Raw genomic sequence first — 72089 nt, 5'->3', positions numbered from 1 at the left:
CCAACTTACTTGCAATGGAGAAGGTGGTCGGCGGCGGTGCAGATTCCTCATCACAGAGCAGAAGCGATGTAGTTTTTTCACAAAGCAAAGGCGCGGCTTGAGCAAATTTGTCACTGTAGAGAAGGGATTGTGCAAGGAGAGGAGGCGGCGACAGGAGGCAGTGGTGGCGGCAGGGCAGATGGAGTGACGGGGAGAGGAGAGGGTTAGAGAAAGAGCGAGAGAAGAGAGGTTAGAGAGAGAGAGAGAGAGAGAGCAAGAGAGAGGAGATTTCGAAATGAATTGGGAGAGGGTTCGCGCTTTGAATTTTAGAGCTCGTTACTGTCGGATTTATCGGCGGATAAATCTGACGGTAACGCATTATGGGTCACTAAAATACAGTGTTCCACTAATGGAGTTTACTAGATTTTCCACTAATGGGGTAAATCCGACGGTATTAAGCGCATCTCTTGCAGTGGTTGGATTTTCGATCAGAAATTTCTGACGGTAACATGACTTAGTGAAATACGGCGATTAGGCAATGACAAATACCTTATCATTGGATTTTTTTGCCGGTACATTCGACGGTAAATTTGGAGTAAAATTTAAATGCGAAACCCCTCCCCTCACTTCTACAAACTCTCTCTCTCATTGCTCTCCCTCTCCTCCATTGAAGAAGGTTGCTGCGCCATCCCAAAAGCTATTGTCTATGCCGCTTAGCCCCATCCTCATCGCTGCCGCTTTGCCCCATTGTTGTCGCAAAACAGCATGCCATCGTCACTATTGCTAGAGTCTCCATGGAAATCCTCCGCTGCCGCTGTTGGTGTCCTTTGTCGTTGAAGGTCATCACTGCATTGCTGTTACCGTCGCTGAGGTCCACCGCGCCAAAGGTAAGGTTGGTCTTCATTTTCTCTTTTGGTTGTTTGTTATATTACACATAAAATTTATTAAACTCTAATTCCACCACCGTAGGTTTCATTGTCGCCTCCTATCACGATTACGATTCTACCATCCTGTAGCCACCATCAGAGGTAATTTTTTTATAATTGTTTTCATATTTTTCAATTTGTTTAGGATTATATTAAGTATTTTATTAAAGTCTTGATTAAATTTTGTTAATGAAATATGTAATTAGGATTTGTTACAGTGATTTAATTAGTGTAATTAGAAATTAAATTAGATTAGGATAGATAGGGTATAATTTATGGTAATTAATTAGATAAATTGGTTTAGAATTTATTTTAGAGTTGAAGCTAGAGTAATTTAGAGTTGAATTTTTTTATTTGTTTAGGATTTTATTCATTTTTTATTAATTTTTTTAATGAAACGTGTGATTAGGATTTGTTAGATTAATTTAGTGTAATTAGAAATTAAATAATGTTAGGTTAGGTAGGGTGTAATTTAGGATTTATTCTGAGTTGATAGTATTTTGGTTGATTGTTAATTTTTTGAGTTAATTATTTTTTAAATTAATTAGTGTTGATTGTTGTTAATTTTTAGAGTTAATCTTAACTTGTTAATTTTTTGAGTTAATTATTGACTTATTGTTGATTATTGTTAATTTTTCTGAGCTTATTAATAATTTTTTAACCACCTATTCTTTTTCATGGTTGCAATTTATTAACAACATCTTCTTCTTCATGGTTGTAATTTACTCATTTAAATATATGAACTTTAATTTTTTTATTTAATTCTACCAATTAAATTCCTCAATGATATGTTAAAGTAATAGTTGCTTTGCACCTAAAAAAAAAATACTTCTTTTATAGCAACTTTTGTGGGCTTTTTTATTGAACTGACAAAAAATTATCTACAGAATTTAGAGTCTCAATAGTTGGATCTACCAATAAAATTATTAAGAAAAAATTTCAATTGAGTATCTATAAGTTATGTAATAAATAATATGTTTTGATTTATGATATGAATTTAATATGACTAAGTGTTTATTTGTCTAGTTACTTTTGATAAATTTCTATAAAGCATGAGCATGTTTACATAAGGATTAATAACTTTAATTGCTCTAGAAAATGTTTGCTAATATGAGATTATCTCCTTATTTAGAATGATCTAAATTGGTTTTGTGTGAAATTCTATCTCATATATCAGTACAATACAAGCATTGTTAATTGTTAAAGTTTGCTACTTTTTTCTTTACACGAGTCATTATTAATTTTCTTTCTTAGTCTAAACTTTAATGCTTGAATTTGTTTGTGAACGTTTAACAAAAAATTATAGACAAATTATTATAAAAAATTTCAAAATTTTAAATTTTGTTAGTTTTGAAATTATTGAGTTTATATCTAATGTTATGCATTGATTTTTTAAAAAAATATAGAAAAAAATTAAAATTAAAATTTACTGTCAGATTTTTCATCGATTAAATCTATCTGTAGTTATTAATTTAATTATTAATAAATAATATATTATTGTCGGATTTACTGGTAAATAAATTCGATGATAATAAACTTCAGAATTTCGCCAATTAAAGTTTAAAAAAATTCATCGATAAACAGTTACTAATAAAATTTATACCGTCTGATTTAATTTGCTGCTAAATATGCCGATAAATCTAGTGGTATTTGTGTTCTTCCAAAATTCACCAATAAATAACTTTTGTTATACTTTAAACCAATACTAATCAACTTTTTAATTTTTAAAATATATACTCATAGGTTTTTAAAAATTTTGCATCGAATATTTTAATTCTCAATATAATTTTATTAAATTTTAGGTCTCTAAACTTTATTTGTGTAAGATAAATAAATCTTTATATTATTCAAAGTCATTGACTATTAACAGAGGAAAATAGATTCCAATGAATTTCATCAAGTACATGCGTGTCCTTAATTTTTATCTCTTCTAGTAAGAATTAAAAAGCACATTAGTCTAATATACAACAAGATTAGGGTTGCACACGGATCGGATCGAATATAGTCTATAATTATATCTGATCTACACTATACTTATCAAATTAGATTGGATACGATATCCGTATTTTTTTTTAGGTTGGATTTGATCTGATCCGATCCACATATCGGATATATCCGCATAATTAAAAAAAATATTTTAAAACCCTATTTAGCTGTTTTTACAAAAAATATATATCCAAAAAATTAAAATTTTCACCTGTTTAAGTCTATTTACTCCTAAAATATTATCAATAAAAGTTCTCTTGAATAATAAAAAAAAAATAATAACACAAGATCTAAGTTTAATTATTCTAAGTTGAAGTACAACATAAACAATTTAAAACAAAATATCATAAAATTTATAAAACAACATACTAAAATTCATAACACAATACTTGGTGAAACAACACACTAAATCAGCAATTCATCCTACTAAAAAGCAACTCAACAACTATGCTATTTATATGAGACATGTGGATATGCAGATTTGCGGATTAGACCGCATATATTACTGCCAAATCCGCAATCCAATCCTACCATAGTGTGGATCTAATCTGATCTGATGGCTCTGTGGATCGAATAATATACGCAAAATTTGGATCGGATGCGAATAATTACTGCAGATATACAGATATTATCCAATCCATATATAGCCCTAAGTAAGATTGATGAAAGCATTCTTACCTAGTAAAACTTATCGCTCACCAAATTTGCATAAGAATTCATCTCCACATATAAGTCTTTTTGCTATACAAGTTGAAGGTTGTAGAAGGCTTAGAAAAGAGGGGGTTGAATCTATGACCTTCTTTGACTTTAATAAAATAACCCTTTAAAACAAACTTTCAGTCTGAATCTATTTGAACTCAGCAGCAAAAAATTTATGAGACAATTTTGTTTTGTCTCATAAATATCAGAAAACAGAATAGAGAAGGAAAGAAAGAAGCTGACACCATCATGTGTCCTGGTTCAGTTGCCTTGTGCGATGCAACCTACATCCAGTCTCCACCACAACAGTGGTGGAATTTCCACTATAGTTAAAGTATTACATACACCAATTTCACAGGATTGACACAATCCTTCCACTCTCAAGTTCTAACCTAACTTGACTTGGCTATGCAAATACCTAACTCTTCATTTTTAGTGCTCACACAACTAAGAAACGGGTACCTCACTAGTACAAGATACAAGACACATAATCATTCCTATATACCTAGTCTCATCTACATCTTTTTCAGTTTCTCCCTTTTCTAATTTTGAATTAGGGTGCATGGGAGTTTCCATGGGTTTGGTATTTTCCATACCAAATTTTTTCACTAGTTCCTTGGCATACTTCTCTTGATGAATAAAAATACCATTTTCAGTTTGCTTAATTTGTATCCCAAGGAAAAAATTAAGTTCACCCATCATACTCATGTCAAATTCATTTGTCATGAGTTTTCCAAATTCAGTACAAAGGGATTCATTAGCTGACCCAAAAATAATGTCATCAACATAAATTTGGACTAGAATGAAAGAATCATTAGAATTCTTGATAAATAGAGTAGTGTCTGTGGTGCCTCTTTGAAAACCATTTTTCAAGAGAAAAGAGCTAAGTCTCTCATACCAAGCTCTAGGAGCTTGTCTTAAACCATAGAGAACGTTAGATAGTTTGAAAACATGGTCAGGAATTTCCTTATTTTCAAAACCAGGTGGCTGTGCCACATACACTTCTTTATCTATCACACCATTCAAGAATGCACATTTCACATCCATTTGATATAATTTAAAACCACAAAAAGCAGCATAAGCTAGAAGAAGTCTTATGGCTTCCATTCTGGAAACAGGGGCAAAGGATTCATAAAAGTCTATTCCCTCTTCTTGGTCATATCCTTGAGCCACTAGTCTTGCTTTGTTCCTAGCAATGCTACCATCTTTACCAAGCTTGTTCTGAAATATCTACTTGGTACCGGTTACTTTCTTTCCACTAGGTTTTGGAACTAAAGTCTGCACTTGGTTCTTTTCAAACTCATGGTTCTCATCCTCCATCGCCTTTACCCAAGAAGGGTCATCAAGAGCTACCTTGACGTTTTGAGGCTCCAGTTGAGAGAGAAAAGAAATGTTTATTTCTTCATTTACTTTTCTAGTGGAGGAACGTGTTTTGACACCTTGTGATACATCTCCAATGACAAACTCTTGTGGATAATTCTTTAGGAATCTCCATTCCCTAGGTTTAGTGGACTTGGAGGCAGATTCGGTCACTGAGGGATTCAAGGAGCTAGAGGTTTCAGGATTTTCTCCAGATTCATGAAACAAAATAGAATTGTCTCGTGCAAGATTTTCAGCAACTGCTGTTTCAGATTCCTTCTGGGCAGAATTTTCTTTTTCACGATTTTGGTCTTTTCCATCCTCATTTTGAACCTGATTTCTTGCATCACAATCTTTTAAAATGCCTTGAACCAAGTTAGTGTCACAAAATGTAACATGTATGGACTCTTCAATTATTCTAGCATCTTGATGATAAATTCTATATACTTTACTAGTTGTGGAATATCCTACAAATAAATACTCATATGCCTTTGGATCAAATTTTTTCAAATTATCTTTGTTATTTAGAACAAAATATTTACATCCAAAGATATGCAAGTAGTTTAAGTTTGGAGGGTGACCTTTCCAAAGTTCATAAGGTATTTTCTTCAAAAATTTTCTTATGATAGTTCTATTCAAACTGTGGCAAGCTGTGTTAACCACTTCAGCCCAAAGGAATTTTGAAACATTACCCTCACAAAGTATGGCTCTTGTCATTTCTTGAATACTTCTATTCCTTCTTTCTACAATACCATTTTGTTGTGGTGTCCTTGGATAAGAGAAGTTGTGAGATATTCCAAATTTCTCACAAAAGGATTCAAATAATTGGTTTTCAAATTTAGTTCCATGATCACTTCTTATAGAATAGACCTTTAAATTCTTTTCATTTTGAACTTTCTTGGTAAAAATTTCAAAGGCCATAAAGGCTTCATTTTTGTGTGCAAGAAATAAAACCCAACCAAACCTAAAGTAGTCATCCACAATTACTAAACCATAATGTTTACCACCTAAGCTTTGAGTTCTTGTTAGACCAAATAAATCATATGTAGCAATTCAAGTGGTCTTTTAGTAGTGATGTCTTCCTTTGATTTAAATGAACTCTTTGTTTATTTTGCCATTTGGCAAGCATCACAAGTGATGTCTTTGTCAACCTTATCAAAGGAAGACCTCTTACTAATCCTTTTTTGACAAGTTTGTTTATTTGAAACATACTTGCATGGCCCAATCTCTTGTGCCATAGCCACTTTTCAGATTCTTTAGAATGAAAACAAGCTACATTTTGATCCTTTAGTTCATCAAGGGTAAGTCCATATACATTATTACAACACTTAGCAATAAACAACACTTGATTGGTCTTTTCATTTACAACACAACATTCCAATCTTTTAAAAAGACATCATTAATGAAGGTAGAGTGATTATTACCTACTTTTCCAACAGCCACAATTTTACCTTTTTCATCATCTCCAAAAGTCACAAAGCCTCCATCATACTTGTTTAGTTTGATGAAGAAAGTTGACCTTCCAATCTTGTGCCTTGAGCATCCACTGTCCAAGTACCACATATCCTTTTTGTTATTGGATGCAAGACAAATCTGCATTAAAACTTCAAGTAACCTTAGGTATCCAAATTAATTTGGATCCTTTGAAGTTAATCTACCTTGGTTATCCAGTGCATTGAAATCACAAACAACATTGTAAATTTGGTTTCCTATTATTATTTTTTCAATGAAACATTGTGAATATGAGTGACCAAATTTTTTACAATTAAAACAATGATTTTTTTTATGTATATTGCTGAGATTGAGAAGAGTTATGATGCTGGAAATGATTAAATAACTGAAATTTTCTGATTTTTGGAAGATGTGCATTTCTTTTAACAAAATTGTTTTTGTTATGATTGTTCCTCTTTACAAAAGTATTCTAACCAGAATTTTTGGAAGCATTTGGACTTTTCGAATATGAGGTTTTATTGTAAAATGGTGAATTTTTAAAAGCAGCCTCATTATTCAAAATGTATCCCAGACTTGACCTATTTGATGTGGGTTCGGTCTTTGATGATGGCTCATTTTCACTATTATAAAGTTCATCAAATTCCTCCTCATGTGTGGGAACATATCCAAGATCAGATTTGTTGGAAGTGGATTTAGTTTTTGATGAAAAAGCCACAAATTTCATAGAGGAATCATTAAAAACTGCACTTTCCTTGGTTACATAACATAAACTAGATTTTTCAAATAATGGTCTTTAACTTGTAAGTAATTTGTCCAAGTTGCTAGAACTTTGAGAAAATTTTGCTAAATCACCATTCAATCTTTTAATCATTTCATTTAGTCTTTCATTTTCAGCAATAAGTTCTTGAGAAGGATCCACAATGTGCTTTCCTTTTAGTTTTTCAAGTTCAGATTTTATAAATCTGTTTTCTTCCAATAATATCCAAAGCACATTCAGTTTTCTTCACTTTTTCTCTCAAAAAATCATTTTCAGCTTTCAACATTTCTTTTTCAGATTTACATTTAGTGTATTTTTCCAGCAGTTTTGAAGAGTTTTGTGTGAGATCATCAATTTTAACATGTAAATCATCTATGGACAAGTCATAGTAATTTACCTCATCAAGTTGATCATCACCAGCCATGAAGCAGATTTTATCTTCACTTTCAGAGTCTTCTTCCTTATCCGACTCTGTCTCAAGATCCTCCCAAGATGCCATGAGCACTCTCTTCTTTCCTTTCTTCCCTTTGTCTTCCTTCTTGAGTGATGCGTGAGCATCTTTTCTATCTTTTCCTAGTGAATTTGCATTCAAATTGTTGAGTTTAATCAAGATTTAATTATCTTTAGCCATTATGAATACTACTTTGAGTTGTTTGCAATTTCTATTTATTTCAGGTAGCATTCGGATGGATTTGATGGAGTTTTGTAGCAGAAAAGGAAGAAAGCGAATGATGCTGTCAACCCTGACCTCTTTGCACTCAAACAGAAATAACTTGAGCTACAGAGATCCAATTGATGTGATTATAGCGGCATTGAAAAGCTAACTTCCAGATCTTTCCAAAGATATATAATAGTCCATACTTCTTCTCCAACCACGCTGTCAAGGCTGCGCCTAACTTGAGATTTCTCAAGTTAGGCGCAAGACATTAATAAGCACGCACAAGGATTAGGCCACATTCCAAGTTAGACGCCCAAATTGTCAAGTTAGGCACCAGTTTCACTAACAATACTCCCTGGAAGCTGCCAAGGCTGTGCCTAACTTGAGATTTCTCAAGTTAGGTGCATGGCTCAACAACAACACATCAACAACAACACATAAGTAATGCCCCTTCACTTCAAGTTAGGCGCATGATCACTCAAGTTAGGCGCCTAGGCAAGCTTTGCACGCCAATTCTCACTGGCCACTCCAAGTTAGGCGTGCCCCAACTCAAGTTAAGCGCAAGATCTTCAACCACCAAGTGGTCCCAGCGTCCAATTAAGGCCATCCGAAGATTTACGTAGATTTCTGATTAAACCGCATTTTAATTATAATTAGGAAAAGATATTATTTAGTTTTTAGAAAATATATTTTACATTAATTAGGATTAGATATAAAAGGGAAAAGAATCAACCCTTCAGGCTCTTTTCTCCTCTACCTCATTCCGTAATTTACAGTTTTTCAGAATCTTAGTTTTTCTCTCTGAACCATGAGCAGCTAAACCTCTACTGTTAAGGTTAGGAGCTCTATCTATTGTATGGATTGATACTATTATTTTTCTATTTTAATTCATGCATTGATTTATATTTCAAGAATTATTTTCGTTCTTCATCTTATGAATTTAGGTGGAATGGAAGTATGACCTTCTTTTTAATTGAGTTCTTGTATAACTTGGAAAAGTTCTTTACTTGAACAACAACTTGAAAACATATTCTCCTAAATTTCTAATTATCTGGACTTAACGGGATACGTGACATATAATCCTCTTATATTTGGGTAATTAGGATTTCTGTGGCATATAAACTAGAATTAAGCTTCACCCTTTAATTGGAATTAAGTGACCAAGGAATTGGCGGTTGATGAATTTTAGAGGAGACTAAAAAGGTCTAAGGAATTAGGGTTTAGTCACATATAGTTTGTCATGAATTAAATCTTGCATGATTAAAATAATTAGTAAGAAAAGTCAATCCAGAAAATAGATAACTCTGAAGCCTTAACTGTTTTCTCATATATTATTCACTTCAATTTATTGCTTGCTTTCTGATATTCTGAATTTATTGTTAATGCTTTTGAACCTTCAAACACCATTTCCTGCTTGTCTAACTAAGTAAATCACTTGACCATTGTTGCTTAATCCATCAATCCTTGTGGGATCGACCCTCACTCACCTGAGGTATTACTTGGTACGACCCGGTGCACTTGCCGATTAGTTTGTGGTTATAAATTCCGCACCATTGAGCTTCGGACAGTTGAACTTAAAATGTCCAGTCTCCTTGCAATGATGACAAATCACCTTGCTCAAGTTCTTCTTGTATTCCTTTGAGCTTGAACCCTTGTACTTGCCTTTGTTCCTCATTATCCTTCTAAGTCTCCTAACAAAAAATACAAGTTCATCATCTGAAAAACCATCACTAGACTCACTCTCTTTTGATTCTATTTTTGACTTAAGGGCTATTCCCTTTTTCTTTGAGTCTGGGTTTGTGTGTGTGGCTTCATAGGCAAGGAGGTTTCCTCTCAGCTTATCATAGGTTATAGGGCTTAGGTTATTACTATCGGCTAGGACAGTGGCAGTTGTTTCCCATTCCTTTGTGAGGCTTCTAAGGAGTTTTCTCACTAGGGTTTGTTCTGAGTAGGTTGTACCCATAGCATCAAGGTTGTTGATTATGATTGAGAACCTCTCAAATACTTCATCAATGCTTTCTCCATCCTTCATATTAAACATCTCGTACTCTTTTCGCAGCATATCAATCCTCATTTCTTTGACCTGTTTAGTGCCTTTGTGTGTAACCTGGAGTTTCTCCCAGATTTCTTTGGCAGTCTTCCATTTAGACACCTTTCAGTACTCTTCAAAGCTGATAGCACAGTGAAGAAGGTTGATGGTTTTTGCATTCAGCTCTATTTTCTTCTTGTCGTCATCATTCCATTCAGTTTTTTCTTTTGGAGTCACCACTCCATCAACACTTGTTTTTATTGGAATCTTGGGGCCGCTCACAACAATCTTCCATATGTTGTAATCAATGGATTGAATGAAGATTCTCATCCTCTCTTTTCAGTAGGCATAGTTCTTCCCATTGAAGAAGAGAGGCCTGTTGTTTGACTGGTCTTCAGTTAGAGTATAGTTAACTGTGGTTGTGCTCAAGTTGTTCGACATTGGACCTTTGCTCCAAGCGGTGAAGCTTGATTCTTGAGACCTTGGCTCTTGATACCAATTGAAGGTTATAGAAGGCTTAGAGAAGAGGGGGTTGAATCTATGACCTTCTTTGACTTTAATAAAATAAGCCTTTAAAACAAACTTTCAGTCTGAATCTGTTTGAACTCAGCAGCGGAAAATTTATGAGACAATTTTCGTTTTGTCTTATGAATATCAGAAAACAGAACAGAGAAGGAAAGAGAGAAGCTGACACCATCATGTATCCTGGTTCAGTTGCCTTGTGTGATGCAATCTACATCCAGTCTCCATCACAACAGTGGGAGAATTTTCACTATAGTTAAAGTATTATATACACCAATTTCACAGGATTGACACAATCCTTCCACTCTCAAGTTCTAACCTAACTTGACTTAGCTATGCAAATACCTAACACTTCACTCTTAGTGCTCACCCAACTAAGAAAAGCGGTACCTCACTAGTACAAGATACAAGACACAGAATCAACCTAAAGAAATGTGAAATCACTCTAGGCTTTTCTCTCAAGTGTATCACTCAGGCTTTTAACACTCATTGACTTTTACTTGAGCTCTCTTTTTATGCCTTTTCACACTCAAGAAATTACTGAAAGATATACATAGAAAATGAAATTACAATCTGTAGAACATGAAGGAGATTGATGCTTCAACAGCCTCTGTTGCTATGTGATGAACCAGATTTGCTTGCTTCTGATTTAGTTCCTCATTCTGGAGGAATGCTCCTTTGATTAGAAAACATTGTCCAAGATAATGAACTTTATCAGAGAGCTCTTCTCTGAACAAAAGCCTCAAATGCTGGTTTTCTCTCCTTAGCTTCAGAATAATGAAAAAAATTGTATTTTGTATCTCCTTGCATGTTGCTGAGTTGCTCTCTACTAAGTCAACTCCTCGAGCTGTGTGCTACCAGCTTAGCCGTTCACTTTCTTCCATTAATCCTCAAATTAGGAACTTTGGTTCTGACCCTCTTTCTTGACCGAAAGCCTTAGGATAGCAAAGAAAAATATTTTCAATGGTAATCCCACATCTGAACCCTTGAGATACTACTTTGTCCCCAAGAAACAAATTTGATCATTGATTTATAGCAGTGGTGAACAGAGATCACTTTCTTCATCTATCTCAATCTTGAGTAGTAGAGAGTTTGAGAAGAAGAGAAGAAAATTGGATGCATGCAAAATGGAAATAAATCACCTTTAGCTTCAGACTTAGCTTGATATGGTTTGATTTTTGGTGATTAGACTTTTGCTTTTTGGATTGAGCTTTCTCTTTCTTTCTTCTTCGATGAATGGCTTAGCGATGAAGCTTTCTCTCTCTTCTCTGAGTTCTGACCGAATGAAAATGGTGAACGTTGCTTTAGTGGAAGCAATTTCGAGGGATTAGCTTGAGAGATGAATTCGGGCTTGGGTTGGTTCTTTTCTAGTTTAGCCCATTTAAATTCCTTGCTTTGTTTTCTTTGAGCTTCCATTGTTTTGACAGCCCACCAACAGATTCATTTTGTTTCATATTAGGCTGCTGCTATGTTTTCTTATTATGGCCTGCATCACTGAATCAGAAATAATCAACAAAACTAATTGGGTAATTAGCCCAATAAAATAATATTTGTCATCATCAATTAATTTAGTTAATTACTTAACTCAACACAAGTCTTACAAGTCCTGAAATTCACTTACTCCTAAAACGCGCCTCTTATGGCACGTATGTTTCACGCTCCTCCTTAATAGATTTTTCAATCAATGCACACACGTTCTTCATTATTTTTCTTTTTCGTTATCGTCGTCATAACACCACCTCTTCCTCCTCCTCCTCTTCCTCCTTCTTTTTTCATTGGATTTTCTTCTCTTCCTTTCTTTTTTCCTTTCTCCTCCATCATCAGTTATCTCGTTCTTGAATATAATGAATAATTCAAGTTCAGATTGTCAATTGAACCAGAATGACATTGATTATTGTTTTTGAATCCAATCAAGTGGCTGAGGTGTGGTTCAATTCAGAAGAAAAAAATACAGCATTAGAGGAAATATTTTTCTATATTTGCAGCAAATTTGGGTGTAACACGAAGATATTTGGGTGTAAAACGAAGATATTTGGGTGTATTTTTTTTTTATAAGTTCTGCATAATTCAAAACTATTCCTCTTCCTCCTCCTCATCTTTCGCTGCTTCTTTTTTTTTTCATCATCGTCACCATCTTCTTCTTCTTTTTTTCTTATTCATCTTTTCCTTTTTGTTTTACCTTCTCAAGTTTCTTCTTGTTTTACTCTCTTAACAAGAATAAAAACAAAAAAATCAAACAAAGAAGAAGAAGAAGAAACACATAATGCTGCAAAATTACTTGAAAGATGATGAACTTACATTCATTTAACTAAAAGAAGAAAGAAATAAGAAAAAGAAGAAGAAGAAAAAAATACATCATTAGAGAAAATATTTTTCTGTACAAAAATGCTATTTGTACACTAAAATCAGACACTAAAATCAATCACCAATGTATTTGTGTATAAATACATGTGTGCTTTCATTTATTTTCAATGTATATTTGTATTCTAGTATGTATTTTATACTAGTGGCTGACTTTGGTGGCTGATTTTAGTTACGCGTAGCATAACTTATTTCTGTATTTGTAGCAAATTCGGGTGTAAAACGAAGATATTTGGGTATATTTTTATTCTGATAAGTTCTGCATAATTTAGAACTCTACCTCTTCCTCCTCCTCATCTTCTGCTTCTTCTTCTTTCTTTTTTTCATCATCATCACCATCTTCTTCTTCTTTTTTTCTTATTCATCTTTTTCTTTTTGTTTTACCCTCTCAAGTTTCTTCTTGTTTTACTCTTTTAACAAGGATAAAAATAAAAAAAATCAAACAAAGAAGAAGAAACACATAATGCTACAAAATTACTTGGAAGAGGATGAACTTACATTCATTTAACTAAAAGAAAGAAAGAAATAAGGAAAAGAAGAAGAAAAAAATGCAGCATTAGAGGAAATATTTTTCTGAACAAAAATGCTATTTGTATACTAAAATCAGCCACTAATGTATTTATTTATAAATACATGTGTGCTTTACTTTATCTTCAATGTATATTTGTATTCCAGTATGTATTTTATACTGGTGGCTGACTTTGGTGGTTGATTTTAATGTACACGTAGCATAATTCATTTCTGTATTTGCAGCAAATTTGGGTGTAAAACGAAGATATTCGGGTGTATTTTTATTCTGATAAGTTCTGCATAATTCAGAACTCTTCCTCTTCTTTCTCCTCATCTTCTGCTGCTTCTTCTTCTTCATCTTCTTATTTCATATTCTCATAATCTTTTTTAAGAGGAAAAATCAAACAAAGAAAAAAAATACATAATGTTGCAAAATCAAAAGCAGAAGGAGGAGAAAAACGACGATGAAGATGAACAAGCAAAGAAAAAGGAAGAGAAACACAAAAAAATGAGAAGAAGAAGAAGAAGAAAGAGAAAGAGGAGGAGAAACGCGAAGAAAAAATGACAGTTATGGTTTTCATCGAAGAAGAAGAAGAAAAATCGTTCATAATGGTGAAGGAGCGCTTTGGAAACGTGATGCGTGTGTTAACACACTTTTGTAGGTGAGCGTAATTTCTGTTGAGTTTGGCCTAACTTGTAAGCCAAAACACTTGTATGTGTAGCATAACTGTTTTCATAAAGAAATGTGAGGGTCATTGTAACAAGATCAAAAACATTATTTCTAACAAAATATCTATTCAGAAATAAAATATAACATTGATCACCTAAAACTAAAATTCTAAAAACAAAACACAACCAAATACGAGATAAAAGTAAGCAATTCTTTTACATTGTAAACCACATAATTTAGTAAAAACAACAATAAGTATGTAGTGTCAAATTGATACAAATTATCAAGAAATAAATGAAACATTTATGAGTAATATTCAAACCACAAACATTCCTCTATTCTTTTTATAGATCAATACACAAACTCTAATTAATGGCCCTCAACTCTGTTGACCTTAATAGAGAAATTTGAGCGCTTTTCTCCCAATGTTACTTACATGTGGCAGTTTTGCAAAGTCGGTTTAATCCGATCATCTCACATTCCCACCCATGCATTATGCATTGACATTGACACTTATTTTTCATCATCTTATTTAAGAAAAATGTTAGGACTAACAACTTTTATGATTTGTAACCATCAAATAACTATCAATGATAATTTTAATGGTATAAAATTGGTGTGAATTTTCATCCAATGACTCACTTTTTTTTGCTAATTAGATATTGGCCAGAATTTAACAAAGTTGCTGCCCCTAAACTTTTTCAAAAAAATATCTTGCATATATTTTAAAGTTAGCCATAGAAAAAATTAGCTACGAACTCACAAAAATACTAATTTAATTATAGAAGATAGTTTATTATACATAGAGAATTATTACGAGGATAACATATAGTGATTAACATAAAACATAATGACAAGATAACTATTAAGTAAGAATTTAATTTTCATACATTTTTAGTATATAATTTTATTTTGTCACAAACTAACTTTAATTATAATAAAACTGTTTAAACTTGAGAAAGGAGTTGAATTAAATTAGTTTAAAACTGAATTTTTTGAACTCTATTTTTGTGGAGGATATTAAATATGTAGGAGATTTTTTTATTTTGTCTCATGCATAGAAATAAAATAAAAAAGAGAAGAAGAGGTTGAGGCCACCATGTATCCTAGTTCAGTTTCTATGTGTCATGAAATCTACATTTAGTCTCCACCACAATCATGATGGAATTTTCACTATAATTAACAGATTACAATCACCAATATTATTGAATTACAACCTAATTCAATTAGTATCTACCACTAAACTTTTTTCAAAAAAACTCAACTTCTCAAGTGCTGTCCCAATTTAGAAGGAGAACCCAAAGAGATTCTAATCACCACCAAGTACTCTCCCAACTTGGCAAGAAGATCGAATCCTAATTCACCGAAACCAAATTACATGAAAATGAATCATTTGGCTTTTTCATTCATCTCTCTTGCCTCTTCTCTCATGGTTTTTTCTACTCACATAATTAGCCTTTTTTTCTCAATTACAGAAAGATGACATTAGATAGTCATAACATAAAATCAGAAATGAAGCACTAGTAGAAGAAAAAGAATTCAATTCAAGTGTTGAGATGATACTCTTGAATTTTCTCTCTTTTTCTTGCTTCTAAATGTTGAAGCGAGGCCTCCTGTATAGAATCAACTTGCTCTTTCAATTTGTTTTTCATTGCCTCTTCCAATTTCTCATACCATCAATCTGTAGGAGCTGTCTTCTATGGCATGCAGTCCTTTTTTTATCCTGCTCCACTAACGTTGCTTGTTGGAGAGTCTAGTCCACCAACCTCTATTGTCCTTGGAGCTGCTGTCTTCTTTGGCATGCAAAGTACTTCCATTTTTGAGCCATTCTAACTGCTGTCCATAGCTCTGCGTTTTTGTTTTGCTCTTCCAAACTTTACTTGTGATCTTTTACATTTTGATTTGTTGATATTCTTTGTGTAGTAGTATTGTCCTTGTGTTTTTATTCCCTTTCTAGAGCCACAATTGTCCTATAATAGTGCCAAATGTTTCATTACCTTTTTTTTCTTTTGTTCAAACCATGAACTTTTGGATTTCTCTCTTGGTTTATAGGTTCTGATTTCTTTCTTCATTAACATGTAATGGACTGAAGCTTTAGAGTTGTAACACTTGAAGTTGCTAAAGCAACATTAATTTGGGCTGAAATAACATGTAAATGGACCTGCATCACTAATACACACACTCATTAAACAGACTTAGACTTTCAACCCAAATAATATTTGTTATCATATATATCAGACCCAAAATCAAACTTAGCTCAACAAATTATTGGTTGAATAATTAGTTCATTCAGCTAAATAATATATATATATATATATATATATTAATTATTCGTTAACCAATAATAAATTTACAAATAAAAATTTTAATAAACTAAATTATGTTTGCTTTATTATAAGAGCAAAGGCCGAGTACTTTATTAATGAATTTAAAAAGTAAAAAAAAAATTAAGAGAATAATGTCTATCTTTAACTTAGGAAATAAAGATTTGTAACACATTAAATCACCTCTCCTCAAGCGGCAAGTTTTTGAGTCAGTATCAGTATTTGCACCTCAGATTTCTTGAACTTAGGTTATTTGGCACCGCTTAGAACATGCATATGCCTTGATAGGAGTTTTCACATGTCTTATTTGGCACCGCTTAGAGCATGCATATGCCTTGATAGGAGTTTTCACATGTCTTTATTCGAATAACAATTTCTCACTTTAATTAGACATTTTTGGAGAATATTATTTTCAGTTAATCAAAGTTTTCATAAAACATTTAATTATATATTCCTAAAATGTTTATTTAATTTTGGTTCTGTATAGAGTTTTAAATTTGCTGCCATTTACTAGTGCAAGGCACTCGTTAAAAATATAATTTTTTAATGCATTTATAATATATTTATTGAAAAATTGAAAAAAAATTCAATTGAATATTTCTTAATAAGTTCTTGTTAGTAAGATCCTAAATAATTTTTTGCATATTAGTTAATTTTGTTTAGGACTCAAAAAAGTACAAATCCTCATAATTTGTACTAGGTCAATCTAGACGGTTCAAATTGGAGTATTTTAACAACTATTTTACTTTTAAAATATATTATGCAACAAAAAAACGCTAAGTCATGTGAATACGAATCTGGATACAAAAAAAGTTTAAGAAAAGAATATATATATATATATATATATATATATATATATATATATATATAACATTTAAAAAAAATATAATTTTTAATTAACAAAACATATTTTATGTTAAATTTAAAATTAAAATAACTAATCTTGAATTAAAAAGTAATCATATGAACCGTTTAAATAATTAATTTGATATTTACAACCATACATCTAAATAGTTTTGAAAATAAAAATTTTTAAAATAAATAATTTATTCAAAATAACATAATTTTCAACTAATTCAAATAAAAACTAATTGAGATAATCATGTTACTAGTATTATTTATACTAATAGTTCACATATTTATTTTAATAAGTTAAATACTTGTGATCTAATACATCTAATTTTAATAATTATCTTCTTAGTGATATTTTGTTATTAAATTTTAGATAAATCACCTTATAAATTCCACGGTCCACAAGTTTTCAGCCACATATTTCTTCTTGTTTCTTGAAGAAAAAGCAAGCAAAATTTCCATGGCTTCCAAGCTTTAGGTTTGGCCATCTTTGCATCTAAAATTCAATCAAAATTCTAAACCAATTAAAGTTTTCCTCTCTTCTTTCTTTTCACATACATACCAGATTTCATAAGGTAAAATGAGCTATGGTTACTGTTCTTGTTAATTGAAGTTTTGGCCGTGGTTAAACATGGAAGAAAATTGATATTTTTAATGTTCTTGCTTAAAAACTCTTGTCTAAAAGTCTTGTAGAGCAAAAAATCATTATTTTCAACTTGAGAAAGGTGAAGAAATCCTTCCTAATCCATGATGAAGATTCGGCCTTCATGTGTCCCTTGGATTAAGAGTTGTGTTTGATTAAAAATTAGGTGAAATTAAAAGTGAGCTAGAAAATTACCTAGAAAGGACCGGTTTTGTGGCTGATTCAAGAGGTAAGGGTTTAGTAAAATAATTATGAATTAATTATGTTCTTGAAGCATGATTGATGGCCGGTTGATTCTGGTTTAAAATTGAGTGTTTACGTGGTGTTTTGATTATGTTTTCATGGTGAAAGCAAGCTTGGAATTTAAGTAACCTTAAAATTTCCATGGCTACTGGTTGTTCATAACTTCCAAGGACTTGAAATCAAGCTTGTTTGATGTATTTTAATGTGTAATTGATGTTTGGAAGTTGGTGCAAAAGAATGAGAAAAATCCGTTACCAAACAACTTCTAAAACATGTTGAAAATCAAGTAAAAATCTATGAACAAAAGCAAGCAAACTTTCGGTTATTATTATGCAAGGGCAAGTTGATAAGTTAACATAAAGAATATAATAAAAATTAATAAAAGATTGAGGTTAAAATGGTAATATAAAAGCTTAGGAATATTTCGGAAAGTAACTAAGAAGTTAGAGATAAAACGGTTAAACTGATTTTCAAGGCTATCTTGAGAATTTTGAAAATATGTAGGGGTAAAATAAAAATTTTAAAAATATATAAGGATAAAAATATAATTAGATAAAAGTATAACGATAAGAGTATAATTAGTTAGAAGTTGAGGAATTAAAATATAATTAACTAAAGTTCAAAGACTAAACTATAAATAAGTAAAAGTTTGGAATCAAATTATAATTATCAAAAGTTAAAAAACATAAAAGGAATAAAGTAAAAGATGAAGACATAAAAGTAAATAATGTAAAAATCTAGGGATGTAATGGTAATTATAGTAAAAGTTGTAGAAAAACGATTTAAAGCCTAGAACTTAGAGGTTCTCTTCATAAAAGACCTAGAGTGAAGTAAGAGAAGTGATAAAATAATAAGTAAGATATGAAAAAAGGAAGGAAGAAAAGTAAACAAAGTATAAGAAAACGAAAAATAGAGAACTAAAACAGAAGGAATGATAATAGAAGAGGAAACATAAAGGAGTAACAAAAATAGAGAACTAATGATTAGACATGGAGTAGGATATGAGAAATGTTAAAAGGCTTGGAAACCATGAATTGTTCAATCATTAAATGTGGAAAAAATCTACGAATTTTTTAATTATTAAATGCGGGAAAAAAACTTGCGAACTGTTGTGTGCTGATCTCGGGGATGCCCACGAATAGTAGAATCGCTGTTTTCCCTTATGCGTATATTATGGCATCAAGCTTTGCGACAATTGCTGGTGGTCACGAACTAGTGGTATTCTTAACCACATCGACACGTATGCACAAACAGTACACAATGGAAAACCATATATGAGGATAGTTCTTAGGTAATGTCAGATTGTAGGGTGTAAACTGACACATGAGCTCATGGTCTGCATAGGACAAATATGCATCATACTTGTTTGCAGCATAATCTCTGTGATCTTGTGTTATGCTTGAATTTTCTACTGTGTGTTGTGTGATTTGTTTGTATTATAATTTGTGATTTGTCTGTGATTGTCTGTTGTTACTGATTAACTGAAAGAAAGTAAGATGGTCACGGAGTGAAAGTGAGCTACGATTATGCCTATGCTAGAGTTTGCCCTAGGACCGATAAACGACTCGTCTCCCTCATTGATACTGCGTTGGGAACTGTAGGTTCTCAGCCCCTCTCTTTCATTGTCCCTACAGGTAGAGTGAATAGCAACGCTCGTTGAAAAAGTGATGGCGCTGATCTTTTTGCTACATCCCAGACCTGAAGCGCATACGTATATTTTAAGACGCCTAATATGATACAGAGTTATGAAGACAGAATGTTATCAGTTTTTTTCTCCTTGTTAGTATTTTACGCAGGTTAGATCTTTGTTAGGGGTGGCAAAGCGGGCCAGCCCGCCCCACCCACCCCGCTAAAGTGATATGGTCTGAACTTGCTATCCTACCCCACTAAAGAACGGGGTGGCGGGCTGGCCCGCCTTGTCTCTCTCCATTTTATTTTTTTTAAATAATCTATATTAAATATGACAAATGTACACCGACAAAATCAGCTAAAAATGGATTCAATAATCAACACAGTCCAGCATTTAAAATCAAACCAATAATTCAGAGGACAAGCAAAATAAAAAAAATAAACTAGAATAAGATCAAAAGAATTAAGAATAAGCAAAAAATTAGGGACAAATCAGCACCTATAATGGAATCAAATATTCCACAACAGAACTTGTATAGCAACAATGAACTAGTTTGGTAAAGTTTTAACAATAAAAGAAAAAAAAGCTTCAACTAAATGAATATGAAAAAACTGCTTGAATGAAGGGTTGGCCGGCTGGGGGAGCGCCGCTATGGCTGGGCCGTGATTGCCGGCTGAGCTAAGACACAGAGGTTGCCAGTGCACGATGATTACGGTGGAGGAGATAGCTGCTTCAATTTACCGCAGAGGAGGAGGTTGGCCGCTGGGGATCCTGGACGGAGGGGGATCTCCACCACTGGTGCTTGCTTGCTAGATTGAGAGAGAGCCTTCGGCCTTCGGCTTCACAGCTATGACTTGTGAGGGAGAGAGAAAGGCGAGGCCGCGGCAGAGAGAGACACAAGGATGCTGGTGTGCTATGAGACAAAGAGCCGAGTCGTTGTCGCCGCGGTGATTCCGGTGCTTTTTGGGCTCCGGGAGACTTTGATCCAAGAGGGAGGGAGGGAGGGAGGGAGGGAGAGAGAGAGAGAGAGAGAGAGAGAGAGATGTGAGGGAGAGAGCAGGAAGGTCGCCAAGAGTGCCACTGGTGCTCTAAGCCATTGTGGCTCTGCGGCACTGTGTTGCTACCAGCGACTACGAGAGAGAGAGAGAGAGAGAGAGAGAGGGTAGGTCGCCGACTCATCAACGTGAAGATTGAAGAGGGCAAGAGGAGGGAGGCTCTGGCTCTGCTTCTGCATGTGTTGTCCGTGTGAAAGTGGTGTAAAGAGAAACCCTAATCCTATAATGTGATATTTATATGTGTGAACAAAAGCCCAAAATACCCTTAAAAAAAGATTACCAGCCCGCCTCATCCTGCCAAAGTCTGCCAGTTTGGCAGTACGAGTTTGGCGGGTTTCAAAAATTGGCAAGTTCAAAATCTTGCCCCAATATGCCTTTTTTGGTGGTTTTGGTGGTTTTGGCAGTTTGACCTGGTAGGTTCGACCCGTTTTGCCACCGTTAGTCTTTGTTAGCATGAGTTCCAAACTAGCGGCTTTTTGTATTGGTCAGGGCTTAGGTGGTTGCTTGTTTACAAGAGTCTGTATTATAGATATATAATATAATATACTAAAAGAGTTTAAGTCTGGGATAATATATGTCATGTGTGCGTATGGCTAATGTTTTAATACTCTCTTGATGTATGATATATGTTGTGAATATTCTGTTAGTCTTATTTACATTTCTGTTGTTAATTAATTTGTGTATGACTTGCTTTTCAATAAACGTTTTCGAAAAAAAATTTACCACAAAATTATGCCCACATTTTTTAATAACAAATCATGCTCATATATTATTTAATAAAGAGTTAAAATTATAAGAACATAAGTAGTAACACTTTATTTTTAGTACGTTCATGAAGTGGTAGAAATTGGATCGTTACAATAAACAAAGGAGTTAAGTAATAATAGGATTAACCGATTAAAGAAACTATTTGTGTCTAATCCCACAATTTAAAATAGGTTTAATTATTTTATTGGTTCCTATAGTTTTATCAAATTTTCAAATAGGTCATTATACTTTTTTTCTTTTCAATTGAGTCCCTATACTACTTTTAATTTTGTAATTAGGTCCTTTTCGTATAAAAAATGTTAAAATCAACAGAATATTTCTCCCAAAATACATGCGATCAAAGATCTAGTTAGGTTTTTAATTATGAATATCTTCAATTTGCGAAGAAATATTCAGTTAATTCTAATATTTTTTATACTAGGAAGGACCTAATTATAAGATTAAAAGCAGTGTATGAACCCAATTGAAAGGAAAAAAAGTATAGGGACCTAATTGAAAATTTGGTGAAATTATAGGGACCAACAGAATAATTAAACCTTTAAAACATATAGCTCGTCCATGAGATTTTTATAGTGTTAAGTTTTAACACCTAACCATTCACATGTTTTCCTCTTGTTTTCAAGCCAATGCAATTAGAACGTATAACAACAAGGGAAGCAAAATTTCTTAACGAAACTAAAAACTTTTTCTTTTTTAACATATTTTGATTAATTGGTCCATAGCCAATACAATATTGAATCCTGTTACACTACAAAAAATGCATTTATACTATTGGATTTAGCAATGGCCGTTATCGACGGATTTAGCAGTGAACTTTCTGACTAAGTCCGATGGTAAATAAATGCGCAATTTTTTTTTGTTTCTCACAGTATCCCTCAGTCCGGCAGACCAATGACTAATCCGCGGTACTGAACTCTATTTAAGGGTTTGCCACTGGTTAATGGTTGCTGCATGCACAAGGCGGGATTCGAACCCCAACACTTGTTTAAGCGGACTAGTGAGCTAACCATTAGACCTACCCAACTTGGCGCAAAATTAATTTTATTAGCATTTAATTTTCCATCAGAAATTTCTGATGGTAGCACGAATTAGTGAAACACAGCATTTAGGCAACAATGTAACACCCTACCACACAGAATTTTACGCTTAGGACGTAAATCAGAGGTTGGAGGTGCTACGACCTCTAAAAATAAAAATACTTATATGATATATATTTAAAAAAAATTATAACTAGGAGACTTGAAAGAAAACTAAACAAAAGCATAACAGAAATCGCATCCCACTCATACGGATAAGCGTAAAATGGATATAAAGATTGAAAGGGAAGATAAACTATACAAATTTAGAACAAAATTCCAAAAGGTACAAATATCAAGCTCCATATTCGACCTGCGAAGCCAAGGCCGACCAGAGTATACATACATACATATATATAACCCAAAAGCATCCCAAAATATAAGACAAACACCTGTTTCTCCATGTCGACCTCTAAGAGGGACGAGATACAGAAAATATAAGGCGGAGAATCTATATACATATATATACATAAATAATATACAAACACTGAATCCCAAAATATAGTTCTTCATTTCCAAGAGTCTCCAGAATGCTCAATGAGGTGCCTCTCGACCTGCATCTGAAAACAACAAAATATGTATGGAATGAGAACTTGGGATTCTCATCATGGTAAAGGTTCCCGCATAGTTAATATAAAAGGTCCCGGAAAAGCCAGAGGCAATTCTAGAACTCCGACACTCAGATTTAAACTTAAGGAGGTATACTAAACCAGAAATTAGGTATGTATCTAAGGTGATCAGGTTCTAAATATATCTTTAACCTAACACTTCACTTTCTGTCTCCTCCAAACCTCCTAAATACCGGTGGAACTACCCTCAGTGTCACCTCCACCAGTATGCGGAATCTCTCAGTTGCAAAGACATACAATTCAGATAAAGAAAACACAAATATAGGTACAGATACGGCAGTAAGAGAAAATAGCAATTTATCATATATAAGCATTTAGGCAAATCAAAGAAATACACAATCAAGCAAAACATACAAATTCATATGATGTATGCCTGTCCTACGGCCGATGAGTCTCATCTGTCGGTTATAAAGCCAACCCGACATGTCCGGTAGCTAACCCTAGACAGAATACCAAACACGGAACAAGTAGGACCAATCCGAAACCCTTGCATCTTACTCGTGTACCTGGAGCAGGGGATAACCTCACCCTTGCCTCTTACCCAGGCGGTGTTACAATTCTCAACCCGGAGCAAGCGGCAATAGAACTCAACCCTTGCCTCTTATCTAGAGTCTCGAACTCTTATTCAGAGAAAATGGATAACACCACTGCATCTTACTCAGAGTCTTGATTCTTACCAGGAGCAAGTGGATAATACCATTGCATCTTACCCGGAGTCTCAACTTTTTTCCGGAGCGAGTGGACAACGCCACCACCTCTTACCCGGTCACATATATCTCATTATCATTACAATTCATTCATATTCATTCAAAATTCATAATTTAATTTAGTTCTCGTCATTTTTCTTTCTCATAAACAACCTCATCATCAGTCACTTCTCAACTCAGTCATATTTCATTACTATTATCATTATTTTCATCATCTACTTCTTATTCAACATTACCAACCTCTCATCAACTAATTATCACTTCGCACATCCTTCTCAATCTTTCCTTAACTCATTCAACCTATTCACTTTTGTTCTAAAGTTTAAAGGCTCGCTAACGGACCTTAAACAAGTGTAAAGAGGTTCGGAAAGCTAGTGAATATGTTTAAAACTCAAAAATACCATTTTTACAAAACAAGGTGGTCATACGTACGCATGCCACCCCATGCATACGCACAAATGTGATTCTTGGCAAACTCGCGTACACGAGCAGCTCCCGTGTACGCGGGTACTCAAAATCGAGGGGATGCCTCACGTACACGTAAACAACGTCGCGTATGCGTACCTTCAAAACTTGGCTTTTCATGCATACGCATGTTTGTAAAACTTGACAAAGTCGACGCCATACGCATCCACCTCATGCGTACGCCAGTGTATAAAACAGAGAATATTCTCGTGTACGCATGCATGTGTCCGGATATGCATGGATTACTTTTCGAAAAAAAAAAAACTGTTAAGTCTGCAGAATTCCATATTTTTACACACCTAACTTCGAACGCGCATAACATTTCCGTTAAAAATTGTTTTTAATTCATTCTTTGAACGGCATAAATTTCATGGACCTAATTTGTATTCAAAATAAGTTTTACAAAATTTGGGGATCCAAAAGCCAAGTTATGACCTGTTGAAGTTGGTCAAAAATCAGCTTTTACTAAAAGTTTCCAACACTAATTTTCCAAAATCCTCAATCCAATTCACTTCAATTACAATAAAAAAACCACTACCAATTACCTCTCCATCCTTCCTAACCATTCCATTTCTAATTTCTCAACTCAATTCACATTACACATTCTTAATTTTCACCGATCATCACCAACATCAACAATTATCATCACTTCATAATCGTCAAATCATCAACATATACAATTCATATATCTCAACATATCAACATACACATTCATTCACAATATTGATGTTTGATCACTAACCATCAACAATCATGATCATACATTATATACATACATACATACATATATATAACCCACCAAACTCACCAATTCAAAGCATTCAAGCCTATCCTATGGCCACTAGCCTAAATTTTTACACGACATTTAATATTAACTACGAGAAACCAAAACCATAACTTAGTCGATTCCTCTCTAAGCTCAAAACACCCCAAAAGTCCTCAATTCACAAGCTTCAAGCCTCCACCAAAAATATTTCCAGCACCCAATACTCAATTCAAGCTTCTAACTTTATCAATTTGATCCCAATTTACATAATTCAAGCTAATTCCACAAAAACATCACCAAAATCAACATAGAATTTGCTATTTCAACAATTTCACAAGGTTTAGACGTTTCTTACCATTCTCGCGAATGTTCGAAGCAAAAACCTAGTAATTCCTTACCACTAGAGCACTCCTAACCATAGTTGTAAAAATCGGACCAGACTGGCCGGTTCGACTAGAAAACCGGTGAACCGGACTCTACACCGGTCCGGTCCGAGGTTAGGACCGTTCAAGGTAGAGAACCGGAACGAACCGGTTAAACCCATAACGAACCAGCTAAAACCGGCCAAATCCGCTGAAAACCAGACCGAACCGAACCGTTTGGTCCCAACTGAAGCCGAAGTTACGATGCATCTGGGTTCTGCAAGTCTACCATGCTCTCCATAAGCTCCAGTGTGCCAAGTGTCAAAGCTGTGTGGTTTTTGGAAAATTTTCCAAAATAGCTCTCAAAGGGTTCGAACTGCTCACTCCAAGGTTGCAAGAAAGACATTCTGACCACCAAGCTACATTGCTTTTTACTAATACATATCCAAATTATAATACATATAGCAATTTTCTATTTACTTATATTCAATAAATTTTAATTTTAAAGTCATTAATTTTTAAATCAATTATATTTTATTTAACTATAAATTTTATTAATATATATATATATATATATATATATATTAAAAAGATAAAAAAATTATTAATCATAATTTATTTTTTCTTTTCATGATTATATGATATCTATTAATATTATTTTTTCAATAAATACTTGTAGTATATAATAATAGGTAAAGACTCACATACCGTTATCTTCATATAAAGTTGATAGTTGAAAATCGTTAGATGATATTTAGTTAAACTTGTCAAATTATCTAACTATTTTTAAATATCAACTTCACATGAAAATTAACTGTATGTAAGTTTTTACTTATAATAATATAATAATACAATAAATATAAATTAATTAATAAAGTATTAAAATTTGAAAATGATAATTATTTTTATAAAAATAAAATAAAAATACTTATAATAAAGAAAAAATAATTAAATTTTATATAATTATTTAATTATAACGGGTTAACCGGTTCGTCCAGTGACCCACCGGTTGAACCAGTAACCTAGTGACCCAGTAACCTCACCGGTTCGATCACCGATTCGGTTCTGACAACTATGCTCCTAACATTATTAAAATACAAAATCTCAATACCCATGAACCCAACATTTTTTAAATTGAGGAGGGAAAGGCTGGGTGAGAAATATCAAATTTTTTACCACTTTGTTACGATGGATTTGAAGAAAATTCTGAAATGAAAGTGTGGCCGCTGATGACTCGTCAATCGGAGTTCGGATTGTGAGATATAGAGGATTGAAGGTTGAAAAGGATTAGAGTTCTTGAGTTGCTCCCTCTCCCAATTCCCAACATGATTCTCTTTGTAATTTGGGAGAAAATGGCTGAGTGTTGGCTTTATATAATGGGCCTTGGTTTCGGTTTGGGTTCGGTTCAATCGGTTTGCTTTGTTGGCTCAATTTTGGGCCAAAATCTTTAAAATTAGTGTCAAAATTCATATTTTACATATTTTTTCTCTTCTAACTTATCAAATTTAATTTTTTAATTTCTTTGAATAATAATTAATTTAGTAGCTAATTATTTATTTATTACTCGGGATTTACAATGAAGACCTTGTCGTAAGATTTTTTTGCTGGTATATCCGATAGTAAATTTGGGGTAAAATTCAAATGCGAAACTCCTCCCCCTCACTTTTACAAAATCTTTATCCTCTCTCTCTCTCTCTCTCTCTCTCTCTCTCTCTCTCTCTCTCTCTCTGCTCCATTGAAGATTAGAAACTTGTTGCGCCACCACCGAAAGCTATCGTTGCTGCCACTTAGCCCCATCCTCGTCATTACCAGTTAGTGCCATGGTTGTCATAAATCAGTACATCATCATCACTATTACTGGAGTCTCCGTGGAAATTCCTCGCTGTCGCTGTTGGTGTCCTTTGTCGTCAAAAGTTATCACCGTATCGTTGTTACCATCGCTTAGGTCCATCGCGCCAAAGGTAAGGTTGATCTCTATTTTTTCTTTTGGTTGTTTGTTATATTACACGTGTAACACCCTCACTATCAGAAGTCACGCTTCCGGCTGCGCTACTCTGATAGCAAGAAGCATTACAACTACTTTATATATTAAATACTAAAATAGGAGCCTGTGACTTGACACTGTATCGCTGATTTCTTTGAACATCGGAAATAAATACTTTGTCTTAAAAAAAAACAAACAAGCAGGCATAGATTCATATACAAGACTCCTTACGTAATAACTCAATATATTATACATATAAAACATACAATTCCTATCCCTCTTACAAACTTGTAATAACAAAGACGAGGGAAGAAAATAATCTAAATAATACAACAGCATATAAATCAAATGCAGTATAACTCTTCTTAATGCTTCTTCATCCGGTTCATGAAAAGGTAAAGCTGTAGGGGGGTGAGAACCTAACCACACGGTCTCACCATGGAATTTCAAAGTTGTCATAAGAAGATATTTAATAAGAAAACTGTTCTCAAGCTCAGTGATTATCATTGCTTTATGAATCTTTTAAAACCCATAGGAAATCGTTCAAAAACTTTTTCAAAGAAACAATGTTTAATCTTTCAGAAATTCAAAACATTTCCTTTCTTATAAGAAAATCTCAATCAGAAGCCAACCACGCAATCAAGCAACACAGTCATCAATTCAGCACCAAATTTCATTCTCAAATGTAGCACGCCAGGACAAACACAAGCAAGATAGACAAGGAAAGCACAAGTAGGTAGCAGTTACAGTAAATAGTTCAAGTAGCAGTTAAGAACAGCTTAGCAATTAGGCAAACCAAAACAAGTTCAAACCCAAGCAAAACATACAAATGCATATGATGCATGCCTGTCCTATGGCTGATGAGGCTCATCTGTCGGTTATCCAGCCAACCCGACAAGTCTGAATTGTCCTTAGACTGTCCCCCGACGTGCATCCTCAAGAGTCTATGCATAGCTTTTTCTCAAATAATCAATATTGCTCAATGGGGGTAATATTCCCAGGGATTTATATAGTGCCCGGTCACACTTACGTCGTAGGGTCAACAGAGTATCGAGTTTTCAACCTGGTACACGTGGTGGCAAGCTACGGCACTTAATCTAGGGAACCTCGTATCTCAGATATTTCAAATTCATAAGCCAAAAAAATAATTCATTCATCATTCATCAATATCTAAGCCATTTTCAATATCATCATCATTCTTCAATCCATATCCCATTTCCAAATTCATTCAAAAATCATATTTCAAATCAATACTCATCATCCCTCTTTCCGTTTCGTTCACTAACAATTCTCAATCCAAAACATAACTTTTTCTTTGATAAATGAAGTAATCTTAAATCATATAATGCTTAAAATTAAACCTTTTAAAATAACTACTTCAAATGAAACTTCTAATTTTATAAAATTTTGGCAGCATCTCCTCTAAAACTCGGATTCTGCTACTCTTTTCGGGTCCCATCCAAACATTTATCAAATCTTTCCAAAACCTCAATCATTTTCCAAGATTCAGCTAGTTCCAATATCAAATTATTTTCAAAGCGAATCAGTTCCCATAATAAATCTCTTTTTAAAATCAAACCAGCTCAAATACTAAATCATTTATAAAGTCATTTATAAAGTCACTAACTCAAAATTAAACCATTTCCAAATCCAATTCCTTTACATCATCAAAAATAGCTTCAAAACCAAGAAAAGCCATTTTTCATAATAATCAACTAAATAACCTTTCAAACTAATTTCTTTTCACCAATCACAAACTACTCAAGCAATCAAGCAATCAGTCATTCAGTCCAGCAAACAACCACATTTAGAAGACAACTATAATCACAGGCATATGTTCTCTGACATTAATATCTATTTATCATAACTCTGTAATATAAATTAGATTTTAAGAAAAACCCCTACCTCGATGTCCCAATCGCAGAATTTAACTCAATAATCCCCTTTATCCCCAATTCATGGCAGCAGCAGCGATCTTAGCAGCTCCATTATTAATTATGAATTTGCAATAGATAAATCGAAAGTAGCTAAAATGGAAACATATTTCTGTAATTAGAGTAAGGGTAGCACAAGGAAACCAAATAGCAGTAGGATAAAGGCAGAAACATTATAAATTTCAGAATTAAAGGAGTTGAAATCAAAATAGGAAGAATAGTGCTACTGGAGACAACAACATTCAGTAGTTCCAAACAAGGGCGGCAGCGCCGAGATATGACAATAGTGACTCTGGTAAATTAAACGGATCAAAACTAGCTGCGTAAATAAAATGGCACAAAGAAGAATAAAAGCGATCTTACCCACAAACTTACCAAGATGAAAAGTAGTGGCTACGTCGTTTCTCACTACAATCAATCGGCAGCAAGGACACAACCGGGTTCATCACCAAAAACGGTAGTAATTGCAAGCTCTGGAACACCGATAGTAACAGCAATAGCAGCGGAGGTATCCATCGCCACCTCCTTTCTTTTCTTGCTCGGACTCCTCCCTGCGGCGAACCCAACAGCAGCAACAACTCTCACAATAAAGGTAAACTTAACGGATGAAGAAGCTGAAGCAGGGTTAGGGCTTACCAATAGATACAAGCTTGAAAGACGGTTTTCGGAGGCGACGTGGCGTGGTGCGGTGCGGTGGGCGGTGGCAGATCTGCGGCGGTGAAAGGCGGTGGAGGCACAGCCGCTCGAACAGAAAACCCCTCTGTCGATCTTTCTCTCTCCTCAAGCTTCTCTCTCTTTGAATCTTGCCGGCGGTAACCTTAGGAGCTCGGTGACGGCAATAACACACGGCGGGACAGTTTTTACGCAGCGGGTCGCGCTTCTCCTCGCGGCGGTGGCCCGCGTCTTCTCCTTCCCCTCTTCGTGATTCCAGCGGCGGTGGCAAGAATGGGTTCGGTGGCGGCAAGCTACTTCCTCCCCGACGCTCTCCCTCATCGGTGCGACACGGCGGCGTGGCAGCAAAAACGTCCGCCGGCGCCGTTCTTCTCTTCCCTTCTTTCCTTTTTCCCGCATGCCCCACTCCTCTCTTCCTTTTCTTCTTTTCTTTCTTTCCTTTTGTTGGGATTCTTTGTGGGTAAGTGAGGGTAGGGAAAAGGTGTGGTGGTGGTTGCATGTGGGCTGAGAGATTTGAGTGGGAGTGTTTATGAAATTAGGATTAGGATTTTGTTTTAGCAATTTAGGGTTTAATTTGGATTTTGGTTATTTTTAATCAAATTAGGGTACAGAGTGTTAATTTGAAATCTAATTTAATTTTCAAAATTATTTTAAAATATTATTTGTTGTATTAAAATACTAATTGGTTTAAAATCAAAATCTCTAATTGAATTTATAAAATAATAAGATTAATTTTCTTTATTCCTAAAATTTGCGGTATTAAATCATAAAAATATCAATTATTTGATTTAAGTCACATAAATATTTTTGTCATTCCGTAACTACTAATTTTGTAATTTAAATATAGAAAATAATTCAAAAATTATAATATTAGGTAAAATTTTAATTAATTATCAAAACCTGATTTAATTTTTTATTTAATTAGCTTTAATAAAATAATTTCTGAAGATAAAATTTCTAATGAATTAAATGAATTGAAATTAATTCATAATAAGATTTATTCCAAAATTCTGGGTCTTACAACACGCATGATTTATTAAATTCTAACTCCACCACCATAAGTTTCGCTGCTGCCTCCTGTCACCACGACACTTCCATCATTCTATAGCCACTATCAGGGGTAATTTTTTTTATAGTTTTTTCATATTTTTTATTTGTTTAGGATTTTATTAAGTATTTTATTAAATTCTTGATTAAATTTTGTTAATAAAATATGTAATTAGCATTTGTTATATTAATTTAATTAGTATAATTAGAAACTAAATTAGGTTAGGTTAGGTAGGGTGTAAGTTATGGTAATTAGTTGGATAAATTAGTTTAGGGTTTACTTTAGAGTTGAAGCTAGAGTAATTTAGAGTGGAATTTTTTTATTTGTTTAGGATTTTATTAAATTTTTATTAATTTTTTTATTAAAATTTGTAATGAAGTGTGTGATTAAGGTTTGTTACATTAATTTAGTGTAATTATGGTGTAATTTAGAACAGCTCCGTTAGGTAAACAGCGAAGAATCTGAATAACGTAAACAATGTGCTGGAAATTTGGCCCAATAAAATTAAAAAAAATACTCTACCCAAATTACCCAACCAAAAAATTCCATTCAGTAATTCAAAAATATAATCATCTGCATACCTAGTAAATTGAACATCCAACATATTTTAATTGTATCTAACTAACCTATTCCAATCAAATAACCATCCACATAAGAACTAAAATAACCATCCGCATACCTACTAAAATAATCCAAGGAGACAGCATACCAAATAATAAATGATGAACTCATGCTGGACCAAAATCCTAGGCTGAATTTGGCATCGTTCATGACAACGTGGATGGAGCCCAAGCGTGACAAGCTCATAATGGCCGCCATTAACAAAAACTACGTTAACATGGATAAGAAGGTGGGGGGGGTACACAAATGGTGCCACTAACAGGGTTGGAAGAGTACCTGGTGCGACGGTAAGGGGAGCGACGGCGTCAAAAGCTTTGTAGTGATGACGATGACAGTTGCGGGAGAGATCGATGCCGGTAAAAACGGTGTCATTAACAGGGTTAGAGGAGAACCTGGTGCAGCGGTGAGGAGGCGGCAGTGTCAAGAGCTTTGTAGCAACGACGATGACGGTTGCGAGAGAGATCGACACCGTTGAGAGGGGTGGGGTACAAAACGTACAATATGTGAATGTGTAACCATACGTAGTAGTTTAGGTGCTAATGCTAATTTTTTCAAATTTTAAAATCTGATAATAATTATTAAATTAATTAAGAATCTGAATTTTAATTTCAAATTTACCTTTTCTTTTTAAATTGTTATTCACGTTGTTCACTATATACATTGTTTTCCTATACTTTTTCAATTTTGAATTTATTCTGAGTTAATAGTGTTTTGATTGATTGTTAATTTTAATTTAATTATTTTTTAAGTTAATTAGTGTTGATTGTTGTTACTAATAACCTCTTCTTTTTCATCGTTGCAATTTACTCATTTGAATTATAAATTTTGATTTGGTTATTTAATTCTATCAATGAAATTCCTGAATGATACGTCAAAGTAATAGTTGCTTTGCACTAAAAAAAACCTTCTTTAATAGCAACCTTTGTGACCTTTTTTATGGCATTGACAAAAAATCATTTTCAGAGTTCAGATCTTGAATAGTTGAATCTACTGGTGCAGAATTTATAACCATAAACTAACTGGCAAGTGCACCGGGTCGTACCAAGTAGTACCTCAGGTGAATGAGAGTTGATCCCACGAGAATTGATGGATCAAGCAACAATGGTTGAGTGATTGGCTTAGTTAGACAAACAGAAAAGAGTGTTTTGGTATTCAAAAGTATTGAACAGTAATTCAGAAATTAAAACAGCAAACAGTAAAATGATGAGAATAATATGTGGAGAAACAGTTAAGGCTTCAGAGATATCTATTTTTCGGATTGACTTTTCTTACTAACTATTTTAATCATGCAAGATTCAATTCATGAAAAACTATATATGACTAAGCCCTAATTCCTTAGACCTTCTTAGTCTACTCTAACTTTCATCAACCGCCAATTCCTTGGTCACTTCATTCCAATTAGAGGATGAAGTTCAATTCTAGTTTATGTGCCACAGAAACTCTAATTACCCAAATATAAAAGGATTATATGTCACGTATCCCGTTAAGTCCAGATAATTAAAAGTTTAGGAGAAATTATTTTTAAGATGTTGTTCAAGTAAAGAGCTTTTTCAAGTTATACAAGAACTCAATTAGAATATGGATCATACTTCCGTTTCACCCAAATTCATAAAATAAAGAACGAAAACCATTCTTGAATTATAAATCAGTACATGAATTAAAATAAAAAAATAATAGTATCAATCCATACAATAGACAGAGCTCCTAACCTTGACAGTGGAGGTTTAGTTGCTCATGGTTCAGAGAGAAAACTAGGATTCAGGTAAATTGTAAAGTGCGGAATGAGGTAGGGAGAAGAGATAAGTTTCTTTTCCCTTTTATATCTAATCCTAATTAATTTAAAATATATTTTCTAAAACTAAAATAATATATTTTCCTATTTTAAAATAAAATACAAAATTCAATCAAAATAAATCTGGCTTCATTCGCAGCTTTTCTTGAATGCCTGGGGACCACTTGGTTATTAGGATCCACGCTGAACTTGAAAAACCTCAAGTTCAGCGTGGGATAAGAGAGGCGTCCTTATTGCGTTCCATTGGATCCACGCTGAACTTGAGAGTCCCCAAGTTCAGCGTGGTGGCGTACGTACTTCCTCCCTTGTGTGCGTGGATTCCACGCTGAACTTGACTGGATGGAGGGTTAGTGTTCCACGAAAATTCCAAGTTCAGCGTGGAGTGGACAACATCAATTCTTTGTTTTCTCCATTCTCTAGCCTTGGCTTAAACTCCGCAAAATCCGTCCAAAATGCCACCTGAAATAAACAGAATTGCACACGACTCAAAGTTGCATTCATAGTGGCTAAAATATATTAAATCTTAATTAAACATATCAATTCAAGTGCAAATTCACTAGGAAAAGATAGAGAAGATGCTCACGCATAATCTACCAACAAAATTCTTAAGAAGTTTCAATTGAGTATCTATCACTTATGTAATAGATAGTATGTTTCAATTTATAATATGAATCTAATGTGACTAAGTGTTTGTTTGTTCTATTACTTTTGATCAATTTATACAAAGCATAAGCATGCTTACATAAAGATTAACAGCTTCAATTGTTCTATAAAAGGTTTGCTAATACAAGAATATCTCCTTACTTCAGAACTATCTGAATTGGACAATTGGTTATATGTGAAATTTTATCCCATGTATCAATGCAATAGAAGCATTGTTAATTGTTAAGTTTTGCTATTTTTTTCTTACACAAGTGATTATCAATTTTCTTCTTTAGTCATAAATTTTGATGTTTGAATTTATTTGTAAACTTTTAACAAAACATTATAGACAAATTATAATAAAAAATTGTAAAACTTTGAATTTTGTTAATTTAAAATTATTGAATTTAAATATTTAAAGTTATATATTAATTTTTAAAATCTAAAAAAGTTAAAATTTAAGTTTATTGTCGAATTTACAATCGGTTAAATCCTTCGGTAGTTATTAATTTAATTATTAATAAATAATATATTACCATCAAATTTATCAAAAAAAAACTGATGGTAACAAGCTCCAGAATTTTGTCAATTAAAAATTTATATCTACTTGTAATTAATTAGTGACGGACAAAAATTCATCGGTAAACAATTACCAACGAAGTTGTACCGTCTGATTCAGTTCGCCGCTAAATCTGACGATATTCGTGTTTTTTCAAAATTCACCGTAAATATTTTTTGTTGTACTTTGAACCAACACTAATCAACTTCTTTATTTTTAAACAAAAATACTATTTGTACACCAAAATCAGTTACTAATATATTTGTGTATAAATATATGTGTGGTTTAATTTATTTTCAATATATATTTATATTCCAACATATATTTTATACTGATGACTGACTTTGATAACTAATTTTAATATACATATAGCATAATCAATTTTTAAAGTATATACCCAAATAAATTTTTAAAATTTTTTGCATCAAACATTTTAATTCTCAGTTAAATTTTATTAAATTTTAGGTCTCTAAACTTTATTTTTAGAAGATAAATAAATCTCCCTATTAGTCAATGTCATTGACTATTAACATAGGAATCTTAGAACAAATAGATTCCAAGGAATTTCATCAAGTACAAGTGTATATCCTTTTTTTTATCCCTTCTAATAAGAATTAAAAAACATATTAGTCTAATATACAGTAAGATTAATAAAAGCATTATTATCTAGTAAAACTTCTAAAATTATAAAATTTTCTTACATTCTTTTGATACTTTATTGCTCACGAAATTTTTATAAAGGAATGTGAAGGTTATTGTAACAAAGTAAAAAGTATTATACATTGTTGAATTTATAAGAATCATCGTTGAAGAAGAAGAATTGGTATAAAGTGAGAGTTGAGATTATATCAGAACCTAAAGGAATAGGTTTGGTTAAAGGCAGATGAAGATCATTGAGAAGATAGACTATCCATTGAGCTTCACAGGTTGTAAGAGCTAGGGCCCTGTACTCAGCTTCTGAAGAGGATCTAGCCACTGTTGATTACTTTTTACTTTTCTAGGAAATGAGAAAGGTGCCAAGATAGAAGCAATGCCCAGAAACAGACCTGCGAGTGTCAGAACATGCTGCCCAGTTTGCATCCGAATAGCCAGAGAGTTGCAGGTCAGAGGAAGCAGGAAAAAAAAAGACCTGCTGCTGGGGCTTGTTTGAGGTATTTGAGGACCCGAATGGTTGCGTTATAGTGGGAACTGGTGGGACAATTAAGGCAGTGACTGAGCTTTCCAACCGCAAAGGAAATATTGGGTCTCATGGTAGTGAGATATACAAGGCGCCCAATAAGACTGCGATCGGCAGCTACATCTGTGAAAAGAGGAGCTGAGTCCTTAGCTAGCTTCATACCGTACTCCATGGGGATTGAGGCAGGTTTGCAGTCCAACATTCCATAGTCGTTCAACAAGTCTAACACGTATTTTCACTGATAAACAGCAATACCTGAACTGCTTCGTGCAATTTCAAGGCCAAGAAAAAATTTTAAATCACCAATGTCTTTGATCTTATAGGTATCATGTAATTGTTGCTTGGTGGCTGAAATGGTGCTTAAATCATTACCCGTGATGATCAAATCATCAACGTATACTAATAAAACAGTGAATTTTCTATCAACTAATTTGGTGAATAGAGAGTAGTCATGCTTGGATTGGCAATAGCTAAGACTGAGAAGCATCGAAGTGAGTTTTATATTCCATTGGCAGCTAGCCTGTTTGAGGCCATAAAAGGATTTTGTTAACTTGCACACTGAACCGAGTTGTGAAACTGTGAGACCAGGAGGGACGGTCATGTAAACTTCCTCATCAAGGTCTCCATGGAGGAAAGCAGTGTTGACGTCCAACTGCTTTAAATGCTAGTGTTTAGCACCTGCAAGAGCAAGAAGGATGCGCAATGTTGTCATCTTGGCCACGGGGCTATAAGTGTCAAAAAAATCAAATCCCTGCCTCTGATTTTACCCTTTTGCCACAAGACGCGCTTTGTGCCTCTCAATTGTCCCGTCCGGCTTGAGCTTTAACTTGAAGACCCACTTGCAACCTATAGCTTTCTTGCCCTTAGGTAAGGTAGTGACAATCCATGTCTTGTTTGCCTCAAGAGCACTTAGTTCAACTGAGACAGCCTCTTTCCAACAAGGGTCAGCCACAGCTTCCTCATAACGTGTAGGTTCGACACTTGATGCAATATTGACTCATAATGTGTGGTGTGTGGAAGATAGATTGTGATATGTCATTAAGTTAGAAATCGGATACTTGGATGAGGAGGAAGCTGATTCAACAGAGGCCTGCATGCAGTGATAATTTTCTAAATATGCGGGTCTCCTTCTTTCCCTTGTAGATCTTCTAAGTGGTGTTGGTGAAATGTGTGAGAGCGGTGTGTGTGGCTGTAAAAATTGAGTGAGGGGCAGATGTTGTTGAGGGGCTGTTTGGAATAGTCAAAAACATCATGAAAACTAGAAAATTGAGTTCTTGCATGTGGTTGAGTGTGAGTGGGTGAATGTGACGATTGTGGACAGTGATTATTAGTTTTGAAAGGAAAACTGTGCTCATAAAAGTTAATGTCCCTTGAGACATGAAGTTTGTTGGTGTGGAGATCCAAAACTAAGAATCCTTTAGTGCCCTCTTTAAATCCAAAGAACACTCCTTTCTTAGCTCATGCATCAAGTTTCTTTCGATTTGCTGATAATGTAGATATGACGGATAAGCATCCAAAGACTTTAAATTGTGTTAAATCATCTTGCTTATATATAAAATTTCAAATGGACTTTTGTTATTTAACAAGTTGCTAGGGATATAGTTGATGATTTGGGTTGCATAAGTTGCCACCAAATTCCAATAACATTAAGGCACTGCTGAGTGAAATAATATAGCTCTAGCAACTTATAAAATATGCTGGTGTTTGTGCTCCATAATTTTATTTTGTTGAGGAGTCTTAATACATGAGGATTGATGTAAAATTCTATTTGAAGTGTAAAATTGATTTAATTGGAATTTCTTACCATTATCTGATCTAATGCACTTGATGTTACTGTTGAATTGAACACGAATGAAATTTATAAAATTTTGAACAAGTGCAGAAGCCTTAGATTTTAGTGTCATAGGAAAGATCCACGTAAACCTACTAAAATCATCCACAATAGTGATGAAGTATCTACAACCTTTTGTAGATGGGATGCTTATTGGACCCTAAATATCGACATGGATCAACTCAAAAATATTTTTAGTTTTTGTTGTGCTCAAAGATAAAGAAGTTATTTTGTGCTGGGCAAAGTGATAACTATCACATGGAGACAAAATCATTGCTTTATTAATTTTTGTGTGCAATAAATTGGGATACAACTGTGTAATATTGTGTAAAGTGGAAAAAGGAACATGACCTAATCTATTATGCCATAAGATGGAAGAGTCATTGTGTGTGCTTGTGTTTGAATAAGTAGTAAGATACATGCTGTGATGTTGTGCAGTGTCTAATGAATTTGCTTGCAGTGCATACAGCCCTGCATTGAGTTCAGGTACTCCAATCCTCTTCATTGTACGGTAATCCTGTATCTCACAGCCAAATTTGTTAAAAACAAATTGACATTCAATGCAAGCTATAAGTTTTGACACTGAAATCAGATTTAACGCAAAAGAAGGTAAGTAAAGAACATCTATGAGGTACAAGTGTTCAGAAAATTTTACTGTGCCAGATATCGAAGTAATGACCATGCATTTATTTGGTAATTTGACTCTTACCGGACGTATGGCTTTGTATGTGTGGAATACAGTAATGTGATGAGTGACATGAACTGTGGCACCGGTGTCAATGACCCAGGAACCAGTGTAATGTGATGAATTAAGAGTGCATTTCATAGAGTTACCTTTAAAAGGAGATTGGACTTCTATGGCATGCGAGACTTGACTCACAGTATGGGAAGTTATGGAGACATTTTGTTGTAGGAGAGCTAATAAGGCTTGCTTTTGATCTTGAGTGAAGAAGGTTGATGAACTACCACCATCTTTCAGATAGAGCTCAACAAAATCATCATGCTTATCATCATGTGCAGCATCTGTGATATTGTTGATCGTAGGGGCTATTCTGGCTTTAAAGTGTTGAGGGAAGCCATGTTTCTTATAGCATTGATCAACTATATGCCCTTCCCTGTCACAAAAAGAACATTGTTTGCCGTGTCCTCGTCCTCCATAACTTCAGCCCCTGCCACCGCGGCCATCTCTATCTTGGTTCCTGCCTTAGAAAGAATTAGTTCCAAAAAAGTTGTAAACCACATTCACCAACTGTTTAGAGTCCACCAAATCAGTCCCAAGAATTTGCCTTTCATGTTGCATAAGGAATGAAAAGGTGCTGTCAATCAATGGCAATGGCTGTATGAGCATGATGCTTGATCGGACAGTTGAATATTGCTCGTTTAAGCCACGATGAAAGCAAACTACAAATGTGTCATCTCTATAACCACAAGTCGTGGATACACATGGACAATTGGTGCTGCAAACGCCTGAAGGGATGGGTCGAAAAATTTTGAGTTCCTCCCAAATTCCTCGCAACTTTGTGAAATAGGGTGTAAGTTCCAGATCACCCTGTCTTAATGAGAAGAGGTCTTCTTCAAGTTCAGCAATGTAGAACACATCTACTTGATAGAAGCGCCTTTTGAGTTCTTCCCAAATGATGTGAGCGACACCATTCGAAATGACGTTATTGCGTATATCTGGGCTGAGAGAGAGGTGGAGCCAAGAGACTACAAGGGTATTGCAACGTTCCCAGGCATGATGAGTGGGATCATTCTCATCCGGCTTTGGAAGGGAGCCATCAACGAAAACAAATTTATTCTTCGATTGCAGAGCCATCTTCATCGATCTTGACCAAGATCCATAGTTCTTGTGATCCAAAGTAACAAAGATGATTGGAGTACCTAGAATCTAGCCAGGATGAAAAAAGAACAGACTTGCAGGATCTGTGATGGTATTTATTGGGGGGTTTTAGTGTAGCAGCTTGAATGGAATTGACTTGAGCAACTAATTGTGCTAGAACATTGAGCTCAAGATTCTGAGTCGTTGTAATTGGAGGAGCTTGAGGAGTATCCATAATTCTGTGTATAAGAAAGGAAGAATGTATTAATAATGAATTTGAGAAATTGTAGATTCAGAGCCCCCACTCTTGATCTCGTTAATCGGAAAAGGTGGCTTAGTGATGGTGATTATGCTAGCCAAAACGAGATCTCATCAAACTTTATTTTAGGGTTCAAGAGAGGAGGAGAGGAATTAGATCGAAGAGAAGAATGGGACAAACTTAGTTTTGGGTTCTTGGTTTTGAAGGAAAAAAAATGAACCTAAAAATTGAAGGAACGATGTATTCATAAAGATTGCTACTATGTCCACGTTTACGGTACCATATTAAATTTATGAGAATCATCGTTGAAAAAGAAGAATTAGTATAAAGTGAGAGTCGAGATTATATCAGAACCTAAAAGAGGGAGAGTGAGATTTTCTTTTCTATCACAAACTCTAAACTAAATTCCACGTAAAAAAAATGAGACTGCTATTAATTATACATATAAGACTAACAATCCTAACTAATTACGTGAATTCTAATTTTTCGTGCAAGTTAAGTTTTTAGATAACACACATAATATCATTTTTGACCGAATACTTATTCAAAAATAAAATATAATATTTATCACCTAAAACTAAAATTTTAAAATTCTAAATACGAGATAAAAATAAACCATTTTTTTTACCTTGTAAACCAGTAATTGAGGAAAAAATAATAATAATTATGTAGCGTCAAATTGGCACAAGTTACCAAAAATTGAATGAAATAATTTATGAGCAATATTCAAATTAAACAAGATGATGAAAAGTGAGTGTTAATGTCAATGCAAAATGCATGGCTGGTAACGTGAGATGATTGAATTAGACGTGTCTTTACGATCGATCAATAGAATTGGACATTAATTAGAGTTTCTGTATTGATCTATAAAAAAAATATTTTACATATATTTTAGAATTAGTCATTAAAAAAATTATTTACGTACTCACACAAATACTAATTTAATTATAACAGATAATTTATTATACATAGAGAATTGTTAGGATCAGAAGATAACAAATAAATATTAACATAAAATTCAAACAGTATTATAAAAATTGGTATCAAACATATTCCTTGTAATGATTTGTACAAGTTCTCGTAGTAATAACATTTTTATGTATTTTTAGTATATAATTTTATTTTGTCATAAATTAATTTAAATTAATTAAATAATTAATTTAATATCTAAGTATATATTAGAGTTTTAAATTTTACTTATACATACATTAATTATTTATTGACTAATAATAAATTTATAAATAAAAATCTTAATAAACTAAATTATGTTTGTTTTATTATAAAAGCAAACGATGAGTACTTTATTAATGAATTTAAAAAATTTAAAAAAATTGAGAAAAGAAAATAGTGTCTATCCTAATTCAAGAAATCAAAATTTATGTATGATGTGACACGTTAAACCTCCTCTCCCCAAGTGGTCAAGTTTTTGAGTCGGTGAACGTCATTATTCCCACTATCAGATTTCTTGAACTTCTAAGTGGCCAAATTTTTGAATCAGTAGATGTCAGTATTTGCATCATCAGACTTTTTGAATTTAGTGTTATTGGTATGTCTAGCGCCTCTTGAACATGCATATACGTCGACATAAGTTAAGTATTATTTTTAACTTGTTTCCATTCTAACTAACAATTTTCTACTTTAATTAACATTTTGTTTGGAGGTAAGAAAGAAAAAAAAAATGTTATTTGGATGAATAAAAAATAAATAATAAATAAATAAATAAAATTTTGTTTAAATAAAAAAATTATAATAATATAAAATTATATTAATATTTTTATCATAAAATAAAATATAAATATTTTTATTTATTTGTGTTTTATTATATTTTATAAATATTATAAAATATTATAATTTTATATATTTAATTTAAAAATTATTTATATAATATATATAATGTTTAAATATAAATGTCTATTATAATTATATATTAAAACTAAATTTATATTAATAATTGTTAATAATAATAAAAGTAATATTAGAAATACAAAAAATATAATTTTTTTGTTTCTTTATTTGTGATGGAAAAAAAATTTTTTTAGTAAAATTTATACAAATTTTTTTCTTACCCTTTTTTTTATAATCAAACGAAAGAAAATATTATTTTTTATTTATTTTTTTTAGTTAATTTTTTTTTCAACCAAACATAATATAGATGTTGATAAAATGTGTTGGAGAGTGTTATTTTGGTTTTACAGTTAATCAAAGTGTCCATAAAGCATTTAACTATATCTTCCTAAAATGTTTGTTTATTTACAGAGTTTTAAATTTTCGAGCATTTACTGGTGCAAGCACGTGTTCAAAATATAAAATTTTTAATGCATTTATGCTATATTTATTGAAAAAATTGAAAAAAATTCAATTGAATATTTCTTAATAAGTTCTTTGTTAGTAAAAATTCAATTGAATATTTTTTAATAAGTTATTGTTATTATTTTTTTTGAATATCTCATACAATTTATATCTTAGTTTTCTTTTACTGCACCTGATTATAACTATTTCGAAAACATATAAGTTCATATATCTAATTAAAATTATATTTTTTTAATATGATAATTTCTCCACCAAACAAGGGAATATACATAGAATTTTACATTATGAATAATAGATATGATTTTTTTTAAGTTTAATTATTCTGTCAATCTTTTTTATTCAGGTTTTTATATATATTTTTTTAGTTAGGTCTTTATATTATATTAAATTTTATAATTAAGTTTTTATCATAATAAAAATATTAAAATTAATAAAATATTTTATTAAATAATATAAAATATTCAATTAAATGGTAGATATATTCATTTTATTTGATAGAATATTTAATTAATTCTAATATTTTTTTGTCACAATATGGATTTAATTATGAAATTTGATATAGTACAGAAATTTAATTAAAAAAATTAAAAATTTAATAAAATTATAAGAATAGATAGAATAATTAAATATGTTTTTATCTATTAATAGTTAGAGTGATTAGAAATGTAATACATGTTATTATTGTTACTGACGCTCCAACTCTAAGGAAATGAGTTTTAACCCATGTTATTATATATATACTCTTAAAAAGAAAAGATAATTTTTAATTGATAAAATATATTTTGTGTTAAATTTAAAATTAAAATAATTAATCTTAAATTAAAATTTAATCATTTGAATATTTTAAATAATTAATTTGATATTTTAAACCATACATCTAAATAATTTTAAAACAAAAAATTTAAAAATAAATAATTTATTCAAAATAACATAATTTTCAACTAATTCAAATAAAAACCTAACTAAAATGTATTTTTATCATGTTTTTTGTGGGTACTCGACTATACATATTGTACTCTATAAATATATCACCAAAAAGGCAAATACTTGCTGTGAAAAAATTACATTAAAGGATAAGCATTACATCATATTTTAATATTGCTCAACCTAAACGATAATGAATTACAAAGTTAAATGAAAAATAAATAATAAAACTAATCTTACTCAAATATATATGCACCCATTTTTATTACTATATTTTCATTATATTGGTTTACTAAATTATTGATATAGATATAATATATACTTTTTAGTTTGGTTTATATGAATACTTAAAATGTTGCTTTTGATTTTATAGTTTCGTCTTTACTTAGTGAAAATAGAAAGTTTTAGTAAGAGATTTATATGAATTATATTTAGCCTAAGAATAATGGTAGTGAGATAAGAATATAAAATTATTTTGTTTAACTTAATTTTTATAATTTTATATATATAATATTTATAATTATATATTTATTATATCTAAAATTATTTATTTATTTTAATAATAATTAATAAATAAAAAATAAAAAATTTGGACTATTTTAGACCGACTTTTCTTGTCTTTCATTATTTTATGTTATAAAACTATTCTTAACTATTCTTTTTAAAAAATTAAATACATAAAAAAAATACATAAATAATTATATTTTTAATATAAATAATATTATATATTTAAATATTTTTATAAATTAAATTTAATTAAATTAAATAATAAAATTTAAAATAATATTAATTATAACTGATTTTTGTTATATTAAATTAACTTATTTAGACTTAATTAATAAAAAATAGTTAAATATATAATATTATTCTTCTAATATTATGAATTTATAATGATAATTTTAACCGCTATCTTTAAATAGATTTAGTGACCAACTATCAAAATATCACTGAGTATCTGTATATAGCACATTCTACATCTCAATAAAAAGATAAATTTTCAAAAAAAATCTTTATTTTTTATTTAAAAAATCTTTATTTTCTAAAGTTACGAGCTTTTATGTAAGTAATAACTTGATCAACTAATTTTTTTTTTACTTCTTATCTCATATATGCATAACACTTATTGACTTGAGTATCAAATATCATTTATTACAAGCGACTTTTAATTATATTTTCGGTCCAATTTTGATTATAATTACAGTTTTCGACAAAAATTGAGTTATCTCTCAAAAATCAAAATCGTCACTAATACTTTGATTTTATAAACTCTACGCGAGACTTGGGGAAAAAAATCAAACTCTCAACTAATTATAAACCGGAAAAATGTTTCTTCTTTGGAATAATAATAATAATGTTATATATGAACTCATGGTTTGAATGTGAATAATATAGATATCAAATTTAACTATTTATCTTGTACGTAAAATTTATAATTTTAAATTCTTAAATGATAAGAGTCATTGATTTCATTCATTATAATGTTGACACCAAACCTTAGGACTAACAAACCTACATGCTTATTAATTACCATAAATGTTGTTCTTCTCAATCATGCATATTATCCCCATCATGGACATGGAAATGATGGCAACCGCATTCTTAGAATCTGGTATGCGCATGCACTGTCACCGTTTCTCATCTCATTGTCCAAGTCAAATATCGGATTCCGATATATATATCTCTTATTATGTTATATGTATACTAAAATTAATCACTGTAATTAATTATTAATATAAAATATAAATATATATTAAAAATAAATTAAATTAAACATATATTTATATATAAATATATTAGTAATCGACTTTAGCAACTGATTTTAATATATAAATATTATTTTTAATATATATATATATATATATATATATGAAATAAATTGAAGCGTTTTGTCCACTACCACTTCAATTCTCTACTTTCTCTCTCTCAGGTATGATTAAGATTCTATATTCCAATTTAATATATGGAACTAAAAAAATATATATACAAAATCAATTTGCAGCGTTCTCTGTGTGTTTTGGTCTCTTATGCATGAGAGAATTTACTTTTCTTTTTCAAGGGAAAAAAGTTGGCTAGTTAGAAAACAAAATAATAGAGAACATATATTAAAAAAAAAAAAGTCTAAAAAGAATAAATAATAAAGCACCGCTCAATCTGAATGACGCATCCCTCCATTATATTGATTCCATCCATGCCTCATCCCCCCCCCCCCCTCCCCCCTTCTATATAAGCGTGCAATAAGGCTTCATTTTGAGTCAACAAAAATATTGAGAACTAATATGTTCATTAAGAAAACATGGGCATATGCATGCCCTAATTGACATTTTCCAGTGTTTGGTTTTAGAGCACTCGCAAAAAGGATAGAGAGTTGATTGCAGCCAAGAATGACTTGCCGGAATAATATATGAAATAAGTAGTTATAGTACTTGTTTAAATTATAATTTTGGCAAGTTGTTCTTGACTACATTTGCCTCTCTTCTCTTAATGCAAGGCTCTATAAATCTCATATTAAGATGAAGTTCTGCAATATTTGACCTATTTACATCTCTTTGAAATTAAGGTACACATTTATATATAGTGATTTTAGTATAGATTAGTTAAAAACAATGCTCTCTTAATCTTCAGTGATAATTAATATACAATTCTTGTCTATCATTTATGGATTATTTATATTTTATTTTATTTACAACAATGATTTCTATTATTGTCCAAATTAAAGTGGTAAAATTTATTTTAATTAATTGTGGACTATTAATTTCTTTGTGTTGATTTCCGGTTTAATTTCAAGATTTGGGTTTCATGTTTTGTTATTATAAATATTTATTAAATCCCATACATTACTACTTGACGATATGATTTAGCATATATAACTTTTTAATCACTTGAGTAGTCCTCTATCTTTAAAATGTTAGTGTTAAAGCTTATATATTCTGATCTATAATATCAATAATGATTTATTTAGACACATAGATGTATGTAGAGATAATATTATAATTATGAATTTTACAGGATTGTATAATTCTCCCCTTAATAAACTAATATTTCAAATTGAGTTTTTCCATTGAAGAGATGGAAGTTAAGTGTTTGTAATATATATAAATGTTTATATTTTATATTTTATATTTAACAACTTAAGTCTTTGGCTAAATAATTTTGGTATTATATTTCTATTACCAGCATGTTTTGAGTTCAACATTTATTATTCCAATTTTTTTAAATAAAGAAAAATATCAGCACAATATGAACTATATATATATATATATATATATATATATATATATATATATGTGTGTGTGTGTGTGTGAAAAAGTGTTAAATTTATAATTCTTTATATATTTTTATTTAATCATTTAAACTTTTAAAACAAGTAAGAGCAATATTAAATATTTAATATAATTTATTATTTTTTATTAACAATTAATCAGTAATACTTAAAAATATTAGTTAAAAATATATGTTGTTAGGCTATAACTGTTCAGTGATATTAATTTGGCTCACACTTCTATTCTTTCAATTATTAATTATTTATTTCGGTTATACGTGTACCATCTTCAATATGATATCAGTACAATGCAAGAAAATAATTTTAACGACAATTTATTTTACTGCTATCAGATATTAGTCATTTTATTCTTAATAATTAAAAAGTTTAGTAATAATAAGTATAAAAGTTACTGGTGACGATCTTTTTAGTTGTCACAAAAAACTTATAAATTGTCATTATATATAATATATAATAATAAAAACAAATATATAATTATAATCAAAATAATAAACTAACGAAAAGAAGTAGTTGTAATGCTACTCTCATTAAAATTTTGTCATTAAAAATTGCATGTGCATCCTTTAGCCACAATCAGTTTCGATCATTAAATGGCTACATATCACTTTCAATATAAAAGAATGAAAGAAACTAATTAAGATTCCATCAGCATGCATGATATTATGCAGAAATATTTGGTAGAAAAAAAATCAGTCAAAAGCCGTTTAATTTATTTTATTTAATATTAATTAATATTAATTAATTATTAATAATTAATTAATATTAAATAAAATAAATTCTGATAATTTTTTTTATCTTTCTAATATTACCGTTATTACGAAGCTACGAGGTTAGATGTATGTAAATTATTTGAACGTAGGAAATATTTCAAGTACATGATCGTACAAGTAAGAATAACTTAGGAATATAAATGAGAACTACTTAAGTAGAGTTAAATCTCAATTTGACCCCTAAAATTTGGTCTGAAGCTTAAAATGACCCCTACAATTTCGTTGGCCCCAATTAGAACCCCCAAATTTATAATTGTGGCTCTAGTTTGCCCCTGCGATCATCTCCATCACCGGAATGCTGATCTAGCGCAATTGCATGACATGGTAGACACTACTTAAACGACGGCGCATTGGTTTCGCGCGCAAACCCTTTGGAAACCACGTAATGTAAGGGTTTTCTTGATGTTTGGCAATTTATGATCGTCGTAGTGGAAAGAAAGAGAGTTTTAACCCACAAAAAACTGAAACGACGTGGTTTCTAAAGGGTTTGGGCGTGAAACCAATGCGCCGTCGTTTAACTAGTGTCTACCGTGTCATGCAATTGCATCAAATCAGCATTCTGGTGACGGAGATGATCGCAGGGGCAAGTTGAAACCATAATTCCAAATTTGAGGGTTTTAATTGGAGCCAACGAAATTGTAAGGGTCATTTTGAACATCAGACTAAATTTTAGGGACCAAATTGAGATTTAACTCACTTAAATACGAGAGATAATAAGATTATGGTTGTCAATTTGTTGTTGGCCTAATCATTGAGCAAGAGCAACTTCAAATTAATTGATCAATTAATTATGATTACCAAATTCAACTGCGATATGTGATTAGTTAACTATTATGATTGGCAAAAACTTTTGATATATTCTGTATGCAATTAGTGACCTTTTAAATCGATGTTGGGAACAATATTCGCCGTTTATTTTTCTCGGCCTTCGTAAAAGAAACCGTAGAGAATATGTCTTCCTACACCTTTATTATATGAATCAAGTTCAAGACTAGTTTGGGAGCCGCAATTCCTCGCCAAGTTAACATTTCTTATTGTATTATATATATGGGTCATGGATTCATGTTGTTGTGCTATGCATGTACGCAAGCTCAGTATAAAACCAACTGATCTGGACCGTTACAAAATTGACATTATAAATTAGCATTATAAATTATAATTCGATAATATACGTTATAATTCGACAATATATTATAATTTGGCTTAACGAACTACATTCTGAGAATTATAATGTCCGATCAAATATCATCGTCTATTGAGATCTAATAATTATTTATTAATTTAGGCGATAAACACTAATGTAACCGACCTTTTTGCTCCACTTATAAAGGTACGTTATTTTATTCTTAGGGAGACACATTGAATTCTCAATACTAACTTAAGTTTCGGAGTGCCTTTACAGGTACACTCCCCCCTCGCCCCTTATTTCTTGTTCACACTCTGCACGATTGGACATCTCCCAAGGCGTGAAGCTCGAACTTTCTTAAAGCTCATAGATCGACCTCGAAAATAACAACTCGGCGCCGACTCCCAAGAGCCGAGCTCCCCTCCAGGTATCCACACAGGAACAATTGGCGCCCACCGTGGGCCGAGAATATAATTCTTTCTCTATATCATCGGCCTCGACGTTCTCGCCTGAAGCCATGGCTAAACAACTTCCACCCACGCCATCTGAACTTCTTCAGATGGTGACCGAGTTACGGCAAGCCAACCAGCGCATGGCCGAAGAGAACCAAAGAATGGCAAATCAGATTGCAAATCTGAATAATACCCGAGTCGAAAATAACAATGATCGACAAGAACGAACAGAAGAAGCCGAGCATCAGTCGGGATCGACGCATGTCTCCGAAACTGCTCGGCACGAAGAAGAGCAACCCGAGCACAATGAAGAAGCTTGGCCAGAAGACGAGGATGACAACCTAGAAAGCTCCTTACGGCCGAGGCGATGAATTTCGTGTTGCCCAGGAGGTTCACTCTGACGACCACCCTAACCCCCTATGATGGGCTAGGTGCTCCGAAGAAATACAACAAAAGATTCACCTCCATAACGATAGTAAACGATGCATCTGATAAAGTTTTATGTCATTGTTTTCCATCTTACTTAGACGGTCCTACACTTGATTGGTTTTGTTCTTTGCTTGCAGGTTCTATTTCTCATTTTCGAGACCTATCAAAGCCCTTCAAATAGCATTTTGCTGGATTAGCCATCTATCTACATGACTCCGATTACTTGAACACATTTAAACAAGGCCAGCATGAAAGCCTCAGAGACTACATGACGTGCTTCACAAAGATAGCCACGAGTATACTCGATCTCCACCCTGAGGTGGAACTGCACGCAATAAAAAGTGGACTCCGACCTAGAAAATTCCAGGAGACCATTGCCGTGGCTAAACCTAAAACTATGGCCGAGTTTCGTGAAAAGGCGAAAGGTCACATTGACATCGAAGAACTCCGACAAGCTTGGAAAACAGAGAAACCACAATACAGAGACGACGACAAAGCACGAGATAGCAAGAAAAACTTCAAACCAACTCTCCGATATGAATCTTATACTCAGTTCAACACCAAGCGTGACGACATCATCAAGGAGATCTTGAATTCAAAATTGGATTAAACCACCAAGAAAAGCCGGTAGCTATCCAGATTCAAAAGGCGCAGACAGATCAAAATACTGTTCTTTTAATCAAAAGCACGGACACACTACTGACGAGTGTGTCATCGCCAAAGACCTTCTGGAGCGGTTAGCTCGGCAAGGTCATCTCGACAAGTATATCGGCGGCCACATACAACGACGCGCACTTCCCCCTGGTGACCAAAGCTCGGCAACACAGCATGGCCGAGATAAAGATCGATCGAACACCAACCCTCCCGACCAACCAAGACGTATTATTAATTGTATTTCTGGAGGTTTTGCAGGTGGAGGAGCCACAAGCTCGACAAGAAAGAGGGCTTTCCATAGAAGCCGATATACATCAACAGTAGACACCTCCACATTTTCCTCAGATAACATTCCAGACATCAGACCATAACACCAACGTAACAAAACTAGACGACCCGGTCGTGATTTCCTTGCAGCTCGGAGATCTCCTAGTCAAAAAGGTTTTACTGGACCCTGGGAGCAGTGCCGATGTTCTCTTTTACTCCACATTTCAGAAGATGAAATTGAGCAGCAACATCCTCCAACCTTCCACTGGAGACCTAGTCGGTTTCTCAGGTGAGAGAGTCCCGGTTATCGGCTCCGTGTGGTTACAAACCATACTCGGTGAGGTTCCCTTATCAAAAACTTCGGATAATCAATACTTAGTTTTTGACTGTTTTAGTCCTTACAATTTGATACTTGGCCGACCTTTCTTAAATAGATTCGGCGCCATTGTTTCTACAATTCATCTCTGTGTTAAGTTTTCTTTGCAGGATAATACAATTGCAACTATTCACACTGACGCCCGAGAGGCCAGAGAATGCTACAACAACAATTTTAAAAGACCTAACCAAAGTATTTAAGCTCATGTGCACAACATCGGCAACCAAGACGACCTACCAGCCCTGGTCAACCTTGATCCCAGGGCAGGAATCCTTGAACAACCAACCCCGACAGAAGACTTGCATAAAATCTATTTTGCAGATAACTCGGACAAGTTTACTTATGTCGGTTCCACAGTAAGCTCAGAAGAGAAGGCCTTATTCCAAGCATTTCTGCAACAAAATGCCGACTTATTTGCTTGGACCCCAGCTGACATGCCAGGCATTGACCCATCCATCATATCCCACAAGCTGGCATTAGATCCGTCTGTCCGACCTATAGCACAGAAAAAACGAAACCTCGGCCACAACCTAAAACAAGCTTCTCTGGAGAAAACCAAGAAGCTCATCAACACTGGCTTCATTCAGGAAATCAGGTTCACAACATGGTTGGCAAATGCCGTCATGGTGAAAAAACATAATGGTAAATGGCGCATGTGTGTTGATTTCACCGATCTCAACAAAGCATGCCCAAAAGACTCCTATCCCTTACCATCTATTGATTGCTTAGTTGATAATGCTTCTGGTTATCAAAAACTTAACTTTATGGCTGCATACTCTGACTATAACCAAATCCAAATGCATCCATCCGATCAAAATAAGACAACCTTTATTACTGAATATGGAAACTACTGTTATAAAGTCATGCCGTTTGGCCTTAAGAAAGCAGGTGTAACATATCAATGCCTAATGGACAAAGTATTCGCCCAACAGATCGGCAGGAACATTGAGGTCTACATTGAGGATATGGTCCCCAAAACAAAGATCGGCAACAACCACCTTGATGACCTTGCAGAAATCTTCGGTCAAATCAGAAAATACAACATGCGGTTAAACCCCGAGAAGTGCGCATTTGGCATACAAAGTGGCAAATTCCTCGGCTTCGTGCTCACTAGCCGAGGTATTGAGGCGAATCCAGAAAAGTGCCGAGCTGTTTTGGATATGACAAGCCCACAAACCATCAAAGAAGTACAATGGTTGATAGGGAGACTTGTTGCACTCTCTAGATTCTTACCATGCCTAGCTTCTAAATCTTTATGTTTCTTCCAAACTTTAAAAAAGAAAAAAGCTTTCCAATGGACCGATGAATGTGAACAAGCATTCACAACCATCAAAGAAACTCTTTCAAAACCACCAATTTTACAAACCCCCCCTCAAGGGGAACCATTATTCTTATATTTATCTGTGACTAACTGGGCTGTAAACTCCGCTCTTATTGCAGAAAGGCAAAAGTAGCAGTTGCCAATCTATTTCACCAGCAAAACACTACAGAATGCTGAACTTCGCTATCCGAGCATTGAGAAACTGGCTTTAGCTCTAGTCTTCTCAGCAAGAAGATTATGACCATACTTCCAGAGTCATGTCATCCATGTTCGGACGAATCAACCTTTGAGACAAGTCCTTCAGAAACCAGAACTGGCTGGCCGACTAGTAAAATGGTCAATCAAACTTTCCGAGTTCAACATCAGATACCAAGGACGATCATCTATCAAATCTCAATTCTTGGCTAATTTTATTGCCGAATTCACAGTAACCGACATCGCTGAAGTTCAACAGAATGGTCTTTGTATGTTGACGGCTCCTCTAACCCACAAGAGTGTGGTGCCGGGATCATACTCGATGATGGAAATGATAACGTCATTGAGCAATCACTTCACTTTTCCTTCAAGGCGAGCAACAACCAGAGTGAGTATGAAGCCCTTATTGCCGGCCTCAGACTAGCTTCCAATCTCAATATAGCCGAGCTTAAGGTATACTGTGATTCTCTACTAATTGTTCAGCAGGTAAACGAGCTGTACCAGGTAAAAGACCATTTATTATCTAAATACCTAGCAATTGTTCAAACTTTACTTTCAAAATTTCATAAATGTCAGATTGAACATATACCTCGGGAGAACAATAGCCGAGCTGACATTCTCTCTAAGCTCGCCAGCACCCAAACAAATAATTCATCTCTTCACCGATCTACCTTAGTTAAACCCAGTATAGAATTAACAGAAGTTCTAAGTGTAATGCAGGATGAAAATTGGCGAACACCATACATAAACTACCTTCGGACAGGAATCTTGCCAGGAGAAGTCGAAAAAATTCGGCACTTTTGCCGACAAGCGTCATTTTTTACAATTCATAATAATTGCCTATATAAACGAGGATTCTCTCGTCCTTTACTAAAATGTCTTTGCAGATCAGAAGCCGATCTTGTGCTTGACGAGGCACATGAAGGTATCTATGGTACACACCTCGGAGCTCGAAATCTGTCTTCAAATATCCTCTGAGCTGGCTTCTATTGGCCGATGTTGCAACAAGATTGTAAAACAAAAGTTAAAAGATGTGACAACTGCCAGAAACACAGTCCAATCACCCACCTTCCAGCCGAACTACTACACTGTTCCAAGGTAAGTTGACTGTTCAACCAATAGGGACTCGACATCCTCGGCCCTTTCCCCATGGCGGTCGGGCAGGTAAAATTTTTAATAACAGCAATTGATTACTTCTCAAAATGGATAGAGGCACAACCCTTAGCAAAGATCGCCTCACAAAAAATGATTTCCTTTGTCTGGAAGCATATTATATGTAGATTCGGCATACCTCAGCACATTATCACTGATAATGGACGCCAGTTTGTCCATAAAAAATTCATCTCCTTTTTGCAGAATTTAAAGGTCAAACAACATTTTTCATCAATAGAGCACTGACAAACAAATGGGCTAGCAGAAACTGCGAATAAGGTCATCCTACATGCCTTAAGGAAGAAACTCGACAACGCCAAAGGGCTTTGGGCCGAACTCATCCCAGAGATCATATGGGGATACAAGTATCCTATATATAAAAAATCAGTATCCTACAAGTACATCCTTCTATTCTTTGCACTTTAGCTAAAGAGTAATACAATCTTCTATCTTCCCAAATCTAAATTGATGTATCATCAATCCATCCTCAATATTAAACTAAAGTCCAAAAACGACAGTCTCAAAAGGCATGCTTACAGCAAGGCATACTATCACAACTCAAAATAACTGACAAAAAGCAATTCATGCAAACTAACTTCATATATTATCATGAATAAAATGCCTCTATCAACAAGGCATCTACAAAAACATTCAACCAAGGAACAACAAGTTTTTCAAACCAACAAACAAAATTCGAACAAAATAAATTAGCTATCTACTCAAACATTTTCAGCCTCTTCCTCGGCATCACCATCATCTTCAACCATGACTCCATCCCAAACTATCTTCCCCGGATCCATTTGAGAAAAATTGGCTCCTGGCATAAAAAACTTTGCCTGGATAGATGCTCGTTCAAACCCCTCCACAAAGGAGTCCAATATTTCTGTCATTTTGCTTTTTTTTAAAGCCTTCATTTGAGCAGTTACCTCAATCACCCTCGTCTCCATGCCTGTCAAGTCAGCCTCCTTTCTCCTCAAATAATCAACTTCCTTGGCCTAGTTCTCCTTCAATAACTTCAGCTCCCTCTCACTTGCACCTGACTTAGCTTCCAACTGAGAAATCATTGCCTTCTTTGACTCCAACTCCTCCTTCAACAAACTCAGATCTTCTGTATGACCAACCACCTTCTTATGCTTCAGCTTTTGGCTACGACCCAAACTAGCCAACCTCAAACCAAGAACCTAAAAACACAAATGACCAATACACAAAACTGTTCAGAAAATATACATATTGACAACCTAAATACTACCTTCATATACTGGCCAATAGCCATATCCCCGACCTCATTTGCCAAGCTCACATCTGTAGATGATTGGCAAACATCATCGGCTACGGCCATGAAAGGGATATCCTTACTCCAAACAGATAAGCCATCACTTTGATCAGTGGTGACATGAAGCTTTTTATGGTTATCCATAAAGTTATGAATTTTCTCAATAGGAAGATCGTCGCCATCATCATCCGATTCCCCGGATAGGTCGACCACATCCGTTTTTCTCTTCTTCAAAATGACCTTCTTCCTTCTCGGATGAGGTTGATTAATCTCTCCTGCACTAGTGGCGACTTTCTCCAGCTTAGAAGTTGATCCCTCTTTGTCTACATTTTTACTCCTAACCTGAGCCCTCCACGTAGCTGCAAAGACCCCAGGATATTTACCACCTACCAAAAATATCAAGAAAATTTTTTGTAAGGAAAATTGAATATCAAATGCGCAGAATGGCAAAAACACAGAATGGATACCTAAGTAATCCATCACAGCCTGTCTATTATCGTCCCATTGTAACAACTCAAAAATAAATATCAAGTCTTTTCGGTCAACAACTTCAACCAGATACTCAATCAGACACTCAACTCTCGGACTAATGGTTTTGAATCCGAGGATATTCTGAGGTTCCAAACACCACCACAAAGGAAACCTCTCACACAAGTCCTCGTCTAAATAAAAAGGAAAATCATCCTCAAAACTCCGAACTTTAAGGTACATCTCCTTAAAATTTTTAAACAAAGATTTGTACAGCTTGAAAATACCAAAACCCGACGAGCTATTCAGATTCACCCAACCACCCATCCACACCCCTTTCGCCTGAAACATCGTAAAGAACAACTCCAGTGTGGGTTTCTCCTCCAAATACTCCATTAACACTTCAAAACCTCGAAGGAAGGCCCAACCATTAGGATGAAGCTGAGACGTAGCACAATTCATCTGTTTCAAAACTTGGCATTGGAACTCCGAAAAAGGAAGCTTCACTCTCAACTCCTCTAAGATGCAACTATACATGTAGAAAAACTCAGAAGAATCACCTCTATGAAAACGCGATCATCCCCAGTGCAAGGTAGCAACTCCAAACGTAACCCAGAGCCTACTCTCATTACCTTTTACAAATCTATTTCTTTAATGGCATCAGAGTCACAAAACAAAGACACTCGACTACTAACATCTTCATTCACCCAATCATACGACCAATCTATCCTCTCCCTCTTATCCTTCTCAAACCTCATTGGCAACAAAATCAGAAACAGAGCAACAAACAAAGAAACTCAATGAAGAAGAAAGAAGAAGGAGGAAAATCTACCAAATACCTCTTTTACTCATTTTCTTTCCTCCGGAACCTTCACAACCAATTTTATCTCAAAACCTCAAAAATGATTTGGAATCCACACTATTGGTATTCCAATACAGTTACCAATGAGTTACAAAACCCCTTCAGTTCTACTAACCCACTTCTCAATCACATCAACCGTCCAGAGAAGCTTTGGAGATGACAACACACTTAATGCCATCATTACTTCTCTCTCTCTTCATTTAAAAATGTTTACTTTTAATGTTCATTTCTTTTATTAACTTTTTTTTAATAAAGCATCTTAAACTGAGGACTCCAGGTCTAACCCATTTGCCGAAGCTATGCACCCACTCAATCGCCGACTTATGCTTCATTCAAAGCTCAACCTGCTTCATTAAAACATACTTTCAGACTAAGCTTGGGGGCTATGGTCTGGACCGTTACAAGAATGACGTTATAAATCGACATTATACACCATAACTCGGCAATATACGTTATCACTCGGCAATACGTTATAACTCGGCTTAACGAACTACATCCTGAGAATCATAACGTCAGATCAAATATCATCGCCTATTGAGACCTAATAACTATACATCAATTCAGGCGATGAACACTAATATAACCGACCTTTTTGCTCCACTTATAAAGGTACGTTATTTTATCCTTAGGGGGACACATTGAATTCTCAATACTAACTTAAGCTTCGAAGCGCCTTTGCAGGTACACTCCCCCTTTGTTTCTTGTTCACACTCTGCACGATTGGACATCTCACAAGGCGTGAAGCTCGGACTTTCTTAAAGCTCATAGATCGGCCCCGAAGATAACAACTCGACGCCGACTCCCAAGAGCCGAGCTCCGCTCCAGGTATCCATACAGGAACACCAACTATCGGACCTCTATAACATTTTAAGGTTGGAAAAGTATAGATAGGTGAACAATGAGGTTAAAAAAGTAAATTAATCTCAAGTTTAATTAGTTATGAATAATTAATATCTAATAATAATTAAATTTAAAGTTTGTTATTTATGTTATTCAAAAAAATTATTGATTACCTAGCATACATTTTAAGATTTTAAAAGAAATCATTTATGATGCCGTGTTTGATTTTTTTTTTCTATTTAATTATGCTTATTTAAAATATTTTGCATAAATGTGTCTATCATTGTTATCCAAAAAATATAAAGATGATTTCTTTTATGTTATCCTCTCTAATGTCAAAGATAATCAAAATCGGGTACATATTTCTAACATATTAAATACTATGAACATGGATAAAAATACACCAAAATTAATATAATGTGGAGTATCAGCGTAATTAGCAAAGCAAACTATATATGCAGTAATACTGTGCATATAAACAGTACTATATATATAATTACAATAATATTAAAAAAATAAAAAATAATTAAATTTTATTTTATTTAATATTTATTAATTATTATAATAATTATAATATTAAATAAGATAAATTTTTATTGATTTAATTGATTTTAATTAATTTCTTTTGGTTATCAAATATTTTCGATATAAATAATAACTTATTCGTATTATGTCAGAAACAAAATAATATCTTCAATTTAACGCGAAAAATTTTAATATAGTGCGATCATAATAAAATATTATTTTACTATATTTTGTAGTTGATATGACTGTTATATATCAGTCAAATGTTATAACTCAACTCTATACGTTATAACTTACTCAGGTGTTATAACTCGGCTCTACATACCAAAACGTATATTATAACGTTCTGATATGATATTATTCTCTTTTAATAAAATTATTCCTAAAACATAACTGTCAATATCTCACCTCACATATAAAAGAGGTAAGACACTTTATCAAGTATATGATCATATTTTACACATTGATTAACTTGAGCGTCAGAGTGCCTTTTGTATGTACCTCCCTCATTTGTTCTTTCTGCATTAAGACATATCTCTTCTCAGATAAGAAGCTCGGAGTTAAGATAAGAAGCTCGGAATTGACTGCCAAGAGGACGAGCTATACCCAGTCAATCCAAGCAAGAACAATTGGCGCCCATCATGGGGCTGAAGAACTAAAAATCTCTTTTTCCTTTAAACCTCAAAATTTTTTTATTTTCCTATGCCTGATCAACCTCCTCCAACATCTTCTGAGATTCTTCGGATGGTGACCGAGTTACAACAGGCTAATCAATGCATGGTGGAAGAGAACTAGAGAATGGAGAACCAAATAGTCGAGTTAACCAATGCTCGGATCGAAAATAATGATGGACACAATGAGCAACAGGAGGATGAGGAAGACAATTCTGATCCAATACACGTCTCAGAAACTCAACGGTGCGAAGAAGATCCACAAGCCAATGATGGCAATGAGTTAGACAATGCCATTGGTCCATTCACGGCTGATGTTATGAATTTCCAAATGCTCGTGAGGTTCACTTTGCCGATGACTTTAACTCCTTATGATGACTTGGGCAATCCAAAGAAGCACTTCAAGAAATTTTGATCTATAATGATAGTAAATAGTGCTTCTGACCCTATTTTATGTCGTTGTTTTTCTATCTTTTTAGATGGTCCTGCACTTGATTGGTTTTGTTCTTTGCCTGCAGATGCTATTTCTTGTTTTCAAGAATTGGTGAAACTATTTGAAGATCAATTCGCTGCATCTTCTATTTATCTCCATGATTATGACTACTTGAACACAATCAAGCGAGGACAAAATAAAAGTCTGAGAGACTATATTATTCGTTTCATGAAGGTAGCAATAACCATTCCAGATCTCCATCCCGAGGTACATTTACATACCATCAAAAGTTGACTTCGGCCAGGAAAATTCCAGGAAGCAATCACAGTAGCAAAGCCAAAAATACTCGTCGAGTTTCGCGAGAAGGCCAAAGGCCAAATAAAAATTGAAGAACTCCGTCAAGCTCGAAAATAAAAAAAGTCCCACAATAACAAAGACGAGGATAAATTTCGGGATAATAAGAAGACCTTTAAATTAACTCCCCGTAATAACTCCTATACACAATTCAACACTAAGAGGGAGAAGATAATCAAACAAATCCTAAATGCAAAACTCATCAAGCCTCCTCAAAAAGCCAATAATTACCAGGACATGAAGAATGTGGATAAATCCAAATACTGTATTTTTCACCAAAAATATGGTTACACTACTGATGAATGTGTCATAGCCAAAGACCTATTAGAGCGACTAGCCCAACAGTGCCATTTGGATAAGTACATCAGCGGCCATATTTAAAAACGCACAACACATACTGCTGACCATTTCTCTGCAAGACAATATTCTCAAGACAAGGAGAAGACCACTTATACTCACCCTGACCAACCACGGGGAGTCATTAACTGCATATCTGGAGGTTTCGCTGGTGGAGGGACCTCAAACTCTGCCCGAAAACATACATATCGAGCTATGCTCTCAGTGGAGGACACTTTTAATGAATCCCAGCCTCCTCCTCATTTTCCAAAAATGATGTTCCAGCTGTCTAACTTCAACACAAACACCACCAATCTAGATGATCCAGTTGTTATTTCTATCCAATTGGGAGACTTATTAGTACGTAAAGTATTGCTTGATCCTGGAAGCAGTGCAGACGTCCTATTTTACTCTACATTCCAGAAAATGAAGCTCAGCAATAACATACTCCAACCTTCCACTGGAGATCTGGTGGGGTTCTCAGGTGAATTTGGAATTTGTGTGGTTACAAACCACACTGGGTGAGCATCCTTTAGCCAAAACTTCTGATGTTCAATATTTGGTTGTTGATTGTTTCAGTTCTTACAATTTAATACCTGGCCGACCTTTTCTAAATAAGTTCGGCGCTATTGTATCTACAATTCATCTCTGTGTCAAATTTTCTGTGCAGGATGACCTCATTGCAACTATTCACAGTGACCATCGTGCGTGCTACAACATCAACTTAAAATCGACAGTCTCAAGCTGAGCTATAGGCGTACAAGTAAACGCTGTCCAGAATTCTAACAAGCTCCCAGCATTAGCCAACCTTGATCCAAGTGCCGAGCTCCTTGAACGACCAACATCAATAGAGGAATTACAAAAAAATTATTTAACTAATGATCTAAATAAATTATTTAGCTTCAAACCGCACTTACCTCTACTCTCACTGGTCTCACCTCTACTCTCCAAGCTCTTATATCCCGTGTGGATCTACATAATGATCTCTCCATCTCACCACCACCCTCCGTGAAAGAATACCCATATCCATCAATCCAAGAGCAACACGATCTCTATTATGCTAGTGACATGGAACAAAAGAGAAGGGATCGTCTTAGGGACTTAATGGATCGGATTCACGTATCCATACTTCAAGAGAAGCAAGAAGAGGCCCAAAATGTGGAGGAGGTAGAGGCCCTTGAAGATAAAGGAATAGTTGAAGAATTTGGGGAGGTTGAACAAGAGGGAAGTTTCATCATTGAAGACAACTCTACACCAAGTGACAATAAAGATCTTGTTGAAACTTCTTCCATCGGATGTGAAACCAGTGTTGAGGAGGAATGTACACACCCTCCAACACATGACTTGATCAATGAGGAAGAGTTGGAAGAAGTTAACAAGAAAGTGGGAATTGAAGAAAGTTGTTAAGAGGTGGGAGGCATCAAGGAGGAGTTTGATTTTGTACTAGAGCAAGTGGAGAAAGCTAAAATTATCGAAGAAGAGGAAGTGGTTGAAGACTTAGGAGATGCAGAACCTCCATGGGAAACTCAAGTCATAGAGCCTCCTTCCAAGACGTTTGAATTTGATGTGAGGAGGATGTACAACCTCCAAGGCATATCATGGTTGAAGACTTTGAGGAGGTTGATCATGAGATGGATTCAATAATTGATGAGTTTTTATCTACAATTGAATCCTCTCCCATTGGACTTGAAGAAGAGGTTAATGTTGAAGAAGCTTGTCATCATTAAAGAGGAACCCAAGAGAGTGACGCATACAGCAGGGTCGCCATTGGAGACACCTTTCCCGAAGCCATCACCATCCGTCCTTTCGTTCAAGCGGGTAAATCTCTTCCCCTTAAGCTTTAATATCTCGCTTGCATACGGTTTGCTTGAGACGGATAGACAACTTAGAGATCTTTGTGGTTTTAAGAGCAAATGGGGGATGGTTAGTGGTTGGCAATACAATCCTAGGTTCATTATGGTTGGATGTTCAAGGTCTAATTGCATTGGTTGGTATAGTTCTCAATTAATTGGGTCTAGGAAGTTGTTGGGATGTCTCAGTGAGAATTCGGATTGCTTGCCACCCGGTTGGAACAATGATGATCAACTTAAAGCAGGTGTAGAAACAATATTTGGGATCCCGGCATACAAGAGGATCAACTTTGGGAGCTCAAAGCTTGTGAAGAACTTCATCAAGGCTTGGTTAATTCACTTGGAAATATTGGAGCTTTTTGAAAGTCCAAGCATTGGTGGAAGTTTCAAGATGAGTTCAAGCACAAGCCACCATGACAAGGAGCTCCCCAAATGTCCAACTTAAGGACAATAACTAAAAGTGCTAGGTGGGAGACAACCCACCATGGTATGATCTTCCTTTTCTATAGTTTTTTATTATTTATTTATTTGCTTATCCTTGTTTCATTACATGTGTGTGATCCTTTTCAATTCTGCATATTTGCCTGTTTTCATGTTTTTTTAAAAAAAGGCATCTCACGCGTGTGCATGGCCGACGCACAAGCCTCATAGTGAATGTTGCTCTTTGGTACATTTTCCCGAGAGTTGTGCTGAAACCATGCGGGAGGGGTGCCAAGCGCACAACCACACCCACGCGTGCGCGTCGCTGACGCGTACGCGTCAATTGCATTTCTGGCTTTCCACGCATGAGCGTGGGCGACCCTTACGCGTTGTTTCTTCATGCCATCTATGGTACAGCGAACAGAGAGTTGCGCTGCCGTTGTGCGAGTATTGTGCGAGGAGTACAATTCACATCCACGCGTACGCGTGGGCAACGCGTACGCGTCATCTCCTCAATCTGCAACCCACACGTACGCGTGGGTGACGCTTACGCGTCGCATCCTGTTTTCCATCCTACTCCTTTCTTCTCTCCTTTCTTATTCTTCCCTCTTCCTTTTTCACTTTCTTCTCCTCCTTTCTCATCTTTATTCTCTTTCATTCTCTTTTACTTATTGCATTTGCATACTTTCATTCATTGCATTTTAACTTTGTGCATATTTTTATTTTCTTTTCTAAATTTGCTATTCTTTTTCTTTGGTGTTTAATTTTCTACTCAACTTTTGAAAATCTCTTGGATCGTTTTGGTGCCTAGTGACTTGTTTTCCATTGTTGGGTGATATTATTTATAGTTCAATACTACAATCCTCTCTCCCTCCCCTTTTGCATTGATATGAACTTATATTGTCTTTCATGACCCACTCTCTCTCCCTCATTGTTGCAATTCTCGCACAATTGAGATGCCCTTTGCTTACATTGTTTTCTCACTTACATGTTATAGCTACCATGTAGTTGAGAACCTTATTATTATTTGGCATTAGCCCACCCGTATTTTATTTGTTTTCATCTCTTTGTTGTGGGCTATTCTTCTTTTTTTTTTCTTCTTTCTTTGTTGTAGCAACCCGTCCACTTGCACATCTCTGAATGCACCGAGGACGGTGAAATCTTTAAGTGTGGGGAGGTCGATACCGACTTCCGTGGGTAACTACTTCCTTTTCCAACACCAATGTTTAATTAGTTAGTTGTTGCATTTGCATGTTTGATTCATGTTTGTTAGATTTTGTGCATATTTTACCACTACTTGGTTAAAGTGATAAATTCTTTTTCAAGACACTATTTTATAGCATTTCACTAATTTGAATGAAAACTTTTGTTAAACTTGTTTGAAGATATTTAATTTGGAACATGGTTTTAGAGCTCGAACAAACAAAACCAGTGAGATTTTGAACCTATTTGATTGGTTGCATTTTATCAACCAGTATTCTATTTTGGTGTGTGTTGTTCTCTCTAAAATTGTGATCTTTGTCTTGCCTGATTCTATATTTCCATTTTTTTGATGTATGCATGCACTTATGCGATTGATGCCTTGTTTCACTAAGCTCACATACCCATATGGCCTTACCCTTTCATTATCCTTTGCAAACCAATGTTGAGCCTATTTTACCCCATTTGTTCCTTACTTTAGCACATCATTAACTCTAAGCGAAAAACAATAATGTCCTTAATTTGAATCCTTGGTTAGCTTAGACTAGTGAAAGTGTTCATGAATTAAGTGTGGAAAAATTGGGTTTGGAAACGTTTGGTTTGGGAATTGGGTGTTGTATATTTTTGGTTTATTTGTGAAAAAGATAGTTAAGCACATATTCTTGCATTCAATACCTTAATCATATGTATTGAGAAGAACAAAAGAAAAGAAAAAAGAAAAGAGAAAAAGAAAAAAAATAATAAAAGGGGACAAAATGTCCCAAAGTAAATGGTGGTAGCAATGCATATGAGTTGTACTCAAAATTGTGATGCATGAATATGTGAAAAACATAGTTAATGGGTAGTTAGATTCTATATTCTGATTACATGAATTGTCTTAAGTTAGGTGGGAAGTTTGGGTTAATCAAGGATTCAGATTTTAGTCCACTTGACCAAATACATTCCTACCTTGACCCTAACCCCATTACAACCCTCAAAAGGCCTCTTGATATGTGTACTCATGCATTAAAGTTTTGTTGATTGGTAGAATAAGAGCAAGCCTTAGAAAGCAAGGTTAGTAGAGAATTGAGAGCATATTAGAGTGTATACACTTTCGGTGAGGGTTCGATGCTCGATTCTTTGTAACCGGCTTTCACGAGATTTCTTCTTGCAAGTCTAATTATACTTTATTTTATGATTTGAATTAGTGAGATCCAATTTATATTTGTTCTTGGAGAATTTATTTACTTTTAACCAAGTACGTAAAAGCATTTTTCATTTAGTTGCATTCATAGAGATAGGTTGCATTTCATAAATTCTACTATTCCTCTTCACTCCTTATAGCTTCTCTTGAGCTTAGCATGAGGACATGATAATGTTTAAGTGTGGGGAGATTTGATGCACCACTATTTCGTGGTACATTTTAGGCTGAATTGAGTGGATTTTATCCATTATTCTCACACTTATTCATAGAATTTGCATGTTTTACATTTTCCTTCCTAATTTTGTGCTATGATTGAAAACATGATTCTTTGGCCTTAAATTTTCTAATTTTAATCCTCTCTTATTACCATTCGATGCCGTGATATGTGTGTTAAGTGATTTCAGATTTTCCAGGGCAAGAACGGCTTAGAGGATGGAAAAGAAGCATGCAAAAGTGGAAGGAACATAAGAGATTGAGGTTTTGAGAATCTAGTAGCGACGCGCACACGTGGATGACACGTACGCGTAACTGGTGCAAGAGGCAAGCGACGCGTACGCGTGACCAGAAATTGTTCAGCGACGCGTACGTGTGACAAAGTGTCACATGTTGTAGATATCAGAATTCGCTGGGGGTGATTTCTGGGCTGTTTTTGGCCCAGTTTCAAGCCCAAAAATACTGATTAGAGGCTGCAGAGTAAAGCTGGAAGGGGAGAATCATTCATTTAACACTTTGAAGGTTATGGTAGGCTTAGAGAAGGGGGGTTGAATCTATGCCTTCCTTTTAAGTTGCTGTTATTATTCTTTTTAAACAAACTTTCAATTCTGATTCTATTTGTACTCAGCAGCGGAAATTTATGAGACAATTTATTTTTGTCTCATGAATATCAGAAAATAGAACACAGCAGAGAAGAGAAAAGCTAACACCAGCATGTATCCTGGTTCGGTTGCCTTGTGCTATGCAACCTACGTCCAGTCTCCTCCACAACTATGGAAGAATTTCACTATAGTTAACAATATTACATACACCAATTTCACAGGATTGACCCAATCCTTTCACACTCAAGTTCTAACCTAACTTGACATTGGCTATGCTAATACCTAACTATTCCTCTTAGTGCTAACCCAACTAAGAAAGGGATACCTTACAGGTACAAGATACAAGACACTTAATCAACCTAAAGAAATCTGAAATAAACTCTAGGCTTCTCTCTCAAGTGTTTCTCTCAGCCTTTTTCCACTCATGGCTTTTTCATAATCTTTCTCACAATGCATTTTCTCACAAGAAATTACAGAAAGATAAACTTAGAAAAGCACATTACAATCAGTAAAACATGAAGGAGATTGACTTCATCAGCAGCCTCTTTGCTATGTGCAAAACCAGATTCGCAAACCTCAGATGCAGTTCTTCAGTATTGGCCGAATGCTTCTTTGAAAGAAAGCATTATCCAAGTAGAGGAAATTCTTAACAGAACACTGTTCTCACACTCTGGTTTTCTCTCCTTAGTTTCTGAATGAACAGCAAACCTCTTTTATCTCCTTGCATGTTGCTTGGTTCTTCTTCCAAGGTCAACACCTTGAGCCTTGAGCTTCACCAACCCACAGAATCACTTTTTTCTCCTTAATCCTCATAGTAGAAACTTTCCTTCTGACTTCTTCAGCTTGACCGAAAGCCATAAAGCAACAACCATAGAGATCTTCTCATGGTCAACTTGATCTAAGCCCTTGAAAACCAACTTGGTCTCCAAGTCTTGTTTAAGACCGTAGATACACAGCAGAGAAGAACATAAATCCTCTTTCCCTTGTATCCCATTTTGGATAGAGTAGAGAGTTGGGAAGAAGAGATGAAACCGAGTTGCATGTATGAGAAAAAGATTTACCTATAACCTAAGCTTGATTTGGTTTGGATTTGTTGAGATGACTTCTGCCTTTCAAGCTTAGTTTCTCTTTCTTGCTTCTTTGGTGACTATCTTGGTGAAGAAGCTCTTTCTCTCTTTCTCTTTCTTACTTTTCTGAAGCTGATTTGACTTGGTTAGAGAGAGATGAACGTTGCTTTTGGTTAAGCAAAAGAGAGGGATTTGCATTTCTGAAACCAGATCGGGCTTGGATCGAGTATTGGTAAGCATGGCCCGATTTGATTTCTTTGGCTTCTTTCTTTGCTTTTCCTTGGGCTCTTAATTTTGCTTTCAGCCCAATATCCTTGCTGATTGCTTTCTATTCCATTTGGGCTATTAACATTTGGCCTGCAACAATAAACAATTAGTTAACAAGAAGATATAAATAATCAACACTAATTATTTATTTTGCCCAAAAATAATGTTTGTCATCACTAATTGATTTAGTTAATTTCTTAACTCAACAATCTCCCCCTTGATGACAAACATGATTTAATTAATAATCAAAAGAAGTTGAGTTTGAGTAAGGTTTAGAAACTCCCTTTGAATGATGTCGCTTGCTAATATGTTGCTCCCCCTTTCCTTTTCAATAGTAGCTCCCCCTGAATTTATGCTCTTTCTTTTTTGTTCCTGTTTACATTAAGCTTAAAAGGAGCTATTCAAGATGTAACTTGACTAAGGGATTCTATATAACCAGCAACATAGATTTAGCCCAGTATTTCTTATTATGACAGCAGTAAAAGCATATTGTAAAACAAAAGCAATTTGCAAAACAAAGTTCAGTTCTAATCAGAAAAATCAGCAGCAGTATAAGGCAATATCAATCAACTGAATCAACTTTTAATAGCTATTACTCCCCCTTTTATCATCAAGGGCGGATAATAAGCAAGATCAACAAAAACAAAGTCTTGCATCCTGCAGAAAAGAGTTAGTCCATAGTGCAAAGTACTGACTAAACTACCAAAGGTGCAGCAATATCTAGATTTATTACAGTCATCCAAAGTGAAACAGTTCAAAAGTAGCTAAAGAAACAGAATTCATGAGACAAAAAGAGAGCGGCAGCAGCAGTTTTATGAGATAAATCCTAGGCATCAGAACCATTCCCCTCTGAAGTAGCTTCCTCTTCAACATCAGTGGCAATGTCTTCATCATTGTGAAGGTTTTCAATGAAGGTCATGAGCACAACCTCCCTGTCCTTTGATTTTCTCAGAAAGTTCTCATGCTTGCTAGCTAGCTTCCTTTGTTCCTTGCTTATGGCAATCATGTGATTTGATTGGGAAACAAACACTTGAGCAACATCCTTGACCATATTCAGCAGAGCAGATTTCTTCCCAGTGGAGATGGAAGTACCCTCGGTGGAAGAAGGAGGATAGTCATCTAGAATGAACTCTTCATCATCATCATCTAGAACCACTCTCTCAGATCTAGTTGGTCCTTTTTACTGTTTCACTGAACCACCCCCTTTTAGGTATGAATGTCTATTTTCATAATCCTCATTTGACAGGTCAACACCAAAATTCTCAAATATGCAAGTTAAAAACATGCCATAAGGTAGTGCTTTATCTTTTACACTTCTAACAGAATCAAACATGTATCTATCCATCAAGTAGGCAAAAGAGATTTCTGTTTTAGTGATTAGGGCATACAAAACAAGTGTGTCAGTGTAAGAAACCCTTTGATATGAACCACTTTGAGAAATCATGATGTGGTTGACAATACAGTGCAACTGAGCACGTTCATATCCTAGGGCTTTGTGAGTGGGTATGATGCCATCAATTAAGGAAACATGTTCACAAATGTGAGCCAGAGCATCATGGTAAGAGATACCAACACCTTCATCCCACTTCACAGATGTATAAGCACACGGCCCAACATCAGTGTACTTCAAGGAATCACTGATAGTTTCATTATTCAAGATAATGTCTCTACCCTTAACATAAGAATGCACACTTCTTTCATGGTAAGTCATGTTTGCATAAAATTCTTTGACTAACTGAGGATATATAGGTTTTTTTATTTTGAAAAGGTGATTCCAGTCTAAAAACTCCAAATTTTCAACAAAAGGAAAACCTTTCTTTTTCAAATCAGGTAAATCAGCAAGAAAAGATGGACATAGAGTACGATACTGAATAACTCCCTCATAAAAATCGTGGTTCATGGCAGATTTGAAACGATGGGGGTTATAGTCTGAGTGAGATGTCATGTAGTGTGATTTGTGAGCAAAAGGATCAATGTCTGGTTCTCTAACATATTTGAGAGGGCGATGAGGGTTACTGGTGCACGAAATTGTGATCTCCAGGCTCGAATAAATCCTGGTAATGGCTCCAAAGCTTGGTGCTCTGATCTTAATTCATAATTGTCACAACTTCGATACAACTAACCAGCAAGTGCACTGGGTCGTCCAAGTAATACCTTACGTGAGTAAGGGTCGAATCCCACGGAGATTGTTGGTATGAAGCAAGCTATGGTCACCTTGTAAATCTCAGTCAGGCAGATATAAAGTGATGAAGATGTTTTCGAATTTAATATAATAGAATAGGGATAGAGATACTTATGTAAATCATTGGTAGAAATTTCAGATAAGTGAATGGAGATGCTTTCGTTCCTCTGAACCTCTGCTTTCCTGCTATCTTCATCCAATCAGTCTTACTCCTTTCCATGGCTAGCTTTATGCAAGGGCATCACCGTTGTCAGTGGCTACATCCCCTCCTCTCAGTGAAAGATATGCTCACATGCTCTGTCACAGCACGGCCAATCATCTGTCGGTTCTCGATCATGCTGGAATAGGATTCACCCTCCTTTTGCGTCTGTCACTAACGCCCAACAATCGCGAGTTTGAAGCTCGTCACAGTCATTCAATCATTGAATCCTACTCAGAATACCACAGACAAGGTTTAGACCTTCCGGATTCTCTTGAATGCCGCCATCATTCTAGCGTACGCCACGAAGATTCTGGTTAGGAGATCTAAGAGATATTCATTCTAGCTTATTTCATGTAGAACTGAAGTGTTTGTCAGGCACGCGTTCATAGGGGAGAAGGATGATGAGCGTCACACATAATCATCACCTTCATCATGTTCTTGGGTGCGAATGGATATCTTAGAAGCGAAATAAGAAGAATTGAATAGAAAACAGTAGTAATTGCATTAATCTTTGAGGAACAGCAGAGCTCCACACCTTAATCTATGGAGTGTAGAAACTCTACCGTTGAAAATACATAAGTGAAGGTCCAGGCATGGCCGAGATGACCAGCCCCCAAAACGTGATCAAAGGATCATAAGGTAATCCAAAGATGCCTAATACAATAGTAAGAGGTCCTATTTATAATAAACTAGCTACTAGGGTTTACATGAGTAAGTATTTGATGTATAAATCCACTTCCGGGGCCCACTTGGTGTGTGTTTGGGCTGAGCTTAAGTGTAGCACGTGCAGAGGCCATTTGTGGAGTTGAACACCAGTTTCTGTGCCAGTTTGGGCGTTCAACTCTGGTTTTGGATCCTTTTCTGGCGCTGGACGCCAGATTTGGGCAGAAGGCTGGCGTTAAACGCCAGTTTACGTCGTCAATTCTTGGCCAAAGTATAGACTATTATATATTGCTGGAAAGCCCTGGATGTCTACTTTCCAACGCAGTTGGAAGCGCGCCATTTCGAGTTCTGTAGCTCCAGAAAATCCACTTTGAGTGCAGGGAGGTCAGAATCCAACAGCATCAGCAGTCCTTTTTCAACCTCTGAATCTGATTTTTGCTCAAGTCCCTCAATTTCAGCCAGAAAATACCTGAAATCACAGAAAAATACACAAACTCATAGTAAAGTCCAGAAATGTGAATTTAACACAAAATCTATTAAATACATCCCTAAAAGTAACTAGATCCTACTAAAAACATACTAAAAACAATGTCAAAAAGCGTATAAATTATCCGCTCATCAGTTACCTCTTTGTGAGCGCACAAGAACAGACCTTGACTTAGGTTTTGTAGTCTCAGGAACAGGTTCTTCAACAGCAGGACGCTTACCCTTGGATGAGCCAGGTTTTGAAGAGCTTGGTTTGGATGGCGTTGCCTTAGGTGGTGGCGTCGGTTTGGCAGGAGCAAGATATCTTGGAGTGTTTTTGGTCTAAGCCATGGGGTCACAGCGAGGAGGAGAGGTAGGAGGAGAAGGAGATGGAGTAAAGGTTCGGTCTTGGGAACGAGTGGAAGGCTTTGAGGGAAGCTTGTACACTTTTTCACGAGGAGGCCTTTTAGCAATGGTCTTCTTCCTCATTTGGTTGGTTTCAGTCTTTTGAGGAGAGAGGCAGTGAAGTGAGTGGGAAGAAACCGAAGAGTTTGAGGAGAAGTTATGAAGGGAAGAGAGGGAGTGTTGGTAACCGTACCCAAAAGTAGATTTCCAAAACCATGCAACTGCATCACCATTTGAAAAGACATGAACTCATAAAAGAAAGATTTTATTTGATTTTAAAATAAAACTGGAAATTAATTTTAAATTTTGAGAAACAATAAATCAAACTGAAAATCTTTTTGGATCAAAAACATTAAATGAAAATCCTTTCAAAAAATTAAACACACAGCCCAAAAAAAAATTAACAACCAAACAGAAATTTTAACATTCATATTAGGGCCCAGAGATGGTTGGATTTAAGGAAACACACTGGACCACTCTAGATCTGATATTTAAGGTTGGCCCAAATCATTTTTCACTTGGAATAAGCCCAGATCACGCTGATTAAGGGGAACGTTTATCACCTGTCCAGAATTGTCTCATACCTGTTTATGAGACAAAAAGCTCCAGCAAATACATCAGCATTTTTCAAATAAAGAATCATAACTCAAAATTCCTAGACAAGTCCTAAGCATGTAGAATCTATCCTCAGCTAGTGGTTTTGTGAATATATCTGCTAATTGCTCCTCTGATTTAACAAATTGAATACTAATATCCCCCTTTTGGACATGTTCTCTTATTGAGTGAAATTTCACTTCAATATGCTTAGTCCTAGAGTGCAAAACTGGATTTTTAGAAATATTAATGGCACTCATATTATCACACATTAAGGGAATATTTTCAGCATTTAATTTGTAATCAGCAAGCTGTGTTTTTAACCATAAAAGCTGAGAACAACAAGAAGAAGCAGCTATATACTCAGCCTCTGCAGTGGATAGGGCCACTATTGGTTGCTTCTTACTTGACCAAACATTTAAGGACTTCCCAAGGAAGCAACATAAACCAGAAGTGCTCCTTCTATCAACTCTATCACCAGCAAAATCTGCATCACAATAACCAACTGCAGAAAAATCATCAATCTTAGGATACCAAAGACCAAAATTGGATGTGCCATGAACATATCTAATGATCCTTTTAACTGCAGAAAGATGTGACTCTTTAGGTTTGGATTGGAACCTAGAACACAATCCAACACTTTGCATAATATCGGGCCTAGAGGAAGTTAAGTACATAAGAGAGCCAATCATTCCTCTATACCTAGTCTCATCAACATCTTTCTCAGTTTCTCCCTTATCTAATTTAGAACTAGGATGCATGGGAGTTCCCATGGGTTTGGCATTTTCCATACCAAATTTCTTAACTAATTTCTTGGCATACTTTTCTTGATGAATGAAAATACCTTTTTCAGTTTGTTTAATTTGCAGCCCAAGGAAGAAATTAAATTCACTCATCATACTCATGTCAAATTCACTTGTCATGAGTTTTCCATATTCAGAACAAAGGGATTCATTGGCTGATCCAAAAATAATGTCATCAACATATATTTGGACTAGAATAAAAGAATCATTAGAGTTCTTGATGAATAGAGTTGTGTCAGTGGTGCCTCTTTGAAAACCATTTTTCAAAAGAAAAGAGCTAAGTCTCTCATACCAAGCTCTAGGAGCTTGTCTTAAACCATAGAGAGCTTTAGATAATTTGAAAACATGGTCAAAATGATATTTATTTTCAAAACCAGGAGGCTGCTCCACATACACCTCTCTATCTATCACACCATTCAAAAATGCACATTTCACATCCATTTGATATAATTTAAAACCATAAAATGCAGCATAAGCTAAGAGAAGTCTAATGGCTTCCATTCGGGCAACAGGGGCAAAGGATTCATCAAAGTCTATTCCTTCTTCTTGGTCATATCCTTGTGCCACTAGCCTTGCCTTGTTTCTTGCAATGTTACCATCTTCTCCCAACTTGTTCCGAAAAATCCACTTGGTGCCGGTCACTTTCTTTCCACTTGGCCTTGGAACCAAAGTCCATACTTGGTTCTTTTCAAACTCAAGAAGCTCATCCTCCATAGCTTTAACTCAAGAAGGGTCACTAAGTGCTTCCTTGATGTTTTGAGGCTCTATTTGTGAAAGAAGGGCAATGTTTGATCCTTCATTTGCCTTTCTAGTGGAAGACCTTGTTTGTACTCCATGAGATACGTCCCCAATGACAAATTCCTCAGGATAATTCTTCAAGAATCTCCATTCACGAGGTCTGGTGGACTTGGAGGCAGATTCAGTCACCAAGGGATTCTGAACGCTGCTGGCTGCAGGATTTCCTTCAGATTCATGAGACAAAATTGAATTGTCTCTTGAATTTTTAGCATTAGCAGTTTCTGGTTCAGCTTGTCCAGAATTTTCTTTTTCATGATTTTGAGCAGCTTCATCTTCCTTTTGAGCTTGATTTCCTGTACCACAATCTTCCAAAATGCTTTGTACCAAGTTAGTATCACAAAATGTAACATGTATGGACTCTTCAATAATCCTAGCATATTGATGATAAACT

The 72089-nt window shown here is 34.4% G+C and overlaps 1 protein-coding gene across 1 annotated transcript; it reads left to right on the top strand.

The window, feature by feature from the left end:
* The first annotated feature begins 49885 nt into the window (after positions 1-49885).
* LOC112742461 (uncharacterized) lies at positions 49886-53150 on the top strand. The gene is made up of 8 exons (XM_025791697.1): positions 49886-49936; positions 50057-50320; positions 50465-50546; positions 50676-50996; positions 51084-51473; positions 52130-52374; positions 52880-52968; positions 53081-53150. The coding sequence occupies exons 1-8, from the start codon at positions 49886-49888 to the stop codon at positions 53148-53150; spliced, it is 1512 nt and encodes a 503-aa protein (XP_025647482.1).
* Positions 53151-72089: the final 18939 nt, after the last annotated feature.

This window comes from Arachis hypogaea, chromosome 14 (genome assembly GCF_003086295.3).
Source record: "Arachis hypogaea cultivar Tifrunner chromosome 14, arahy.Tifrunner.gnm2.J5K5, whole genome shotgun sequence".
Classification (NCBI taxonomy): Eukaryota; Viridiplantae; Streptophyta; class Magnoliopsida; order Fabales; family Fabaceae; genus Arachis; species Arachis hypogaea.
The sequence above is the reverse complement of the archived record's forward strand: the minus strand, read 5'-3'. Positions and strand labels throughout refer to the sequence as shown.

What these genes read in the sequence shown, in the direction of transcription:
- LOC112742461 (XM_025791697.1), top strand. Translation starts at nt 49,886, where the DNA reads ATGGCCGAGATAAAGATCGATCGAACACCAACCCTCCCGACCAACCAA. An exon ending in TTTTAAAAGACCTAACCAAA is followed by an intron (nt 50,547 to 50,675) that starts GTATTTAAGCTC and finishes TCTATTTTGCAG; the next exon opens with ATAACTCGGACAAGTTTACT. An exon ending in CTTCGTGCTCACTAGCCGAG is followed by an intron (nt 51,474 to 52,129) that starts GTATTGAGGCGA and finishes GAAGTTCAACAG; the next exon opens with AATGGTCTTTGTATGTTGAC.